The sequence below is a fragment of the Leuciscus leuciscus genome (assembly GCF_965113295.1).
Source record: "Leuciscus leuciscus genome assembly, chromosome: 22".
Taxonomy (NCBI): Eukaryota; Metazoa; Chordata; class Actinopteri; order Cypriniformes; family Leuciscidae; genus Leuciscus; species Leuciscus leuciscus.
The window spans coordinates 36614505-36686593 of NC_138746.1; the positions used below are offsets into that span (position 1 = coordinate 36614505).

At 43.0% G+C, this 72089-nt stretch overlaps 5 protein-coding genes across 5 annotated transcripts; 1 reads left to right on the forward strand and 4 right to left on the reverse strand.

Moving 5' to 3' along the window:
* Positions 1-3418: 3418 nt before the first annotated feature.
* LOC309486884 (uncharacterized protein) lies at positions 3419-6183 on the forward strand (the record flags this gene model as incomplete). Its single annotated transcript, XM_082154351.1, has 3 exons — positions 3419-3900; positions 4088-5396; positions 6057-6183. Exons 1-3 carry the CDS (start codon positions 3864-3866, stop codon positions 6181-6183), a joined length of 1473 nt encoding a protein of 490 aa, XP_082010477.1. The 5' UTR covers positions 3419-3863.
* Positions 6184-10984: 4801 nt separating this feature from the next.
* On the reverse strand, positions 10985-14395 carry LOC309486885 (trace amine-associated receptor 13c-like; the record flags this gene model as incomplete). The annotated part of the gene is made up of 2 exons (XM_082154352.1): positions 10985-12023; positions 14277-14395. 2 exons carry the CDS (start codon positions 14393-14395, stop codon positions 10985-10987), a joined length of 1158 nt encoding a protein of 385 aa, XP_082010478.1.
* A 3396-nt stretch (positions 14396-17791) lies between these two features.
* On the reverse strand, positions 17792-19103 carry LOC309486886 (trace amine-associated receptor 6-like; the record flags this gene model as incomplete). The annotated part of the gene is made up of 2 exons (XM_082154353.1): positions 17792-18830; positions 19048-19103. The coding sequence occupies 2 exons, from the start codon at positions 19101-19103 to the stop codon at positions 17792-17794; spliced, it is 1095 nt and encodes a 364-aa protein (XP_082010479.1).
* A 20667-nt stretch (positions 19104-39770) lies between these two features.
* On the reverse strand, positions 39771-42172 carry LOC309486887 (trace amine-associated receptor 13c-like; the record flags this gene model as incomplete). The annotated part of the gene is made up of 3 exons (XM_082154354.1): positions 39771-40830; positions 41554-41901; positions 42063-42172. 3 exons carry the CDS (start codon positions 42170-42172, stop codon positions 39792-39794), a joined length of 1497 nt encoding a protein of 498 aa, XP_082010480.1. The 3' UTR covers positions 39771-39791.
* Positions 42173-47291: 5119 nt separating this feature from the next.
* Positions 47292-48846, reverse strand: LOC309486888 (trace amine-associated receptor 13c-like; the record flags this gene model as incomplete). The annotated part of the gene is made up of 2 exons (XM_082154355.1): positions 47292-48330; positions 48779-48846. 2 exons carry the CDS (start codon positions 48844-48846, stop codon positions 47292-47294), a joined length of 1107 nt encoding a protein of 368 aa, XP_082010481.1.
* Positions 48847-72089: the final 23243 nt, after the last annotated feature.

The following is a 72089-nucleotide window of genomic DNA, read 5'->3' on the forward strand; positions in this document are numbered from 1 at the left end:
TTATGCCTGTCTAGCTCTGGTTAAGAAGATCCAGAGAATTCCCTCTTCTTCTCTTTCTTCTTTGTCTTCTGTGGGAAGACCCAAGATTCCCGTTTGCTCCACTTCCATTGAGAGTCCAGAAGTCCTGTAGAGTACAGGGCGTTCCAGGATGTGTTCAGCAAGCAGTTGGCGACCAAGCTACCACCTCACCGGCCATGGGACTGTGCCATCGACCTGCTACCTGGAGCCACTCTACCTAAAGGCGGCGTTTATCCTCTGTCCATCCCGGAGCAGAAGGCCATGGAGGAGTATGTGGAGGAAGCTCTTCAGCAGCAGTTCATTCGTCCATCTACGTCCCCTGCTGCTTCCAGCTTCTTTTTCGTGGCTAAGAAGGACGGAGGCTTGAGGCCGTGCATAGACTATCGACATCTCAATTCTCAAACTGTGAAGTTTAGTTATCCCCTTCCTCTGGTCCCAGCAGCTCTGGAGCAGTCTTTCCCAAGTTGGATCTACACAGTGCGTATAACTTGATTCGTATTCGTCGGGTTGATGAATGGAAGACGGCATTCGTCACGCCCTCAGGTCACTATGAGTATAGGGTCATGCCCTTCGGATTATCCAATGCTCCAGCAGTCTTCCTGGGTTACATGAATGAAGTCTTCTGTGAATATCTCAACAGATTCGTGGTTGTCTATATAGGCAACATTCTCATCTACTCCTCTTCTCTCTCAGAGCATAAGTGCCACGTCCCTCTAGTTCTGGAGAAACTGAGAGCTCATAAGTTGTACCTGAAACTGGAGAAATGTGAGTTTCACACCACCACTGTGCAATTCCTGGGCTTCATCATAGATCAACATGGAGTCCAGATGTACCAGAGGAAGGTGGAAACTATATGGAACTGGCCCCTGCCCTCAACTGTGAAGGATCTTCAGCGATTCCTCGGGTTCACCAACTTTTATAGAATATTCATTAATAACTACAGTCTCATCAGTGCTCCTCTGACCTCATCTCTAAAGGGCCGGCCCAAGTCTCTGTCCTTATCTCCTGAAGCCATCTTAGCCTTTCAACGTCTCAAAGAAGCCTTCCTGACCACTCCAATCTTGGTCCATCCTAACCCTGATCTGCCTTTTGTTGTCGAGGTTGATGCGTCCTCAACAGGGGTTGGAGCGGTCCTCTCCCAGCGGCAGGGTGATCCTCCCAAACTCCATCCATTCGCCTTCTTCTCTAAGAAGCTATCCCCGGCGGAGAGGAACTATGATATCGGGAATCGGGAACTGCTCGCCATCAAGCTCGCATTAGAGGAATGGAGGCATTGGCTAGAGGGAGCCAATCACCAGTTTGAGGTCATAACCGATCATCGCAACCTGGAATACCTCAGAGAGAAGAAAAGGCTAAATCCTCGTCAGGCACGATGGGCCCTCTTCTTTACCCGCTTTGATTTCATCGTATCATACCGACCTGGTAGCAAGAATTGTAAAGCGGATGCTCTCTCCCGTCTTCATCATTCATCGTCCGAGGATCCTCTACCAGAACCCATTCTCCCTCCAGCCATGATCATCAGCCCGATCATCTGGGACATCGATGAGCAGATTTCCCAGGAGAACCTTCGTCATCCCGCTCCGCCGGGAGGTCCAGAGGGGCTCATCTTCGTACCCCGTCATCTTCGTGCCGCCCTTCTGGACTCCGCTCATACCGCTCCGGGCTCTGGACATCCAGGTAGCAGGCGTACCCTCTCACTCCTCAGTCATCGGTACTGGTGGCCGTCCATCTCGCAAGATGTTGCCCGGTATGTCAGGGGTAGGGTTGGGTATTGGTTGGGTTTTATCCGATACGAGTACCGACTCTGTATTTTTCAAACGGTTCCGGTATTTAAACGGTTCTTAAACCGGTACTTAAGAAAATGAAACCGCACACACTTTATCAAAAAAAAAAATACCTGTGTGTGTTTTCTGAAAAAGAATTTCTGATTTCTGATAAAATTAAAAATTGTGCTGATGTAGCCGAAAATGTTGTCTTCTCATATTATATATATATATATATATATATATATATATATATATATATATATTATATTACATATTATATATTATAGACTTTTACAAAACAGAGAAATATCTGACACTGAGCAGAATTTAATATTTAACGTAATATTTAACACACATAGTATAGCCTCATATAAATATACTTGATATACTTCATACTTGATATGCAAGATTTGCAGTTGGCATTAAAATACTAGACTTACCCGAAGAGGAACACTGCAGCTGAATTTGAACTTTAGTCAAGAGTGTCAGAGGTTTTGGGTTCTAATCCGCATTCGTAGGGTTTTTTTAATTTATTTTGTATTTAATTTTTTTCAAACCGATTATGCTCATCAGTGGTCGTATATCAAGCAGGGACACTTTGTGTGCATTTTATGTTGTGATTTCACCAGAACGAATAGATATGAGGCGCCGTCTAGGGCCTAAATCGAACTTCATTCACGGACACATAAAACGCTTGCATACACATATACTAAGTAGTCACACATACATGTATACTGCTGAATGCTCCAACTATATGAAATGCACAACGTCACATCTAAAGTCGCTCACGCATATACACACACACACGCAAACTCTACGCACACGAGACGCGCGGAACTCTCCGCGCACATACTCATCTGAGACGCGAGCACACACACACACACACACACACACACACACACACACACACAAACTCGCGCACATACTCATCTGAGACGTGAGCACGCACACACAAACTCTCCGCGCACATACTCATATAGACGGCGCCTCATAAATAGATCAATCTCTGCAACGTATTGAAGCGCGCGTCCGAGTGAAGAAAGTGCTGTGTGCGCGAGCCACAAGAGAAAATACTATATCCGCGCCACTGATCGCAGCGGCAACGAGCACTTTGATCACTTGATTTAAAAAACACAGTTCAGTGCTAAACCTTCCTCCACAGCACAGGATCTCACTTTCTTTCCATGTTTCCCTGTTAAAGCCCTTCACTGAAGTTGTCGTTTCTCCTCCCACAGACCCAGTTACTGGTGACGTGCCTCCTCCTCCCGTTCCTGTCGAAGAAGAGCCCATCTACCGAGTCCGCACCATCATGGACTCATGGCGACGAGGTCCACTTCTTGAATACCTGGTTGACTGGGAGGATTATGGCCCAGAGGAACGTTCGTGGGTACCTCGCGAAGACATCCTGGACCCAGCTCTCCTCACTCAGTTCCATGCCGACCATCCTGATCGCCCTGCCCCCAGGGGTCGTGGTAGACCTTGTCGCCATCTTCTTCCCTCTTCAGAGTCGTCAAGAGCCGCCTCGGGGGGGGGGTACTGTCAGGGTTCCTCCAGATTCACTCAAAAGTAGCCTAGTATGAGTGTTTACTCTAATATGGACTATCATATTTACTCAGACTACAATTCCCATCCTGCATCTACCTGGACTGATTACTTCATACACCTGCACTGCACTGATTACACACACACCTGCACCTCATTCACACACACATAAAAGCCACTTCCACACTCCACTTCTCTGCGAAGTATTGCATTGCCCCGGCGTACAATCTCTGAGCGTTTTCCCTGTGTTTGCTGAACTGTTACTGACCTTGGATTGTTTATACTGACTTCTGATTCTTCTGCTGCCTGTCTCGACCCGGATTGTTCATTGGACTGTGATTCCTGCCGCCTGCCTCGACCCTTGCCTGTTATCTGTTTCTGCTTTGAGATTATCTTCATTGTTCTGACTGCCCCTGATTTACCCTGCCTGTTGATTATTCTAATAAAGCTGCAAATGGATCTTACCGCGTCCTCCACTTCGTAACAGAATACTTCGCCACTTCAGATCCAGCAGCTGAGAAAAGACAGAGACCCACCATGGACCCACTAATCAGTCTCTTCCGCCTCAGTCAAGGTAACCGATCTATAGAGGAATATGTTGAACAATTTTGTGAGCTCTGCCATGGGGTAGACTTGGACGAGGCAGTCTTAAAGGATAGTTTCCGATATGGGCTTGAGGACATGTTAAATTATCTCATGCCTGACAACACCCCTCAATGGACTCTATGTCAATATATTGAATTCGCTCTGAGGTTAAGCAGATCATCCTCTTCTGTGTTCCCATGATCTTACCAAACCCGTTGAACCAGAATTCTGCTATACCTCCCCGTACTCTCGTTACGTCTTAGCAGAATTTCCAGAGCCCTGTCACTTCTCAGCAGATCTTCCAGAGCCCTGTCACTTCTCAGCAGATCTTCCAGAGCCTTGTCACTTCTCAGCAGATCTTCCAGAGCCCCGTCACTTCTCAGCAGATTTTCCAGAGCCCCGTCACGTCTCAGCAGATCGTCCAGAGCCCCGTCACGTCTCAGCAGACCGTCCAGAGCCTCGTTACGTCTTAGCAGAATTCCCAGAGCCCTCTACTGTTGAGGGGGCGTTTCCAGAGACTGTTCCCGTCACGCCAGCCATCAAGCTAGTCACCGGATCGGTCTATTATCGTCCAGGACTGGTATCCAGTGTGGCCGATTCCCCGCTGAGGTCAGTACGTGTTGCCATAAGGGCCATCGTGCAGGAGTCTCGTCCCGCTGAGACTATCCTGCATAAATCATGTTTCACCGAGACCTTCCTGCCTGAGTATCTTCCTGCCGAGCCTGCACTTCACGCCAGTCCAGAGCTGTGTTCACCGCTGGTCCTGCCCAGCACAAAGCCTTCACCGCTGGTCCTGCCCAGCACAAAGCCTTCACCGCTGGTCTTGCCCAGCACAAAGCCTTCACCGCTGGTCCTGCCGCCCAGCACAGAGCCCTCTTTGTCGCTGGTCCTGCCCAGCTCAGAGCCCTCTTCGCCACTGGTCCTGCCCAGCTCAGAGCCCTCTTCGCCGCTGGTCCTGCCCAGCTCCGAGCCCTCTTCGCCGCTGGTCCTGCCCAGCTCAGAGCCCTCTTCGCCGCTGGTCCTGTCCAGTTCAAAGCCCTCTTCGCCGCTGGTCCTGTCCAGTTCAAAGCCCTCTTCATCGCTGGTCCTAACCAGTTCAGAGTCCTCTTCGCCGCTGGTCCAACCCAGTTCAAAGCCCTCGCTGCCGCTAGTCCCGTCAAGCTCAGAGCGCACTGATCCTGATCCAGAGCCAGAGCTTCACGTCAGTCCTGCCGAGCCAGAGCCAGAGCTTCACGTCAGTCCTGCTGAGCCAGAGCCAGAGCTTCACGTCAGTCCTGCCGAGCCAGAGCCAGAGCTTCACGTCAGTCCTGCCGAGCCAGAGCTTCACGTCAGTCCTGCCGAGCCAGAGCCAGAGCTTCACGTCACGTCCGCCCGTCCAGAGTCTCGTCCCGCCGAGACTGAATCTGTTCCTGAGCCTGAGCCTGATACTGATCCTGAGCCTGAGCCTGAGCCTGAGCCTGAATCTGTTCCTCTTCCTCTTTCCACGTGTCTTCGGACAAGATGGCCGACTCCAGGCCTGTGTCTTCGGACAAGATGGCCGACTCCAGGCCTGTGTCTTCGGACAAGATGGCCGACTCCACGCCTGTGTCTTTGGACAAGATGGCCGACTCCACGCCTGTGTCTTCGGACAAGATGGCCGACTCCACGCCTGTGTCTTCGGACAAGATGGCCGACTCCACGCCTGTGTCTTCGGACAAGATGGTCTCCACCGAGCCAGTGTCTCAGGACAAGATGGTCTCCACCGAGCCAGTGTCTCAGGACAAGATGGTCTCCACCGAGCCAGTGTCTCAGGACAAGATGGTCTCCAACGAGCCAGTGTCTTCGGACAAGATGGCCGCCGCTGAGCCGGTGTCTGTCCCTGAGCCGGTGTCTGTTCCTGTTCCTGAACCAATGTCTGTTCCTGTGCCATGGTCACCTCCCTGGCCTCCCGAAGGGTCGTCGCCTCCCAAGTGGTCGTCTCCACCCTGGCCGCCCGAGGGGTCTTCACCGCCGTGGCTGCCCGAAGGGTCTTCGCCCTGGTCGCCTGCACAGCCTGCTCCGCCCTGGTCGCCTGCACAGCCTGCTCCGCCCTGGTCGCCTGCACAGCCTGCTCCGCCCTGGTCGCCTGCACAGCCTGCTCCGCTCTGGCCTTCCGTATTACCGCAGTCTCAAGGTCCTCTTCCGCTCCACGGACCTGGCCCTCCATCCCGCCCCCGGATCCGCCTCCGGGCCACCTCCCACCTGGACAGTTTTTGAGCGTCTGGAAGCCGCTCTTTGGGGAGGGGCTATGTAACAGTCACCAGCTGGAGTGCCCTTGAGAGCCACCAGAGGGCACTCCATACCGGACTATCATATTTACTCAGACTACAATTCCCATCCTGCATCTACCTGGACTGATTACTTCATACACCTGCACTGCACTGATTACACACACACCTGCACCTCATTCACACACACATAAAAGCCACTTCCACACTCCACTTCTCTGCGAAGTATTGCATTGCCCCGGCGTACAATCTCTGAGCGTTTTCCCTGTGTTTGCTGAACTGTTACTGACCTTGGATTGTTTATACTGACTTCTGATTCTTCTGCTGCCTGTCTCGACCCGGATTGTTCATTGGACTGTGATTCCTGCCGCCTGAAGATTATCTTCATTGTTCTGACTGCCCCTGATTTACCCTGCCTGTTGATTATTCTAATAAAGCTGCAAATGGATCTTACCGCGTCCTCCACTTCGTAACAGTAATATGGTAACAATAATGTTTCATAATTTGGAGCGGCTCAATCGCTTCTGTAAATGTTCTCTGCACGCGCTGTGAGTTTGAGTCACTCGCGCTGCGTTTGAAAAGCAAAACGCGCCAAACATTAGGCTTATGTTTTTACTCCAATCTCATTTCAACGAATGGAAGCATTAGAAATAACATTTGATAATATATATTTTTCTCTAGTGTAGTTGTTACTTAAGGGTTTATTTTTAACTATTTATAGGCCGCATGCTATAGGCTATTGTTATTATTATTTTATGCTGCCCTACACGTATATGCATAAGGCACAACGAACCTGGTGATCATTATATATATACAGTGTTGGGTAAATTACTTCAAAAAAGTAATTAATTACTAATTACTAATTACATCATCAATATTGTATTTAAAATACTTTTCTAATTACTCTGTCTGAAAAGTAATTTAATAACTCACCAAGTAATTAAACAAATTACTTCTTAAAATCCCTATAAACCTTGACCGGATATATAGACAGTAGAAATTAAACTCTTTTAATAATTAAATATGAGTCAAACATGGAATAGTTTATCCTTTTAAAGCATTCTAGCTTTATTAAACATTTCAGTAACAAATGTAACCTTTAGTTAAACAGCACTCCTCTGCTACATATCTGAATAACAAAAAAGCTTAACTTAAGAGAAGTTAAATGACATGTATCAAGCTGTAAACATGAAACTTGCTTTCAAAACAACGAGTACCATATTGTATTTCATACATAATGTAGCCTATGTAGTCATGTGTTTCAACAAAATGAACTCATTTCTAATTCACTGTAACCTTTAGTTAACGGTCAGAATTCCTCTGAAATATATCTGAATAACAAAAAATATAATTACTATTATAATTAATCAAGCTGTAAATAGTTCATATTTCAAAGCAATGAGCAACATATTTCATGCATACTGTATGCGGTCAAATGTTTTTCAACAAAAACTAATTTCTACTGCTCAGTGCTCAGCTGACTGTGCTGCCTCCTTTTTGAAAAAGTTGTTGTATCTCATTAATGTAAGTCTCTCAAAACGTGTGCTTGACAGTCGGTTTCTCCTGGGGGTGAGCACAAGATTGCCCAGGCTGAAAAGCCTTTCCACTGGTGCGCTTGATGGTGTGGCTGTGTTGTACCTCAGTGAAATGGCCTTAATCCTGGGATACTGTCTAAGAACACCCAGGTCAGACCCTGCAGATTTCAAATATTCCATGACCTCTGTTTCAGCAGAGTAGGTACAATCCTCCTCCTCAAATGAAAAAAAGTCATCAGTGGAGTCAGCATGCTTGTTGTGATGTTGATCATTATGCTGTTGGTCTTCAAGAGGCAACCCACGGCACTCTGTAGTAAGCATTGCCCTAACAGTGTCTTTTTTCTCTTCTTCTCTGATCCAGCGTAACTTAAATTTGGGCAAAGTGACTGCAGCCAGGAGAGCTTTTTTATTGTCCATCATAGAGGAAAAGCGTATCTTGATAGCCTATGAGGAAAAAAAAAATACATCAGACACTTCACATTATACAAGAGTATGACAGATAATATAAAAATGGATTTAAGCCATGGGTAAACCAAAAATCTAGCAATTTGTATAAATATCAGATTTCCTGAACAATGACATCAGGGAGAGATGCTGTCATCCTTAGCTCATCCCGCAGTGCCAGCGTCCTGGACATTAGAATCTCGAGAGTTGGAAGAAGGGTTCTAAAATAGCAGTTATCTACTCCTTGCAATATGTCTAGCGGTACAGTGAGTGGCTTCAACACAATACAATATTCCTTTAGGAACGGATACTCCCGATCATTGAAGCATTTTATTCCAAACTGAGCGCAAACAGCATTTAACTCAGCAACTGGAATGTCAGTGATCCTGGACAGGGCATCGTGAAATGAATTCCATCATGTTGAAGTAGGCACTATGAGTTTTTTCTTGAAAAAATGATCTACTAACTCTGAAGCCACAGAAGAACGGTTCGCTTTTGTCCACAGTGCAGAACACTTTGAAATAGCACTTCTGTAGATGACTTTGGACTCATTTGCTGTTAGTCATTTCTCAACATCATGAAAAATTAAGTTCAGTGTGTGTGATGCACACCTTAAGTGTGGAGGGAGAGAAAACTGTCCATCAGAGTCTGTGGAGAGAGTCTGCGCAACATCAGTAAATGTCACCTCTTCATCTTCCTCTGACTCCTCATCAGAATCTGATTGCTCGAACATTCTAAATGCTTTGACAAAATTGGACCCGTTGTCCGTCACAGTTGCTGTCACTTTAGAGTTAAGTCCATAAGCTGAATGGACTTGTTCGATTTCATTGGATCGAATGAAAATGAGAATCGTGCACACGATTCAACAGCCACTCTCTCTCTTTGCTTCACACTTCCAGGTAGCTTTTATCCGGTTCCCCACGGCAATTACTGCAACGAGATCCAGGTGTACGTCATTACGCACTTGACCTACTGACGTGCCACCCGTCTCCCGACTCTCTCTCCTGTCACAGACGTCGCTGAACCACGCCCCCCTCGCCACACTATAGTTTCTCTTTTTTTTACAGGAACCATATGAGTCTCTGTACATGACCATGGTAAAATGAAAAATCAAACACCTTGGAAATGACAGGTATGTACTTTGTTTCATGAATAGCACAAAGTAATGTGACTGTTCAAGTCTCTGTCTTTAGATCTGTGTGTTCAATAATGTGCTTTTTTTGTCCTTTGTTGTGTATCTTTGGATTATGTTGTATTGTAAATAAATCCAAACAATCAAAAAGCCATTCTTTTTTAAATCTCTCCTCATTCTTTGTGCAAGGTTTCTCATAATGATAGGGCCTGATAGCACCTGATAGGGCTATTATGGGAGGGTCTTTGTCTTTCTCAGGTATGAAACACATCAATATTCATGATGATTCACGCCTCCTCGCATAAAGCTTTCTTACACAAAACATCTTACAAATTTTAAATCAATATATTGTTTTATCTGAATGAGTAGGCAATTTTATGTGGGCAAGACTTGAGACTAAAGAAACGCAATAGGTTTTGTTCTGGGTTTTGAGAATTGTTTAAATCTCACAATTCTGACTTTATTTCTCACAATTGCATGTTTACATCTCACATTTATAAAAAAACTAAAATAAAAAAAAGTCAGAATCGTGAGATAAAAAGTCACAATTGTCTTTTGTGTTTTTTATTCCGTGGCAGAAACAAGCTTTTTTGGGACAGGATGAGAAACAGAGCAAGAAAATTAGAGGAAAAAGAATGAGACAATACGATAGAAATGACAGTCGAAGAGAAGGTACAGCTAATATAGTATTACTGTATAAATATATTTTTGTAAATGCAACAGTTAGTATCAGTCATTACTTGTCGGATAAGATTAGAGATAGTATGTTATGTTCAGGGAGCTACTAGAAAGTTATTCCATAATTCTTTAATCCTTTATTTCTCCAGTGAGCAAACCTGAGGAAGAAAAAGAAACAATAAAGATAAAGAATAAAGACAAATATTGATTTGATGATGATGATGATGTTTATGTTCAGACTATCAGGTCACTGTTGAATATGCACTTCAATTCACTTCACAGATAAATATCTAGTGGAGGTTGAGAAGAGAGACCCCTGATCCTTTGAGTGTACAGTAGTGTCTAGAAGAGCTAGATAAATGCTTCATTCAGTTTATTCATTCATTCATTAAATAACCTGATTTTTTTAAAGGTGGTTTAAACCCGTTTATTTTTTATTTATTTTTTTAAGATTAGTAGTTTAAATAAAAGTAAAAAAAAAAAAAAAAAATCTATTTCTTCAATAAGTCAAATGTCAACGGTGCTGTATTACCATTGTGCATGAAATGTACTATATATATACCTACCATTATGAAATATGACCACATACAACATGGATAAATGCAGAATTTCAGACACAGGGCAAAGATGGCAACACTGTATATGTTTTTACTCAAACATATCACACAAACACATATCTGAACATATTTATTTCAGCCCATTACAACAACAAAAATTGCGGCCACAATTCAATTGAAATATTTTTCATTGTCTTGTTTTCTTTTAAAAAAAAGAGATTACTTTGTATTGAAAGATAATGTTGACTTAGTCATTTTAAGCCCTTCAAGAGAGCAAAAATGTTACTCACTGTTACTCACACATGTACATGTTCTCAATGTATACATAATAGGAAGAATATTTAAACTATTCATAAACATGGGTGTTGCACAGATTCTGGTGTCATTTAATGTTTGATAAGGAAGTGCTTAACACAAGAACCCTAACTATTACATTCATAGACGGAATTTACATTTGTGCTTCATGCAAGAGTGTAAGTGATCATTTCTCTTCTGGGAACAGATTTAAGTATTCTGATGAAGGTTCACATATTTTCAGTGTCAAAATGTATTTTGCTGACACTCTAAACCATTGATAAAACATTGCATATATAAGTGGATTCACACACGAATTCATGCATAACATCCATAACATTACATTAATTATAAGAGTGTCATTTTCGTCATGCCCAAAAGAAAGAGTAACTATATAGTACGGTGTCCAAAAAAGAAGATAAAACAGTACTACAATCCCTAAGGTTCTTGCAGCCTTTTTTTCTGATTTGGCCTTTTTTTCTGTGACTGAATTTAAATGCTTAGCTTGCCGTTTTGCTACAAAGCAGATTTTCACATATAAAGGAATAATTATACAACAAGGAGCCGCTAAACAAACAAAAACATCTATTAGAAGATTTTCCAATGTAACAACAAGTATGCATTCTCCAATACATGTGTGGTTCGTCTCTGGATACAGTAAAAACTCATACAACAGATAAAACGAATAAAAGAAGGCGAATAACCAGTTTACAACAATAGAAACAACAGCTTTGTTATTATTGACTCTTATTGGATATCGCAAAGGGTCATTCACAGCAATGTATCGATCCACAGAAATAATAATCATATTACCAAGAGATGCATCGACAACAACATAAAGAATAAGAAGGAATATTGAGCAAAATCTTTCTCCAAAGTACCAGCATGGCTCAATCAGTTTCATTCCCTGCACTGGCATGAGAATCAGTCCTGCGATCAGATCAGCCACTGCCAGAGAGAAGATCAGCACATTGGTGGGAGTGTGGAGCTGCTTGAAGTGCGAGATGGAGATGATCACCAACAGGTTCAGAAACACGGTGAACACCGATGTTACAGCGATGAAAATGTACACAATAATGTGCTCTGCTTCAGGTTGGATACTTCTGGTACAAGACAAATTGTTGTTTGGAAAGCAGTATTGGATTGTTTGATTGTCCATGTTTGTCACTCCCCAGTTCAGATTCTGTGTGAGGATGCTTGTCAGTTTTGCCCCCTGGTCCTTGTCACTGACATGACTCAGTTTTATACGTTCAGAAAGCACAGCGACCACCCCTTTCAACAATACAACCTCTCAAATCCACCCACTAGTTAAATATGCATAGACCTGATCAATCTGATCTATACAATATAGTGGATTAGCAAATCTAATAAAGCTAGTTTACTCTTACATTCTGCCTATGTAAGAGAGCATCTGTTCTAACAAACAGCAGGCAAGTGCACTACTTTAAGAGCAAGAAGTCCAATCCATCGCCTTCCATTCCACTCAAAATTATATCCATGTTAACATACAATAAAAATGAAAGATTGAATCTGGATATTTTCACATTTCCAGTATAGGGCTACCACCAATTTATGTCCCTGGAAATAATCTCAAGGAGCTTTGAAATATTATTAGACTGTTATGCAAAGGAAAAATAGAATAACTAAAATATGACCACAATTTGTCCTCTTAAACTATGATCTGTCCTTTGACAGCTTTGGTTATACTATGCTTAGATTAAGTCAGGGGTGTACAATGCTGCTCCTGGAGGGCCACTGTCCTACAAAGTTTAGCTCCAACTTGCCTCAACCCTCCTGCCTAGTAGTTTCTAATTTGCCTAGTAAGACCTTGATTAGCAGGTGTGTTTATGTGGGGTTGGAGCTAAACTTTGCAGGACTGGAGACCCCTGGATTAAGAGAAAATGGACTGACCAAGGCAGAGCCGGAGGGGTGAGGAGGCCAAGATAAAGCCAGGGGAACGACATCTTTTGGCGAAGATTGCGAACTGGAAGCCCCAGGCAGATCCGAGTTGCTAGGTGATGCCAATGAGGGAGGATCCGAAGGGCTTAAAGGAGCCAGCAAAGACAAGGCTCGAGAACTGGATGGCATAAGCAGAGGAGGTGGGAGTGGGAGGCTGGGTGGGAGCAAGTTTGGAAATAATCTCTTCATATTCCTTAATCCCACAAGAGTTCAAGTTCATCAAGTCCACAGCAGCGCCCGGAGTATGGACAGGGCTCCACTCCATGCCTTCATATTCTGTTAATATTCCCACTGGAACGGATACAGGAATCGGCTCACACACCAGCTCAGACTGAATTGGCTCAGGTGACAGACATGGCTGCAGGAATTGACTCTGTAGTGGGCATCGGCTCAGGCTCTTGGTCCGTGGCGGGCATCAGCTCCGGGTCTGTGGTGGGCTGCGGTTCCAGATCCGTTATGGGCATAGGCTTAATGCAGATGATATTATGATGGAGGGAGTGGAGTGGAAGGGCTGCAGCGGAGTTACTCCGTCGTCCTCCACCTCGCCGACAGTACAATTCCCTAATATTATGTCATGCTGGAGGTGATAACAAGGAGGTGCAGGTGAACATAATTAACACCCTGGGGTCAGCGGTCGCACCGGCAATACCAGCTCGCGTTTTTTCTTATCAGTGCAAAAGAGACTCAAAATACTCTGTTGATTTTGATCTTACATATAGGTGTTATATATTATTAAAAACTGTTAAATATCTTTTTTTATTTGTGTACACTCATAATAAAAACAAAATGTTGTGTTTTTCGTAAAATAAAGAAAATAAACATGATGCGTGTTCTGCCGTCTCTCTCAATGTGAAGTTCATTCTGAAATGCGACAGAAAATGAACTGTATCTCTTTGTCACACAGACTTGAGACGTATGTCTTTACAAGCTTGGAGTCTCTATTTTTTTAATTATGTAAATTATATAAAAAACAAATATTCTCTGTTTAAGTAATCGGTATGAAAGCAATGGCATGTACAGTTTCTTCAGTCTGTGCTCATTAACTCTAATGTGACCACACCCACGCGCACACGAGCGATTGACATGCAAATACCTGTAAACGCCCTCATCACCTTTAAACAAAGAATCAGAGACTTCAGTCCTCCTCTGCTTTTCATCGAGTTTGGAAGACACGTTGTGCTTGTGCTGTCCTGTCCTGTTTACCTTGGATTTACCTCAGAAAAATTTGAAGAACGCGATTTGAAGATGAAAAAGATTTTTAAGGTAAGACATGTCCTCTCATAATAGTAAGCATGTTATTGTTATATAAACTTTACATTGTAGCAACTAGTCAAACTGGTGCCAGACTAAAATGTACGTTATGAAATGAGATTGGAGTAAAAACATGAAGCCTATTGCCAAATTTATATACATGTACACAAGGATGTTTTTATGTTCGATAATAAAACACAGCATGATATTAAAGTTGTCAGGGTTCCACCAGATTCACTCAATCCTCCCACTCGTTCACTCACTCCTACCACTCGCTCATCATCTCCGGAGTACTAATCATCATCACCTGAACGCCAGCCTCTAATTCCGCAAACACCCGCTGCTTCGTCAACTGCCTCTGCGAGTCCCATGGCCCGACCAGCGACATTCTCCGGAGAGGCGGAGGACTGCAGCGGTTTTTTGCTTCAGGAATGACTATAATTTCAAATGCAGGCACATCAATTCTCCAATGATTCAGCCCGAGTGACTTTTGTTATCTCCCTGCTGTCCAGCCGAGCTCTCCAGTGGGCTCAATCCCTTTGGAACTCGAATGCTCAAGTGGTTAAATCTCTGTCAAGCTTCATTCAACATTTCAAGGAAGTTTTCGGCCAGACAGTTTCAGATCTCACCATTCACGATCAACTCTACATCCTTCGTCAAGGAAATTCTTCAGTGAGTACATACGCTCTTCAGTTTCGCACCCTGGCGGCATCTGGTGGCTGAAATGAGACCGCCCTGATTTTCTGCTTTTCGACATGGTCTCAGTCCTAATATCCATCAGCTGGTGGTCGTATATGACGATTCCATGGGAATCGAGAGCCTCATTCAGAAAACCATTTGAGTATCTCAGCGCTTGTCTGCCTGTGATATCCCTGCAACCGCTGTAAGTCCTCCGCCCTCGGCTCCATCTGTCGCTCCTCCAGCACCCGAGCCTATGCAGATCGACTGCACTCATCTTTCTCCTACAGAGCGTCAGTGCCGAATTCAACTCAACCTCTGTCTTTATTGTGGGGGTGATAAACATCTCATCAGCAACTGCCCAGTTCGACCTGAGTGCCTGGCGGTACGCTCCATTCAAATTCCTCCTGAGATTGAAACCTTGAATCGCACTACTGTTCATTTGTTAACCTCTCGTGTCTGTGTCTCAGCGCAAGCTCTCCTCAACTCCGGCTCAGCGGGGAACTTCATTTCAACTCAGCTCCTTCAAAAATTGAACGTCCGTAAGCGCCGGAGTCATCAAGATCTCAGAGTCCAAACCATCCAGGGAAAACCACTGGGCCGAGGTCGAATTCGCCATTTCACCCCCACACTGATGCTCCGCATAGGCTGCTTACACTCAGAGAACATCTCTTTCATGGTGCTGGAGGAGTCCACTGCTAAGCTCATCCTGGGACGCCCTTGGATGGTACAACATCAACCCACCATCGACTGGAAATCCGGGGAGGTCCTTCGCTGGGGGGAGAACTGTTCTCATGCCTGTCTAGCGTTCCTGTCCGGTTAAGAAGATCCAGAGAATTCCCTCTTCAAGATTCTCATTTGCTCCACTTCCATTGAGAGTCCAGAAGTCCAGCACCAGGTGGAGATTCCTGTAGAGTACAGGACGTTCCAGGATGTGTTCAGCAAGCAGTTGGCGACCAAGCTACCACCTCACCGGCCATGGGACTGCCCCATCGACCTGCTACCTGGAGCCACTCTACCTAAAGGTCCATCTACGTCCCCTGCCGCTTCCAGCTTCTTTTTCGTGGCTAAGAAGGACGTAGGCTTGAGGCCATGCATAGACTATCGACATCTCAACTCTCAAACTGTGAAGTTTAGTTATCCCCTTCCTCTGGTCCCAGCAGCCCTGGAGCAGCTGCGTGGGGCCCGTATCTTTTCCAAGTTGGATCTACGCAGTGCGTATAACTTGATTCGTATTCGTCGGGATGATGAATGGAAGACGGCATTCGTCACGCCCTCAGGTCACTATGAGTATAGGGTCATGCCCTTCGGATTCTCCAATACTCCAGCAGTCTTCCAGGGTTACATGAATGAAATCTTCTGGGAATATCTCAACAGATTCGTGGTTGTCTATGTAGACAACATTCTCATCTACTCCTCTTCTCTCTCAGAGCATAAGTGCCACGTCCCTCTAGTTTTGGAGAAACTGAGAGCTCATAAGTTGTACCTGAAACTGGAGAAATGTGAGTTTCACACCACCACTGTGCAATTCCTGGGCTACATCATAGACAAACATGGAGTCCAGAGGGACCAGAGGAAGGTGGAAACTATCCGGAACTGGCCCCTGCCCTCAACTGTGAAGGCTCTTCAGCGATTCCTCGGGTTCGCCAACTTTGATAGAATATTCATTAATAACTACAGTCTCATCAGTGCTCCTCTGACCTAATTTCAAAAGGGCCGGCCCAAGTCTCTGTCCTCATCTCCTGAAGCCATCTTAGCCTTTCAACGTCTCAAAGAAGCCTTCCTGACCGTTCCAATCTTGGTCCATCCTAACCCTGATCTGCCTTTTGTTGTCGAGGTTTTGATGCGTCCTCAACAGGGGTTGGAGCGGTCCTCTCCCAGCAGCAGGGTGATCCTCCCAAACTCCATCCATGCGCCTTTTTCTCTAAGAAGCTATCCCCGGCGGAGCGGAACTATGATATCGGGAATCGGGAACTGCTCGCCATCAAGCTCGCATTAGAGGAATGGAGGCATTGGCTGGAGGGAGCCATGAGAGGAAAAAGAATGAGACAATATGATAGAAATGACAGTCGAAGAGAAGGTACAGCTAATATAGTATTATTGTATAAATATATTTTTGTAAATGCAAATGTTAGTATCAGTCATTACTTGTCGGATAAGATTAGAGATAGTACGTTTATCAGGGAGCCACTAGAAAGTTATTCCATAATTCTTTAATCCTTTATTTCTCCAGTGAGCAAACCAGAGGAAGAAAAAGAAACAATAAAGATAAAGAATAAAGACAAATATTGATTTGATGATGATGTTTATGTTCAGACTATCAGGTCACTGTTGAATATGCACTTCAATTCACTTCACAGATAAATATCTAGTGGAGGTTGAGAAGAGAGACCCCTGATCCTTTGAGTGTACAGTAGTGTCTAGAAGAGCTAGATAAATGCTTCATTCAGTTTATTCATTCATTCATTAAACAACCTGATTTTTTTAGAGGTGGATTAAACCCGTTTTTTTTTTAGATTAGTAGTTTAAATAAAAGTTTTTTTTTTTTTTAATCTATATCTTTAATAAGTCAAATGTAAATGGTGCTGTATTACCATTGTGCATGACATTTACTATATATATACATAAACCTACCATTATGAAATATGACCACATACAACATGGACAAATGCAGAAATTCAGACACAGGGCAAAGATGGCAACACTGTATATGTTTTTACTCAAACATATCACACAAACACATATCTGAACATATTTATTTCAGCCCATTACAACAACAAAAATTGCGGCCACAATTCAATTGAAATATTTTTCATTGTCTTGTTTTCTTTAAAAAAAAAAAGATTACTTTGTATTTAAAGATAATGTTGACTTAGTCATTTTAAGCCCTTCAAGAGAGCAAAAATGTTACTCACTGTTACACATGTACACGTTCTCAATGTATACATAATAGGCAGAATATTTAAACTATTTACAAACATAGGTGTTGCACAGATTCTGGTGTCATTTAATGTTTGACATGGAAGTGCTTAACACAAGAACCCTAACTATTACATTCATAGACAGATGGAATTTACATTTGTGCTTCATGCAAGAGTGTAAGTGATCATTTCTCTTCTGGGAACAGATTTAAGTATTCTGATGAAGGTTCACATATTTTCAGTGTCAAAATGTATTTTGCTGACACTCTAAACCATTGATAAAACATTGCATATATAAGTGGATTCACACACGAATTCATGCATAACATCCATAACATTACATTAATTATAAGAGTGTCATTTTCGTCATGCCCAAAAGAGAGAGTAACTATATAGTACGGTGTCCAAAAAAGAAGATAAACCAGTACTACAATCCCTAAGGTTCTTGCAGCCTTTTTTTCTGATTTTGACTTTTTTTCTGTGACTGAATTTAAATGCTTAGCTTGCCGTTTTGCTACAAAGCAGATTTTGACATATAAAGGAATAATTATACAACAAGGAGCCACTAAACAAACAAAAACATCTATTAGAAGATTTTCCAATGTAACAACATGTATGCATTCTCCAATACATGTGTGGTTCCTCTCTGGATACAGTAAAAACTCATACAACAGATAAAACGAATAAAAGAAGGAGAATAACCAGTTTACAACAATAGAAACAACAGCTCTGTTATTATTGACTCTTATTGGATATCGCAAAGGGTCATTCACAGCAATGTATCGATCCACAGAAATAATAATCATATTACCAAGAGATGCTGTGACAACCACATACAGAATAAGAAGGAATATTGTGCAAAATCTTTCTCCAAAGTACCAGCATGGCTCAATCAGTTTCATTCCCTGCACTGGCATGAGAATCAGTCCTGCGATCAGATCAGCCACTGCCAGAGAGAAGATCAGCACATTGGTGGGAGTGTGGAGCTGCTTGAAGTGCGAAATGGAGATGATCACCAACAGGTTCAGAAACACGGTGAACACTGATGTTACAGCGATGAAAATGTACAAAATAATGTACTCTGCTTCAGGTCGGATACTTCTGGTACAAGACAAATTGTTGTTTGGAAAGCAGTATTGGATTGTTTGATTGTCCATGTTTGTCACTCCCCAGTTCAGATTCTGTGTGAGGATGCTTGTCAGTTTAGCCCCCTGGTCCTTGTCACTGACATGACTCAGTTTTATACATTCAGAAAGCACAGCGACCACCCCTTTCAACAATACAACCTCTCAAATCCACCCACTAGTTAAATATGCATAGACCTGATCAATCTGATCTATACAATATAGTGGATTAGCGAATCTAATAAAGCTAGTTTACTCTTACATTCTGCCTATGTAAGACAGCATCTGTTCTAACAAACAGCAGGCAAGTGCACTACTGTAAGAGCAAGAAGTCCAATCCATCGCCTTCCATTCCACTCAAAATTATATCCATGTTAATATACAATAAAAATGAAAGATTGAATCTGGATATTTTCACATTTCCAGTATAGGGCTACCACCAATTTATGTCCCTGGAAATAATCTCAGGAGCTTTGAAATATTATTAGACTGTTATGCAAAGGCAAAATAGAATAACTCATTTAGTCAAAATTGAATTATGACCACAATTTGTCCTCATAAACTATGATCTGTCCTTTGACAGCTTTGGTTAAACTATGCTTAGATTAAGTCAGGGGTGTACAATGTAGGGGTGACCCCGAATAGTCGAAGATTCGATGCTTCGATAGGAGGAGCCTGATTCGACTACCGATCTCACAGTGGAATCTTCGCAGAGGTGTTATGAAACGAGGATCATGCCACTTTGGCTATATGAGGGCGCTCAATGTCTGATTTCACATAGAACTAGCTTTTATGTCAATACGTTAATATTCAGCCTATTATGATAATGCTGTAGGCCTATATAAAAATGTGCAAAGAAAGAAGCTTTTAATAAATATTTTTTAACGTGCGTGAATAAATCCAAACACCCCGTGACAGATTTAAGTTTCACTTTCAATCCGTGAGCGACAGAGGAGCGTCTTCACGGCAAGGATTTAAATCTTTAACAATGTCTGGGATAAGAAAATCTAAAGTGTGGATGTACACCATCAGAAAGGATATTGTCACAGTTCTGTTCTGTCTGAGTGTTTTTGTCACTGGTCACATGTTTTCCTTTGTTCTGTTTCCCCGCCACTCCTTGGTTTCCATGGTTACCCTCATTAGTTAATTTGTATCACCTGGTTTCTCGTTAGTCTTGTCAGCTGTGTCTTGTTTCCCTGATCTGTTCTCCCTTGTATTTAAGCCCTGAGTGTTTCAGTCTTCACTTGTCGGTCAATGTTTTATGTTAGGCTTTCTTTGCCTGAGCACACGCTCCCTGTTCCTTGTTTTTGTGAGATTGTGAATTAAAACCTTGGATTACTTCATCTGCGAGTTTGCCTCCTACTTCATCTACCCTGCAGCCTGACAGATTGACCGACCAAGGAAATGGATGAACGCCTCAAATTCATCCTCGTGGCTCAGGAGAACCACGATTTATCAAGTTTCTCCAGGAAGTTTGTGGAACTCGCCCTCAAAAGCACTTTGGAGGACAAAACCCTCAGCGTGCTGTTCCGGGTCGGGGTCACTCTCCATCAACATCTCAACCTCCCAGACACCACCGGACTGAGTTGGAGAGAGACTGTGTTCCGGTGTCTGGTGAGTGTTGCGTCCCGGTCCGGAACGCCACCGTCTCCAGCCATCTCTGCCACGCTATCCATCCTCATCCATAGTCCAGCCGAGCCTGCACTTCACGCCAGTCCAGCCGAGCCTGCACTTAACGCCAGTCCAGCCGAGCCCGCACTTCACGCTAGATCTGCCGAGACCAAGGCAGTATGCGCCATGCCCGCCGAGCCTGAGACTGAGAGCGTCATGCCCGCCGAGCCTGAGACTGAGAACGTCATGCCCGCTGAGACTGAATGCATTAAGTCCTCTTCACCGCTGGTCCCGTCCAGCCCAGAGCCTTCTTCGCCGCTGGTCCCGTCCAGCCCAGAGCCTTCTTCGCCGCTGGTCCCGTCCAGCTCAGAGCCCTCGTCGCCGCTGGTCCCGTCCAGCTCAGAGCCCTCTTCGCCGCTGGTCCCGTCCAGCTCAGAGCCCTCTTCGCCGCTGGTTCCGCCCAGCTCAGAGCCCTCTTCGCCGCTGGTCCCGTCCAGCTCAGAGCCCTCTTCGCCGCTGGTCCCGTCCAGCTCAGAGCCCTCTTCGCCGCTGGTTCCGTCCAGCTCAGAGCCCTCTTCGCCGCTGGTCCTGCCCAGCACCAAGCCCTCACCGCTGGTCCTGCCCAGCACCAAGCCCTCACCGCTGGTTCTGCCCAGCACAAAGCCCTCACCGCTGGATCTGCCCAGCACCGAGCCCTCATCGCTGCCCAGCACCGAGCCCTCATCGCTGCCCAGCACCGAGCCCTCATCGCTGCCCAGCACCGAGCCCTCTTCACGGTCCCCATCAGCCCGGTCAGAGACTGTTTTTAATCATCCCTCTCTGGTACCCGGGACTTTCCCCAAATATTTTTTTTGGGGGGGGCAAAGGGCTCCGTCCTGGCCACTCGAGGGGCCACGGTCACCCGAAGGGTCCTCTCCGCCGTGGCCACCCGAAGGGTCCTCACCGCCGTGGCCACCCGAAGGGTCCTCTCCGCCGTGGCCACCCGAAGGGTCTTCTCCGCCGTGGCCACCCGAAGGGTCTTCTCCGCCGTGGCCACCCGAAGGGTCTTCTCCGCCTTGGCCACCCGAAGGGTCCGCACCGCCATTGGCCGCCCGAGGGGTCCGCACCGCCATGGCCGCCCGAGGGGTCCGCGCCGCCATGGCCGCCCGAGGGGTCCGCACCGCCATGGCCGCCCGAGGGGTCCGCACCGCCATGGCCGCCCGAGGGGTTCGCACCGCCATGGCCGCCCGAGGGGTCCGCACCGCCATGGCCGCCCGAGGGGTCCGCACCGCCATGGCCGCCCGAGGGGTCCGCACCGCCATGGCCGCCAGAGGGGTCCGCACCGCCATGGCCGCCAGAGGGGTCTCCGCCGTGTCCACGCCCTCAGTCTGCTCCGCCCTGGAGGCTTCCTGCCATGTCTCCCCCGTCAGCCTCCAGGGCGCACACCCTCCCACCCCTTTGGTCTTTCTACGGCGCGAGGACGCGCCTACCGGGAGGGGGGAGTTATGTCACAGTTCTGTTCTGTCTGAGTGTTTTTGTCACTGGTCACATGTTTTCCTTTGTTCTGTTTCCCCGCCACTCCTTGGTTTCCATGGTTACCCTCATTAGTTAATTTGTATCACCTGGTTTCTCGTTAGTCTTGTCAGCTGTGTCTTGTTTCCCTGATCTGTTCTCCCTTGTATTTAAGCCCTGAGTGTTTCAGTCTTCACTTGTCGGTCAATGTTTTATGTTAGGCTTTCTTTGCCTGAGCACACGCTCCCTGTTTCTTGTTTTTGTGAGATTGTGAATTAAAACCTTGGATTACTTCATCTGCGAGTTTGCCTCCTACTTCATCTACCCTGCAGCCTGACAGATATTCTCCAAGGCTGGATTTAGCATCAGGAAAACCATGATCGCACTTCTGCCGGCCAACGTTAACATGTTTCACGCATAGACTGGGTTTCACGTTAGAATGTATTTTATCCGCGCGCACAATTTGAAAAGACTCCAACGGACAGACAGAGTGAAAGACTTTCAGGATTTGTTCTCTCGATCAGGTACAAGTGATTTCAAAACTTTTCAGCCGGTTCTAATTTTATTTTTGGATGCTGTGAACATTTTTAGCTAAAAAGACTGCCTCTCCAGTTTAGCATTTATTGTTGTTTCTGCAGTTAAAAAGACAAAGTTGAAAATTCTGGCTACTATCGTTATTTTAATCATTTCTTTATTTTTATTTTATTTATTAATCTGTCAGGGTTATCTAATCTTTTGTGGCTTGTGTTTTGAATATATGTTCCCCTGCACTTTAGGCATTTTGCACACATTTGCTCCTCATCCTGTGACTTGATTCTGATTTATTTCGTTTTGTATTTTTATTTATTAGAAAGGTATATTCTGTTCTAATTTAATTTAGTAAATGAATTGTTTATTTTTTCGGTGCATCGATGTTGTGCTGTAGGCTGGCCTGCTCGCACAGGTAATTTAGCCGATTTAATTTGATTTGCATGTGAAATGCAAATCTGCAGTGTGGCCTTTCTGGAGTTATTTATGTTATTTCTTAGTTTTATTGATCAAAAATGTTTTTATACATTTTCTTCTATATCTTTGTGTGATTTTCTGTACATCGCGGCTTTGAAACGTTAAAGCCCCGCCCCCAGCCCCACCCCCATACACATGATTCGACTATTAGTCGACTATAGGCAAGACATGACGATTCTGATTCGACTATGAAAATCCATAGTCGGGGACAGCCCTACTACAATGCTGCTCCTGGAGGGCCACTGTCCTACAAAGTTTAGCTCCAACTTGCCTCAACCCACCTGCCTAGTAGTTTCTAATTTGCCTAGTAAGACCTTGATTAGCAGGTGTGTTTATGTGGGGTTGGAGCTAAACTTTGCAGGACTGGAGACCCCTGGATTAAGAGAAAATGGACTGACCAAGGCAGAGCCGGAGGGGTGAGGAGGCCAAGTTGGAGTCGACTGGTCGATGGGCCAAGGAGGAGTGACGGGCTCAGAGGATTGAGATAAAGCCAGGGGAACGACATCTTTTGGCGAAGCTTGCGAACTGGAAGCCCCAGGCAGATCCGAGTTGCTAGGTGATGCCAATGAGGGAGGATCCGAAGGGCTTAAAGGAGCCAGCAAAGACAAGGCTTGAGAACTGGATGGCATAAGCAGAGGAGGTGGGAGTGGGAGTGGGAGGCTGGGTGGGTGGGAGCAAGTTTGGAAATAATCTCTTCATATTCCTTAATCCCACAAGAGTTCAAGTTCATTATATCCACAGCAGCGCCCGGAGTATGGACAGGGCTCCACTCCATGCCTTCATATTCTGTTAATATTCCCACTGGAACGGATACAGGAATTGGCTGACACACCTGCTCAGACTGCTCAGACTGAATTGGCTCAGGTGACAGACATGGCTACAGGAATTGACTCTGTAGTGGGCATCGGCTCAGGCTCTTGGTCCGTGGCGGGCATCAGCTCCTGGTCTGTGGTGGGCTGCGGTTCCAGATCCGTTGTGGGCATAGGCTTACTGCAGATGATATTATGATGGAGGGAGTGGAGTGGAATGGCTGCAGCGGAGTTACTCCGTCGTCCTCCACCTCGCCGACAGTACAATGCCCTAATATTATGTCATGCTGGAGGTGATAACAAGGAGGTGCAGGTGAACATAATTAACACCCTGGGGTCAGCGGTCGCGCCGGCAATACCGGCTCGCTTTTTTTCTTATCAGTGCAAAAGAGACTCAAAATACTCTGTTGATTTTAATCTTACCAATAGGTGTTATATATTATTCAAAACTGTTAAAATGTCTTCTTTTATTTGTGTACACTCATAATAAAAACAAAATGTTGTGTTTTTCGTAAAAAATAAAGAAAATAAACATGATGCGTGTTCTGCCGTCTTTCTCAATGTGAAGTTCATTCTGAAATGCGACAGAAAATGAACTGTAACTCAGTGAATGTTTGTCACACAGACTTGAGACATATGTCTTTACAAAGCTTGGAGTCTCTATTTTTTTATTATGTAAATTATATCAAAAACAAATATTCTCTGTTTAAGGAATCGGTATGAAAGCAATGACATTTTCAGTTTCTTCAGTCTGTGCTCATTAACTCTAATGTGACCACACCCACGCGCACACAAGCGAATGAAATGCAAATAGTCCACGTGAAGGAACGCAGACCTGTAAACGCCCTCATCACCTCTAAACAAAGAATCAGAGACTTCAGTCCTCCTCTGCTTTTCATCGAGTTTGGAAGACACGTTGTGTTTGTGCTGTCCTGTCCTGTTTACCTTGGATTTACCTTAGAAAAATTAGAAGAACGCGATTTGAAGATGAGAAAGATTTTTAAGGTAAGACATGTCCTCTCATAATAGTAAGCATGTTATTGTTATATAAACTTTGTAGCAACTAGTCAAACTGGTGCCAGACTAAAATGTACGTTATGAAATGAGATTGGAGTAAAAACATGAAGCCTATTGCTAAATTTATATACATGTACACAAGGATGTTTTTATGTTCGATAATAAAACACAGCATGATATTAAAGTTGTCAAGGTTCCACCAGATTCACTCACTCCTCCCACTCGTTCACTCACTCCTTCCACTCGCTCATCATCTCCGGAGTACTAATCACCATCACCTGTCTCTCATCATTACACCACACTTTATATTCAGCTCCTCTTCTCACACTCATTGTCTGGTCTCGTCTCTACAAGACACACAGACTCTCTTACGCTACTTACCCGTTACTCACCTGAGATTCATCCGCCTTCCGTCTACATCCGAAGCTCCGTCTGCCTTCTTCAGTCTTCAGTCCTTCTCCTGAGATCTTCCAGCCGCCATCTGAAACAGAGACTCTGATTATTCTTCAGTTAAGTTCCTGTCTGATTATCATCTGCCTGCATACTCACCATATCTCCATCTTTTTCAGTGTTTCTGTTAATAAAGCTACGTTTCACTTACCACCTGTCTGACTCCTGTTCCATCCGTGACAGAAGACCAGACCAAGGATGCAGAATCCAGCGGAGCCCGTGGAGAATTCACCACGCGATCCTTTCGCAGAGCTTGTTCAGGCTGTTCGTCAGTCTATACTTCCATCTCCACCGGCTAACCCATCCACTGTAACCGAAGACGTCCTTCACTTCGCACGCCAGCCTCTACTTCCGCAAACACCTGCTGCTTCGTCAACTGCCTCTGTGAGTCCCATGGCCCGACCAGCGACATTCTCCGGAGAGGCGGAGGACTGCAGCGTTTTTTTGCTTCAGGTATGACTATAATTTCAAATGCAGGCACATCAATTCTCCAATGATTCAGCCCGAGTGGCTTTTGTTATCTCCCTGCTGTCCGGCCGAGCTCTCCAGTGGGCTCAATCCCTTTGGAACTCGAATGCTCAAGTGGTTAAATCTCTGTCAAGCTTCATTCAACATTTCAAGGAAGTTTTCGGCCAGACAGTTTCAGATCTCACCATTCACGATCAACTCTACAACCTTCGTCAAGGAAATTCTTCAGTGAGTACATACACTCTTCAGTTTCGCACCCTGGCGGCATCTAGTGGCTGGAATGAGACCGCCCTGATTTTCTGCTTTTCGACATGGTCTCAATCCTAATATCCGTCAGCTGGTGGTTGTATATGACGATTCCATGGGAATCGAGAGCTTCATTCAGAAAACCATTCGAGTATCTCAGCGCTTATCTGCCTGTGATATCCCTGCAACCGCTGTCTCTCCGCCCTCGGCTCCATCTGTCGCTCCTCCAGCACCCGAGCCTATGCAGATCGACTCCACTCATCTTTCTCCTACAGAGCGTCAGCGCCGAATTCAACTCAACCTCTGTCTTTATTGTGGGGGTGATAAACATCTCATCAGCAACTGCCCAGTTCGACCACAGTGCCTGGCGGTAAGCTCCATTCAAATTCCTCCTGAGATTGAAACCTTGAATCGCACTACTGTTCATTTGTTACCCTCTCGTGTCTCAGCGCAAGCTCTCCTCGACTCCGGCTCAGCGGGGAACTTCATTTCAACTCAGCTCCTTCAAAAATGTAACGTCCGTAAGCGTCTGAGTCATCAAGATCTCAGAGTCCAAACCATCCAGGGAAAACCACTGGGCCGAGGATGAATTCGCCATTTCACCCCCACACTGATGCTCCGCATAGGCTGCTTACACTCAGAGAACATCTCTTTCATGGTGCTGGAGGAGTCCACTGCTGAGCTCATCCTGGGACGCCCTTGGATGGTACAACATCAACCCATCATCGACTGGAAATCCGGGGAGGTCCTTCGCTGGGGAGAAAACTGTTCTCATGCCTGTCTAGCGTTCCTGTCCGGTTAAGAAGATCCAGAGAATTCCCTCTTCTTCTCCTTCGTCTTCGTCTTCAGTGGGAAGACCCAAGATTCCCGTTTGCTCCACTTCCATTGAGAGTCCAGAAGTCCAGCACCAGGTGGAGATTCCTGTAGAGAACAGGGCGTTCCAGGATGTGTTCAGCAAGCAGTTGGCGACCAAGTTACCACCTGACCGGCCATGGGACTGCGCCATCGACCTGCTACCTGGAGCCACTCTAACTAAAGGTAGAGTGGCTCTATCATTCGTCCATCTACGTCCCCTGCCGCTTCCAGCTTCTTTTTCGTGGCTAAGAAGGACGGAGGCTTGAGGCCGTGCATAGACTATCGACATCTCAACTCTCAAACTGTGAAGTTTAGTTATCCCCTTCCTCTGGTCCCAGCAGCCCTGGAGCAGCTGCTTGGGGCCCGTATCTTTTCCAAGTTGGATCTACGCAGTGCGTATACCGTATTTTCCGGACTATAAGTCGCACTTTTTTTCATAGTTTGGCTGGTCCTGCGACTTATATTCAGGTGCGACTTATATATCAAAATTAATTCAGACTGAGATGAACCAAGAGAAAACATTACCGTCTACAGCCGCGAGAGGGCGCTCTAGTTGGCGGAGTTATTCAGAAGCGACACCATATGAAGAAAATTCAATGGATTCAGTGATGTGGAATGAGATCGCGGGAGCTTGGTGAACTTGTTTACTCCCTGGCTTATGTTAATTTAGCCTATTCAGCTTCCCAGGTATATGTTCTTTATGCTATTGTGTAGCTGAATAACTGTTAATGTGCTGCGTTAACATACCGGACACCTACTCAGCCTGTTGTTCTGTGTGCTACTGTGTAGTTAAATAACTTGCCTTTCCAGATTAAATGTCTGTTCTTGGTCTTGGATTTTGTGAAATAAATTTCTAAATAAATGCGACTTATACTCCAGTGCGACTTATATATGTTTTTTTCCTCTTCATGACGCATTTTTTGACTGATGCGACTTATACTCCGGAGCGACTTATAGTCCGGAAAATACGGTAACTTGATTCGTATTCGTCGGGAAGATGAATGGAAGACGGCATTCGTCACGCCCTCAGGTAACTATGAGTATAGGGTCATGCCCTTCGGATTATCCAATGCTCCAGCAGTCTTCCAGGGTTACATGAATGAAGTCTTCTGGGAATATCTCAACAGATTCGTGGTTGTCTATGTAGACGACATTCTCATCTACTCCTCTTCTCTCTCAGAGCATAAGCGCCACGTCACTCTAGTTCTGGAGAAACTGAGAGCTCATAAGTTGTACCTGAAACTGGAGAAATTTGAGTTTCACACCACCACTGTGCAATTCCTGGGCTACATCATAGACCAACATGGAGTCCAGATAGACCAGAGGAAGGTGGAAACTATCCGGAACTGGCCCCTGCCCTCAACTGTGAAGGCTCTTCAGCGATTCCTCGGGTTCGCCAACTTTTATAGAATATTCATTAATAACTACAGTCCCATCAGTGCTCCTCTGACTTCATCTCTAAAGGGCCGGCCCAAGTCTCTGTCCTTATCTCCTGAAGCCATCTTAGCCTTTCAACGTCTCAAAGAAGCCTTCCTGACCGCTCCAATCTTGGTCCATCCTAACCCTGATCTGCCTTTTGATGTCGAGGTTTTGATGCGTCCTCAACAGGGGTTGGAGCGGTCCTCTCCCAGCGGCAGGGTGATCCTCCCAAACTCCATCCATTCGCCTTCTTCTCTAAGAAGCTTTCCTCGGCGGAGCGGAACTATGATATCAGGAATCGGGAACTGCTCGCCATCAAGCTCGCATTAGAGGAATGGAGGCATTGGCTGGAGGGAGCCAATCACCAGTTTGAGGTCATAACCGATCATCGCAACCTGGAATACCTCAGAGAGGTGAAAAGGCTAAATCCTTGTCAGGCACGATGGGCCCTCTTCTTTGCCCGCTTTGAATTCATCGTATCATACCGACCTGGTAGCAAGAATTGTAAAGCGGATGCTCTCTCCCGTCTTCATCATTCATCGTCCGAGGATCCTCAACCAGAATCCATTCTCCCTCCAGCCACAATCATCAGCCCGATCATCTGGGACATCGACAAGCAGATTTCCCAGAAGAACCTTCGTCATCCCGCTCCGCCGGGTGGTTCAGAGGGGCTCATCTTCGTACCTCGTCATCTTCGTGCCGCCCTTCTGGACTCCACTCATACCGCTTTGGGCTCTGGACATCCAAGTAGCAGGCGTACCCTCTCGCTCCTAAGTCATCGGTACTGGTGGCCGTCCATCTCGCAAGATGTTTCCCGGTACGTCAGGGGATGCTCAGTCTGCGCCATAACCAACACACCCAGAAGACTCCCGGAGGGCAAGCTCGTGCCGCTTCCCATCCCACAACGACCGTGGTCCCACATTGGAATTGATTTCATGACTGACCTTCCCAGATCCAATAACCACACCTGTATCCTCGTCGTTGTGGATCGGTTTTCTAAGGCTTGCAAGCTGATCCCTCTGCCTGGACTTCCAACTGCTTTCGAGGCCGCAGAGGCCCTCTTCAACCATGTGTTCCGAAACTTCGGCATCCCCGAAAACATAGTGTCGGATAGAGGACCACAGTTCATTTCAAGGGTTTGGCAAGCATTCTACAGACTCCTCTGGGTTACTGTTAGCCTATCTTCTGGATACCACCCTCAGACAAACGGCCAGACTGAGCGGAAGATCCAGGAGATCGGACTTTATCTGAGGCCCTAATGCCACCAGTACCAGGACAGCTGGAGCCGCTTCCTCCCCTGGGCAGAATACGCCCAGAACTCCCTTCGGCAATCCACCACAGGGCTCACCCCCTTTCAGTGCATCCTGGGTTATCAACCTCCACTCTTCCCCTGGTCGGGTGAGCCCTCTGAGGTTCTAGCGATCGACTACTGGTTCCATCAGAGCGAGAAGGTATGGGACTCGGCTCACGTGCAACTCCAACACGCAGTGTGGAGGCACAAGAACCAGGCCGATCGTCGTCGATCCGATCCTCCACAGTACCAGCCTGGTCAAAAGATGTGGCTTTCGACCCGGGACATTCGCCTCCAACTGCCCTGCCGTAAGCTGAGTCCTCGATATATTGGACCTTTCACCGTGTAGAGGCAGCTGAACGAAGTCACCTACAGGCTAAACCTTCCTCCGCAGTACAAGATCTCACCTTATTTCCATGTTTCCTTGTTAAAGCCCTTCACTGAACCTGTCACTTCTCCTCCCACAGACCCAGTTACCGGTGACGTGCCTCCTCCTCCCGTTCCTGTCGAAGAAGAGCCCATCTACCGAGTCCGCACCATCATGGACTCACGGCGACGAGGTCCACATCTTGAATACCTGGTCGACTGGGAGGATTATGGCCCAGAGGAACGTTCGTGGGTACCTCGCGAAGACCTCCTGGACCCAGCTCTCCTCACTCAGTTCCATGCTGACCATCCTGATCGCCCTGCCCCCAGGGGTCGTGGTAGACCTCGTCGCCATCTTCGTCCCTCTTCACAGTCGTCAAGAGCCGCCTCGGGAGGGGGGGGGGGGGGGGGGGTACTGTCAGGGTTCCTCCAGATTCACTCAAAAGTAGCCTAGTATGAGTGTTTACTCTAATATGGTTAATATTATAATGTTTAGACCCGTGTTTACTTTACTGTATTTGTGGATATCTGCTCAAATGTAGATATGTGTTATATGGTAACAATAATGTTTCATAGTTTGGAGCGGCTCAATCGCTTCTGTAAATGTTCTCTGCACGCGCTGTGAGTTTGAGTCACTCGCGCTGTGCGTTTGAAAAGCAAAACTCACCAAACATTAGGCTTCATGTTTTTACTCCAATCTCATTTTAACGAATGGAAGCATTAGAAATAACATTTGATAATCCATATATTTTTCTCTAGTGTAGTTGTTACTTAAGGGTTTATTTTTAACGTTTATTTTTATAGGCCGCATGCTATAGGCTATTGTTATTATTATTTTATGCAGCCCTACACGTATATGCATAAGGCACAACGAACCTGGTGATCATTATATATATATATATATATATATATATATATATATATATATATATATATATATATATATATATATATATATACAGTGAGGAAAATAAGTATTTGAACACCCTGCTATTTTGCAAGTTCTCCCACTTGGAAATCATTGAGGGGTCTGAAATTGTCATCATAGGTGCATGTTCGCTGTGAGAGACATAATCTAAAAAAAAAAATTCCCGAAATCACAATATATGATTTTTTAACTATTTATTTGTATGATACAGCTGCAAATAAGTATTTGAACACCTATCTATCAGCTAGAATTCTGACCCTCAAAGACCTGTTAGTCCGCCTTTAAAATGTCCACCTCCACTCCATTTATTATCCTAAATTAGGTGCACCTGTTTGAGGTCGTTAGCTGCATAAAGACACCTGTCCACCCCATACAATCAGTACGAATCCAACTACTAACATGGCCAAGACCAAAGAGCTGTCCAAAGACACTAGAGACAAAATTGTAGACCTCCACAAGGCTGGAAAGGGCTACGGGGAAATTGCCAAGCAGCTTGGTGAAAAAAGGTCCACTGTTGGAGCAATCATTAGAAAATGGAAGAAGCTAAACATGACTGTCAATCTCCCTCGGACTGGGGCTCCATGCAAGATCTCACCTCGTGGGGTCTCAATGATCCTAAGAAAGGTGAGAAATCAGCCCAGAAATGAAAGCTGTAGCGTTAAGTTCTGCCAGGAAGACTCAATCAGCGCGTCATGTATTACCTCACTTATAACCAATCATGTGCTAACACTTGCAGTATAAAAGATTGGTACTTATATTTGTCTGAGTTCGCAGATGCTGACGCTGCCAATTACGCTTCCATTCAGTTTGCAGAAACCGACGCCGGCGTTCACTCACTCGCGTTCGATTCCAACCATAACAACACAAGTATCGTTGATTAGATCTCAGCAACTTTCGCGGTGCGCGAGTGCGACACACTTGTGTAGGAAACAAGCGTGCGGCAGCTCGAAATCTCATGAGAGACGATCTCCACACAGGGTTTTTCAAGTTCAAGTTCCACTTTCAAGGTTTTACGTTGGTAGGCGCTTCCAGCGGCCACTGTTTACATGTTCCCATTACTATGATTAAACTTCTTTCAGGTAAGTACATTAACTTGCTACTCTACTGTTCCCTTCATCAGCGGTAAAGTTCAAATGACGACTGCCGATACTGCAGTCTGCAACGCAACACTGTAACGCTTTAAAAAGTAGGGCCGGATAGCTCGCTGGTTGTAGCAAGTGTAGCCTATATGCAAAGACTTACGTAACTGATATCCCACAGCGCAGTGGTAATCTATTTTCAGCGTCGTTTATCCCATACATTCATGGGAAGTTGCAAAATACTAACAACTGGGTTGCTGAATAAAATTAAAACAAGCTTAAGAGCAACTAAGATATTAAATCGGCTTTATATATATTACAGCTCGCACTCCTCATCTGCTCACTCACCATTGTGAGAGTGCCTTCCATCTTAAAGGAGCAGTAGGCCTACCTATTCAACTTGTTTTACGCTCTTTTCTGAATTCGGTATTGTTTCGGCATTTATGGAGATGTTTTTGTCAATCACTTCCCGACCGCCGGAAATATCTCGACTTATAACTGGATGATTGCAGACTTCAACCAATCAATAGGGGGAATATTATTTTACGTATATCTCAGCTCGTTTTCCGTAATATAACTATCTATTTTTCAAACATAAAACAACAGCAATAATGCCGTTAAATTATAACTAAAATAAATAAATAAATAAATAAAATGATACATGTAAATATATGACCAAATCATAAAGAAAGAAGCTGACCTTAAAGGAAGCAAGTTGGTCATTGGACGTTATGCATATGCCGTAGTAGACATGGTTATGAAGGGTATATGTTGGGCTTATATGGGTATGTTGCAGGAGTATATAATACAAAGGAAGTAAACGATACATTTACAGTGCTGATAATTCTCTAAAACTGTTCCACACTATATATATATTTTTTTTTTCCTTTCTTCATATCATCAAGATCTTTTAATACTTGCATTTAAGTTCTTCAGTAACGGAAATATGGTACAATCGCTGTAACACAAATGTTCTCAGCGACTACTTTAATCCACCAATATGCGTCATAGAAATATTTACGTAATAGGTATTTGATATTAAATGTACAAAGAAGGCAGACTAAGGATGCTCAGGTCAAAGGTCACAGACTTTGCCAAAATGTGATTAATAAAGTAGACCTAATAGTTATGTTTAAATTATATCATTCAAACCAATCACAAAAAAAAAAAAAAAAAAATCAGTCAAGAAGACTTGAGTGACGTTATATTTACTCATCTGTATGATTTAAATGTTCACGGATTTTTCTATTCAAGGGACTCACTTGGTTGCCATGGCCAGCGATCTCTCGGCCGTGAATAAAACTTCACTCATACAAGAGCAACTCGAGAGTAATGTCAGGTGTACGCTGTGCAGCTGAAAAATAGATTCTACGCTCAAAAGTCAACAACAGAATATCAAGTGTGATTGAGGTTGTATCTTATCAGTATGCCGTCACCTTACTTCAGGTAAGTATTGTACTAAGATTAATAAGATTAAGAATTAGTGGTTATTAAAAAAAATAAATAAATAAATATATATATCGAGCCTGCTCAGGCTTCGTTCATTCACGCTTTACAGAAATTATCCTATAGTGGCTGCTAACATCCTTTTGGGTTCGAAGTGGTGGCAAAACTTATGTTGTATGTGCTAACGAAGATCGGTTACATCGAGGCAGATCTTCTTGTTAGACGATCATGCTATTCCTGAGATGTTTATCTGGCAATCAGTAGTTTATCTGGCAATCAGTAGTCTCCAATTTCATGATTAAGGTCACGTGAGCACATTCCTGACCACTGCAATGCTATAGCTACGCACTTTAGTCTTCAGGTGGCTCTGCCCTTCAGCAACCCTTGTCCATCACCCTGCCTCCTCTAACAGTGATCATGTAAATTAGTCGCTCTGCTCTGCTCAATCCAGCTAGACAATATATCACTGAAGGTGTGGCTCCCTACACCTTAAAAGCTTATATTTCTGCAGTATTTGTTTATAATGTTTCGGTTTTCTTTTCAGATTCCTTTATTTCCCATCCTGATCACGGCCGGTTGTTCCTTCCTCGTCTACAATTACGAAATCAATGTGTGGTGGGTCTCCAGTGTCCCCAGGGTGTGTGTGAGGGGTTTGACTTGGAATGCTCCAAAGATATTTTCATCTACTATGCTGGAATTGTCATTGAGGGTGAGTAAAGTGCATTGTTTTTGTCAGTCCCTTGGATGCAGTCACGCTGCTGCTCCCCGGCACAGGGGGTGTAGTTTCAACAGCTCGTTTTGCAGCTTCGATTACTCTCACAGACATTTTCAAACTTTTAGCTTTATGTTCAAACCTGACTCTGACAAATATGGAGAGACTCAGAAGCGTCAAGATGTAGACACCATCATGTTAGTGGATGAATTATGTAGCTTATGCGTAGTAATCTTCTAGTCATTCATTAACTCATTCTGTCTCGATATGCTATAAATCATATTCTGGGAGCTGGATTTATGTAACTTTAGGGTTTGCGATGCCACTTATCCGGAAGGAATGCCGCACAGTCCCTCTCAGCTTTGTTGTAGTCCTTACAAAGCAATCTCTTTAAATTAAGTCTTCCATGTTTGACTGTGCATTGTAACTTTGCAGTTGTAGAAATGCTTTAACAGCAACATTACAGAAAGTGGAATTCATTTAACCCCCTTTTTAATTACCTTCCATTCGAAATGGTCTTCTCTTTCTATTTTCATATTCAGATTGTAGCCATGTTTTAACAGCATTCATGGCTCATGCACCCAGGGGAATTTACTTCAGATCTAAACACTCCGATCTTGCCATGGTCTTTCTTTTTCTGATTCACGTTCTCCCCTAATTTCTTTACTCTTTCTTAAGCACTCCAAATGACTCAAGTTCTGGTATCACATTAACAATTTTTAAAATTAGCAATACATTTTGTCCCTTTTATCTATGATTAAAGGGATAGTTCACCCAAAAATGAAAATTCTATCATTGTTTACTCACCCTCAAGTTGTTCCAAACCTGTATGAGTTTCTTTGTTCTGCTGAACACAAAGGAAGATATTTGGAAGAATGTTTGTAACCAAACAGATCTCGGTCCCCATATACGTGCTTTTGTAAAATAAAGAAAATATACAGGGTGTGCGTTCTGCCTGTGCGAAAACCTTTTTTTTTCTTGAGACGTCTATAAACTGAAACAAAACTCAGCGAATACTTCTCACACATTTATGAGCCATATACCTTTATAAACATTTAAGTGTGTACTTTTAAATGATCGGATTCAAACTGAAAACAAATATTCTCTATTTATGTAATTTGTATAAAACCAACAGGATGTCCAGTATCTCAAACGCTTGCTAATTATTTTTAATTCGACCACGCCCACTCGCGCAAAAGAGATTCACATGCAAATCTCCACATGGAACGCGAACGCCCTCGTTACCTCAAACACAAAACACCAAAACACTTCACAAGTCTCTGCTTTTCGTCGAGTTTGGAAGACGCGCTGTGAGCTTACATTGGATTTACCTCAGAAGAAGAACGCGATTTGAAGACAAGAAAGATGTAAGGTAAGAAATTCTTACTTATTAGTTTATGGTATTGTTGCATAAACTTCACATTGCAGTTGAACTGTTGCTAGATATATGGTGAATATTATAATATTTAGACCCGTGTTTACTGTTAAATACTGTTTGTGGATATCTGCTCAAATGTAGATATGTAAAATATGGTAACCATAATGTTTCATATTTTGGAGCGCGATCGTGTTTGAATGTATCATATTTTGGAGCGTGATCGCGTTTGAATGTATCATATTTTGGAGCGCGATCGCGTTTGAATGTATCATATTTTGGAGCATGATCGCGTTTGAAAAGCAAAATGCACCAAACAATAGGCTTTATATTTTTACTATTATCTCATTGCATATCATCATAACGAATGGAAACATTTGAAGTAACATATGATGATCAATATATTTTTCTCTAGCATAGTTGTTACTGAAATTTTTAGATTTATGAAAGATTTATAGGCCGCTATAGGTTATTGTTATTATTATTTTATGCAGCACTGCGCATAGCCTATGCCTACAAGGCACAACAAACCTGGTGTTCATTATATTATATATTGTTGGAAACATTTGTGTGTGTGTGTGTGTGTGTATTCTGTGAATTTTAAAAAGCAATTTTAACCAGAAAAATCTAAAATTTATTTCCAAAATCGTGCAGGCCTAGTTTCTCTTGATACCAGTATGTTCACTTTTTTTATTTTCTTTCAGGGACCAGATGCCACTGAGTCCTGCTGACTTCAACATTCACATGAGTCTCTGTACATGAACATGGTAAAGTGAAAATCAAACATCTTGGAAATGAAAGGTATGTACAATGTTTTTAGGAATGGCACAAAGGTCTCTGTCTTTGGATCATTGTTTTCAATGTGCTCTTTTGTCATTTGTTGTGTATCTTTGGATTATGTTGTGTTGTAAATAAATCCAAACAATCTAAAAGCCATTCTTTTTTAAATCTCCTCATTCTTTGTGCAAGGTTGCTCTGAATGACAGGGCCTGATCGCTCCTAATAGGGCAGTTAGGGGAGTGTCTTTGTCTTTCTCAGGTGTTAAAGGCTTACATATTAATGAGATGATCACGCCTCTTCGCATATGGCTTTCTCACACAAAACACGTCTTAGAAATTTTAAATCAATATATTGTCTTATCTGAATAAGCAGTCAGGGTGATTTTCACATAGTTTTGGAGCAAATATTCTAGGCTACGTGATACAATTTTCAAAAGTCTTGTGAAGAAATAATCAGTATGGGTTTCATGGCCTTATTTCAGTGACAATTTTTTGGGGTATTTTCACAAACCACGCATAAATGTCATTATCTCAAAACTTAAACTTTTACACATGCTGCTGATATATTATTGTAGCAGAGTTTGTGCTAAATACAGTGTAATAAGACTTTAGCCATGACAATGTCACAAGTAACAGAAATAAGCACAAATGTCAGAGCATGTCAGAACACCTCCAGGGCCAGAAAACAGCTCAGACCTCAGAGGGTTAAGGAGAGGATGACCGGGGCCATGTATTGCAAGATTTTGGGGAACAACCTCCTTCCCTCAGTTAGAGCATTGAAGATGGGTCGAGGCTGGGTCTTCCAACATGACAATGACCCGAAGCACACAGCCAGGATAACCAAGGAGTGGCTCTGTAAGAAGCATATCAAGGTTCTGGCGTGGCCTAGCCAGTCTCCAGACCTAAACCCAATAGAGAATCTTTGGAGGGAGCTCAAACTCCGTGTTTCTCAGCGACAGCCCAGAAACCTGACTGATCTAGAGAAGATCTGTGTGGAGGAGTGGGCCAAAATCCCTCCTGCAGTGTGTGCAAACCTGGTGAAAAACTACAGGAAACGTTTGACCTCTGTAATTGCAAACAAAGGCTTCTGTACCAAATATTAACATTGATTTTCTCAGGTGTTCAAATACTTATTTACAGCTGTATCATACAAATAAATAGTTAAAAAAATCATACAGATTTTTTAGATTATGTCTCTCACAGTGGACATGCACCTACGATGACAATTTCAGACCCCTCCATGATTTCTAAGTGGGAGAACTTGCAAAATAGCAGGGTGTTCAAATACTTATTTTCCTCACTGTATATGTGTGTGTGTATTTTGTAAATTTTAAATCCCAAATGTAACCAGAAAAATCTCAAATGTATTCCCAAAATCGTGCAGCCTATATGTAGCAAGGTTCAATGTTGTGGGAAGAAGGAAGGAGACAGGGTCGGCTTGCTGTGGAACGTGTGTCCCTTTTTATGCAATATTTCTCAAAACAAAAGTCGCGCTCTCAGCGCTCTCCAAACACAATCTCTTTCAAATAGCTTATTGATAACAATTTCTTTGACTCTCTGTAGCCAGCAGTGTGCACACGATTCAACAGCCACTCTCTCTCTCTTTGCTTCACACTTCCAGGTAGCTTTTATCCGGTTCCCCACGGCAATTACTGCAACGAGATCCAGGTGTACGTCATTACGCACTTGACCTACTGACGTGCGACTCGTCTCCCGACTCTCTCTCCTGTCACAGACGTCGCTGAACCACGCCCCCCTCGCCACACTATAGTTTCTCTTTTTTTACAGGAACCATATGAGTCTCTGTACATGACCACACATCAATATTCATGATGATTCACGCCTCCTCGCATAAAGCTTTCTTACACAAAACATCTTACAAATTTTAAATCAATATATTGTTTTATCTGAATGAGTAGGCAGGATGGTTTTCACATAGTTTTGAAGCACATATTCTAGGCTATGTGATACAATTTTCAAAAGTCTTGTGAAGCAATAATCAGTATGGGTTTCATGACCTTATTTCAGTGACAATTTTCTTTTTCTTTTTTCAAAAACAGAGCATTTTTTTTTTTTTAAGTAACTAGTCGGTGTTCATTTAAAATTCCAAACACACTGAAATGGGCATAATCTCTCGAATCATCTGATAAAGCCATTAAAGTTGTGCGTATCGTGCACACGCCTGATTTTTATGTGGGCAAGACTTGAGACTAAAGAAATGCAATAGGTTTTGAGAATTGTTTATATCTCACAATTCTGACTTTATTTCTCACAATTGCATGTTTACATCTCACATTTATGAAAAAAAAATGAATCTGAATCGTGAGATAAAAAGTCACCATTGCCTTTTGTGTTTTTTATTCCGTGGCAGAAACAAGCTTTTTTGGGACAGGATGAGAAACAGAGCAAGAAAATGAGAGGAAAACGAATGAGAGAATATGATAGAAATGACAGTCGAAGAGAAGGTACAGCTAATATAGTATTATTGTATAAATATATTTTAGTAAATGCAACAGTTAGTATCAGTCATTACTTGTCGGATAAGATTAGAGATAGTATGTTTAACAGGGAGCCACTAGAAAGTTATCCCATAATTCTTTAATCCTTTATTCCTCCAGTGAGCAAACCAGATGAAGAAAAAGAAACAAAAAGCTCATGCCGGTGTTGGATAAAGGATAAAAACAAATATTGATTTGATGATGATGATGATGATGATGATGTTTATGTTCAGACTATCAGGTCACTGTTGAATATGCACTTCAATTCACTTCACAGAAAATCACTATTGGAGGTTGAGAAGAGAGACCCCTGATGCTAGTGTCTAGAAGAGCTAGATAAATGCTTCGTTCAGTTTATTCATTCATTAAATAACCAGATTTTTTAAAGGTGGTTTAAACCCGTTTTTTTTTTTTTGTAAGATTAGTAGTTTAAATACAAGTTTTTATTTATTTTATTTTTATCTATATCTTTAATAAGTCAAATGTAAACGGTGCTGTATTACCATTGTGCATGAAATGTACTATATATATATATATATATATATATATATATATACATATACATATATATATATATATATACATGTATATATATACATGTATATATATACATGTATATATATACATGTATATATACATGTATATATACACATGTATATATACATGTATATATATATATATATATATATATATATATATATATATATATATATATATATATATATACATAAACCTACCATTATGAAATATGACCACATACAACATGGACAAATGCAGAAATTCAGACACAGGGCAAAGATGGCAACACTGTATATGTTTTTACTCAAACATATCACACAAACACATATCTGAACATATTTATTTCAGCCCATTACAACAACAAAAATTGCGGCCACAATTCAATTGAAATATTTTTCATTGTCTTGCTTTCTTTAAAAAAAAAAAAAAAAAAACTTTGTATTTAAAGATAATGTTGACTTAGTCATTTTAAGCCCTTCAAGAGAGCAAAAATGTTACTCACTGTTACTCACACATGTACATGTTCTCAATGTATACATAATAGGCAGAATATTTAAACTATTCACAAACATGGGTGTTGCACAGATTCTGGTGTCATCTAATGTTTGATAAGGAAGTGCTTAACACAAGAACCCTAACTATTACATTCATAGACAGACGGAATTTACATTTGTGCTTCATGCAAGAGTGTAAGTGATCATTTCTCTTCTGGGAACAGATTTAAATATTGTGACCTAGGTTCACATATTTTCAGTGTCAAAATGTATTTTGTTGACACTCTAAACCATTGATAAAACATTGCATATATAAGTGGATTCATACAGGAATTCATGCATAACATCCAGTACATTACATCAATTATAAGAGAGTCATTTTCGTCATGCCCCAAATTAAGAGTAACTATGTAATACGGTGTCCAAAAAAGAAGATAAACCAGTACTACAATCCCTAAGGTTCTTGCAGCCTTTTTTTCTGATTTGGCCTTTTTTTCTGTGACTGAATTTAAATGCTTAGCTTGCCGTTTTGCTACAAAGCAGATTTTCACATATAAAGGAATAATTATACAACAAGGAGCCACTAAACAAACAAAAGCATCTATTAGAAGATTTAACAATTTAACAACATGTATGCATTCTCCAATACATGTGTGGTTCCTCTCTGGATACAGTAAAAACTCATACAACAGATAATATGCATAAAAGATGTTGAATAACCAGTTTACAACAATTGAAACAATAGCTCTGTTATTATTGACTCTTATTGGATATCGCAAAGGGTCATTCACAGCAATGTATCGATCCACAGAAATAATAATCATATTACCAAGAGATGAATCGACAACAATATAAAGAATAAGAAGGAATATTGTGCAAAATCTTTCTCCAAAGTACCAGCATGGCTCAATCAGTTTCATTCCCTGCACTGGCATGAGAATCAGTCCTGTGATCAGATCAGCCACTGCCAGAGAGAAGATCAGCACATTGGTGGGAGTGTGGAGCTGCTTGAAGTGCAAGATGGAGATGATCACCAACAGGTTCAGAAACACGGTGAACACCGATGTTACAGCGATGAAAATGTACACAATAATGTGCTCTGCTTCAGGTCGGATACTTCTGGTACAAGACAAATTGTTGTTTGGAAAGCAGTATTGGATTGTTTGATTGTCCATGTTTGTCACTCCCCAGTTCAGATTCTGTGTGAGGATGTTTGTCAGTTTAGCCCCCTGGTCCTTGTCACTGACATGACTCAGTTTTATACATTCAGAAAGCACAGCGACCACCCCTTTCAACAATACAACCTCTCAAATCCACCCACTAGTTAAATATGCATAGACCTGATCAATCTGATCTATACAATATAGTGGATTAGCGAATCTAATAAAGCTAGTTTACTCTTACATTCTGCCTATGTAAGACAGCATCTGTTCTAACAAACAGCAGGCAAGTGCACTACTGTAAGAGCAAGAAGTCCAATCCATCGCCTTCCATTCCACTCAAAATTATATCCATGTTAATATACAATAAAAATGAAAGATTGAATCTGGATATTTTCACATTTCCAGTATAGGGCTACCACCAATTTATGTCCCTGGAAAAATCTCAAGAATAGAGCTTTAAAATATTATTAGACTGTTATGCAAAGGCAAAATAGAATAACTCATTTAGTCAAAACTTAATTATGACCACAATTTGTCCTCATAAACTATGATCTGTCCTTTGACAGCTTTGGTTAAACTATGCTTAGATTAAGTCGGGGTGTACAATGCTGCTCCTGGAGGGCCACTGTCCTACAAAGTTTAGCTCCAACTTGCCTCAACCCTCCTGCCTAATAGTTTCTAATTTGCCTAGTAAGACCTTGGTGTGTTTATGGTGTTTATGGTGTTGCAGGTGTGTTTATGTGGGGTTGGAGCTAAACTTTGCAGGACTGAAGATCCCTGGATTAAGAGAAAATGGACTGACCAAGGCAGAGCCGGAGGGGTGAGGTGGCCCGGTGAAGCCATAAGGTTGACGATCCCAGGTGGAGCCGAGGGGGAGAGGGGCCAAGGTGGAGTCAACTTGTCGATGGGCCAAGGTGGAGTGACGGGCTCAGAGGATTGAGATAAAGCCAGGGGAACGACATCTTTTGGCGAAGCTTGCAAACTGGAAGCCCCAGGCAGATCCGAGTTGCTAGGGGATGCCAATGAGGGAGGATCCGAAGGGCTTAAAGGAGCCAGCAAAGACAAGGCTTGAGAACTGGTTGGTTTAAGCAGAGGAGTTGGGAGTGGGAGGCTGGGTGGGAGCAGGTTTGGAAATAATCTCTTCCTATTCCTTAATCCCACAAGGGTTCAAGTTCATCATATCCACAGCAGCGCCAGGAGTATGGACAGGGCTCCACTCCATGCCTTCGTATTCTGTTAATATTCCCACTGGAACGGATACAGGAATCGGCTCACACACCTGCTCAGACTGAATTGGCTCAGGTGACAGACATGGCTGCAGGAATTGACTCTGTAGTGGGCATCGGCTCAGGCTCTTGGTCCGTGGCGGGCATCAGCTCCGAGTCTGTGGTGGGCTGCGGTTCCAGATCCGTTGTGGGCATAGGCTTAATGCAGATGATATTATGATGGAGGGAGTGGAGTGGAAGGGCTGCGGCGGAGTTACTCCGTCGTCCTCCACCTCGCCGACAGTACAATGCCCTAATATTATGTCATGCTGGAGGTGATAACAAGGAGGTGCAGGTGAACATAATTAACACCCTGGGGTCGGCGGTCGCGATGGCGATACCTGCTCGCTTTTTTTCTTATCAGTGCAAAAGAGACACAAAATACTCTGTTGATTTTGATCTTACATATAGGTGTTATACATTATTCAAAACTGTTAAATGTCTTCTTTTATTTGTGTACACTCATAATAAAAACAAAATGTTGTGTTTTTCGTAAAAAATAAAGAAAATAAACATGATGCACATTCTGCCGTCTCTCTCAATGTGAAGTTCATTATGAAACACGACAGAAAATGAACTGTAACTCAGTCAATGTTTGTCACACAGACTTGAGACGTATGTCTTTACAAAGCTTGGAGTCTCTATTTTAAAATTATGTAAATTATATCAAAAACAAATATTCTCTGTTTAAGGAATCGGTATGAAAGCAACGACATGTACAGTTTCTTCAGTCTGTGCTCATTAACTCTAATGTGACCACGCCCACGCGCACACGAGCGATTGACATGCAAATAGTCCACGTGAAGGAACGCAGACCTGTAAACGCCCTCATCACCTCTAAACAAAGAATCAGAGACTTCAGTCCTCCTCTGCTTTTCATCGAGTTTGGAAGACACATTGTGTTTGTGCTGTCCTGTCCTGTTTACCTTGGATTTACCTCAGAAGAATTAGAAGAACACGATTTGAAGATGAGAAAGATTTTTAAGGTAAGACATGTCCTCTCATAATAGTAAGCATGTTATTGTTATATAAACTTTATATTGTAGCAACTAGTCAAACTGGTGCCAGACTAAAATGTACGTTATGAAATGAGATTGGAGTAAAAACATGAAGCCTATTGCTAAATTTATATACATGTACACAAGGATGTTTTTATGTTCGATAATAAAACACAGCATGATATTAAAGTAGGCTAGTATGAGTGTTTACTCTAATATGGTTAATATTCTAATGTTTAGACCTGTGTTTACTGTACTGTGTTTGTGGATATCTGCTCAAATGTAGATATGTGTTATATGGTAACAATAATGTTTCATAGTTTGGAGCGGCTCAATCGCTTCTGTAAATGTTCTCTGCACGTGCTGTGAGTTTGAGTCACTCGCGCTGTGCGTTTGAAAAGCAAAACGCGCCAAACATTAGGCTTCATGTTTTTACTCCAATCTCATTTCAACGAATGGAAACATTAGAAGTAACATATGATAATCCATATATTTTTCTCTAGTGTAGTTGTTACTTAAGTGTTTATTTTTAACGATTTATAGGCTGCATGCTATAGGCTATTGTTATTATTATTTTATGCAGCCCTACACGTATATGCATAAGGCACAACGAACCTGGTGATCATTATATATATATGTGTGTGTGTGTGTACAGCCCGTTCTCATCCCAAGGCGTCATATACTGACGCTTTTGACATTTCGTCTACATCGAACGCACATGGCACCCTTTAGCGTCAATATGAGACGCAGATAGATATGGGCCAGAAGGCGCCTCCTAGCGGTCTAACCCTAACCCTACCCCAGACCTAAACCTACCCATAACCGAACAAAGCTCTGTGCGTCTCACATTGACGCTAAAGGGTGCCATGTGCGTTCGATGTAGACGAAATGTCAAAAGCGTCAGTATATGACGCCCTAGGATGAGAATGCGTTGGTATTTTGTAAATTTTAAATCCCAAATTTAACCAGAAAAATCTCAAATGTATTCCCAAAATCGTGCAGCCTATATGTAGCAAGGTTCAATGTTGTGGGAAGAAGGAAGGAGACAGGGTCGGCTTGCTGTGGAACATGTGTCCCTTTTTATGCAATATTTCTCAAAACAAAAGTCGCGCTCTCAGCGCTCTCCAAACACAATCTCTTTCAAATAGCTTCTTGATAACAATTTCTTTGACTTTCTGTAGCCAGCAGCGTGCACACGATTCAACAGCCACTCTCTCTCTCTTTGCTTCACACTTCCAGGTAGCTTTTATCCGGTTCCCCACGGCAATTACTGCAACGAGATCCAGGTGTACGTCATTACGCACTTGACCTACTGACGTGCGACTCGTCTCCCGACTCTCTCTCCTGTCACAGACGTCGCTGAACCACGCCCCCCTCGCCACACTATAGTTTCTCTTTTTTTACAGGAACCATATGAGTCTCTGTACATGACCATGGTAAAATGAAAAATCAAACACCTTGGAAATGACAGGTATGTACTATGTTTCATGAATGGCACAAAGTAATGTGACTGTTCAAGTCTCTGTCTTTAGATCTGTGTGTTCAATAATGTGCTTTTTTGTCCTTTGTTGTGTATCTTTGGATTATGTTGTATTGTAAATAAATCCAAACAATCAAAAAGCCATTCTTTTTTAAATATCTCCTCATTCTTTGTGCAAGGTTCCTCATAATGATAGGGCCTGATAGCACCTGATAGGGCCATTATGGGAGGGTCTTTCTCAGGTATGAAACACATCAATATTCATGATGATTCACGCCTCCTCGCATAAAGCTTTCTTACACAAAACATCTTACAAATTTTAAATCAATATATTGTTTTATATGAATGAGTAGGCAGGATGGTTTTCACATAGTTTTGAAGCACATATTCTAGGCTACGTAATACAATTTTCAAAAGTCTTGTGAAGCAATAATCAGTATGGGTTTCATGACCTTATTTCAGTGACAATTTTCTTTTTGTTTTTTCAAAAACAGAGGATTTTTTTTTTCAAGTAACTAGTCGGTGTTCATTTAAAATTCCAAACACACTGAAATGGGCATAATCTCTCGAATCATCTGATAAAGCCATTAAAGTTGTGCGTATCGTGCACACGCCTGATTTTTATGTGGGCAAGACTTGAGACTAAAGAAACGCAATAGGTTTTGAGAATTGTTTATATCTCACAATTCTGACTTTATTTCTCACAATTGCATGTTTACATCTCACATTTATGAAAAAAAAAAAAAAAGTCTGAATCGTGAGATAAAAAGTCACAATTGCCTTTTGTGTTTTTTATTCCATGGCAGAAACAAGCTTTTTTGGGACAGGATGAGAAACAGAGCAAGAAAATGAGAGGAAAAAGAATGAGACAATATGATAGAAATGACAGTCGAAGAGAAGGTACAGCTAATATAGTATTATTGTATAAATATATTTTTGTAAATGCAACAGTTAGTATCAGTCATTACTTGTCGGATAAGATTAGAGATAGTGGGCCCTATCTTGCACCCAGCGCAAGTGACTTTGTGCACCGACGCATGTATCATTCCTATTTTGCACCCACACAAAGCGGACTTTTCCCTCCACAGAAGCACGTCGGTAAGTTAGGAAATACACTTGCGCTCCCGGGGGCGGTTCAGCGCAAAGAGGAGGCATGTTCCGGCGCAAACGTTCCTTCATGCTATTTTGCAGGTTTAGAAAACAATTGCGCCACTAACCAGGAAAAAATAGTTTAAAGTCAGTGGCGCGTTGCGCATGTTATTCAAATGCTATTTTAAGGGCGCATGCTTGGCTATAATCAATGTAGCGTGTGCACAACGCGCATACACTTTGATTCTCTCATCTACACAGAAGCAGCAGTTTTCATTTTTGCAAATCATACATTATTACAATAGATAGATAGATAGATAGATAGACAATTTATTATAAAAGCATACATCTAGCTTACACATTTACCCAAATTATCATACGCCTGTTTAACCGAAGTTAATTTGGGTGGATTTCTCCATTTCAATGTAACTTCTCTCTTTTACGGCCGTGACGAGAGCGTTGCTCTCCTTGGCTGTGAACCGCTCCTGGCGCGCGCCTGGCAAATCCGCCGTTACAATAGCAATCCGCTATGGAAAAAGCGCATCTGCTCTTAAAGGGAATGTGAGATGACGCTCTGATTGGTTTATTTCACGTTACGCTCAAACCACACCTATGAATAATGAAGCTACTTCAGACCAACCCATTTTAGATTTGCGCCTGGCGCAAGAGTCATTTATCCCGCCGGTATAATAGCAACAGCGCCGAAACCCGCCCACAGAGTTACTTGCTCTTTGCGCTTGACACTTGCGTTTCAGATCGTTAAAATAGGGCCCACAATGTTTATCAGGAAGCCACTAGAAAGTTGTCCCATAATTCTTTAATCCTTTATTCCTCCAGTGAGCAAACCAGATGAAGAAAAAGAAACAAAAAGCTCATGCCGGTGTTGGATAAAGGATAAAGACAAATATTGATTTGATGATGATGATGATGATGATGATGTTTATGTTCAGACTATCAGGTCACTGTTGAATATGCACTTCAATTCACTTCACAGATAAATATCTTGTGGAGGTTGAGAAGAGAGACCCCTGATGCTAGTGTCTAGAAGAGCTAGATAAATGCTTCGTTCAGTTTATTCATTCATTAAATAACCAGACTTTTTAAAGGTGGTTTAAACCCATTTTTTTTATTATTTTTTTAAAGATTAGTAGTTTTATCTATATCTTTAATAAGTCAAATGTAAATGGTGCTGTATTACCATTGTGCATGAAATTTACTATATATATAAACCTACCATTATGAAATATGACCACATACAACATGGACAAATGCAGAAATTCAGACACAGGGCAAAGATGGCAACACTGTATATGTTTTTACTCAAACATATCACACAAATACATATCTGAACATATTTATTTCAGCCCATTACAACAGAAAAAATTGCGGCCACAATTCAATTAAAATATTTTTCATTTTCTTGTTTTCTTAAAAAAAAAAGATTACTTTGTATTTAAAGATAATGTTGACTTAGTCATTTTAAGCCCTTCAAGAGAGCACAAATGTTACTCACTGTTACTCACACATGTACATGTTCTCAATGTATACATAATAGGCAGAATATTTAAACTATTCACCAACATGGGTGTTGCACAGATTCTGGTGTCATCTAATGTTTGATAAGGAAGTGCTTAACACAAGAACCCTAACTATTACATTCATAGACAGACGGAATTTACATTTGTGCTTCATGCAAGAGTGTAAGTGATCATTTCTCTTCTGGGAACAGATTTAAGTATTCTGATGAAGGTTCACATATTTTCAGTGTCAAAATGTATTTTGCTGACACTCTAAACCATTGATAAAACATTGCATATATAAGTGGATTCATACAGGAATTCATGCATAACATCCAATACATTACATTAATTATAAGAGTGTCATTTTCGTCATGCCCAAAAGAAAGAGTAACTATATAGTACGGTGTCCAAAAAAGAAGATAAACCAGTACTACAATCCCTAAGGTTCTTGCAGCCTTTTTTTCTGATTTGGCCTTTTTTTCTGTGACTGAATTTAAATGCTTAGCTTGCCGTTTTGCTACAAAGCAGATTTTCACATATAAAGGGATAATTATACAACAAGGAGCCGCTAAACAAACAAAAGCATCTATTAGAAGATTTTCCAATGTAACAACAAGTATGCATTCTCCAATACATGTGTGGTTCCTCTCTGGATACAGTAAAAACTCATACAACAGATAAAATGAATAAAAGAAGGAGAATAACCAGTTTACAACAATTGAAACAACAGCTCTGTTATTATTGACTCTTATTGGATATCGCAAAGGGTCATTCACAGCAATGTATCGATCCACAGATATAATAATCATATTACCAAGAGATGCCACGACAACAACGTAAAGAATAAGAGGAAATATTGAGCAAAATATTTCTCCAAAGTACCAGCATGGCTCAATCAGTTTCATTCCCTGCACTGGCATGAGAATCAGTCCTGCGATCAGATCAGCCACTGCCAGAGAGAAGATCAGCACATTGGTGGGAGTGTGGAGCTGCTTGAAGTGCGAGATGGAGATGATCACCAACAGGTTCAGAAACACGGTGAACACCGATGTTACAGCGATGAAAATGTACACAATAATGTACTCTGCTTCAGGTCGGATACTTCTGGTACAAGACAAATTGTTGTTTGGAAAGCAGTATTGGATTGTTTGATTGTCCATGTTTGTCACTCCCCAGTTCAGATTCTGTGTGAGGATGCTTGTCAGTTTAGCCCCCTGGTCCTTGTCACTGACACAACTCAGTTTTATAGGCACAGAAAGCACAGCGACCACCCCATTCAACAATACAACCTCTCAAATCCACCCACTAGTTAAATATGCATAGACCTGATCAATCTGATCTATACAATATAGTGGATTAGCGAATCTAATAAAGCTAGTTTACTCTTACATTCTGCCTATGTAAGACAGCATCTGTTCTAACAAACAGCAGGCAAGTGCACTTCTGTAAGAGCAATAAGTCCAATCCATCGCCTTCCATTCCACTCAAAATGATATCCATGTTAACATACAATAAAAATTAAAGATTGAATCTGGATATTTTCACATTTACAGTATAGGGCTACCACCAATTTATGTCCCTGGATATAATCTCAAGAAAGGAGCCTTGAAAAATTATTAGACTGTTATGCAAAGGCAAAATAGAATAACTCATTTAGTCAAAATTGAATTATGACCACAATTTATCCTCATAAACTATGATCTGTCCTTTGACAGGAGGGGTGAGGAGGCCCGGTGAAGCCATAAGGATGACGATCCCAGGTGGAGCCGAGGTGGAGAGGGGCCAAGGTGGAGTGATGGGCTCAGAGGATTTAGATAAAGCCAGGGGAATGACATCTTTTGGCGGTGCTAACGAACTGGAAGCCCCAGGCAGATCCGAGTTGCTAGGTGATGCCAATGAGGGAGGATCCAAAGGGCTGAAAGGAGCCAACAAAGACAAGGCTCGAGAACTGGTTGGCCTAAGCAGAGGAGGTGGGAGTGGGAGGCTGGGTGGGAGCAGGTTTGGAAATAATCTCTTTATATTCCTTAATCCCACAAGGGTTCAAGTTCATCATATCCACAGCTGTGCCCGGAGTATGGACAGGGCTCCACTCCATGCCTTCATATTCTGTTAATATTCCCACTGAAACGGATACAGGAATCAGCTCACACACCTGCTCAGACTGAATTGGCTCAGGTGACAGACATGGCTGCAGGAATTTACTTTGTAGTGGGCATCTGCTCAGGCTCTTGGTCCGTAGCGGGCATCAGCTCCGAGTCTGTGGTGGGCTGCGGTTCCGGATCCGTTGTGGGCATAGGCTTAATGCAGATGATATTATGATGGAGGGAGTGGAGTGGAAGGGCTGCAGCGGAGTTACTCCGTTGTCCTCCACCTCACCGACAGTACAATGCCCTAATATTATGTCATGCTGGAGGTGATAACAAGGAGGTGCAGGTGAACATAATTAACCAATGAGTAGCCATGGCAACAGACTAGCAACAAGAACCAAGGTAACAGGAACAGAACAGAATAGAACATGAGAAGGAAAAACAGGAACAAAAGGAAACCACATGTGAGTCCACAAACAGAACATAACCATTACACATATGAGCTAAAACATTATGACCAGTCACAGGTGAAGGGAATATTATTGATAATTTCCTAACAAGGCCACATATTAAGGTCTGGGTAGATTAGACGGTAAGCAAACAATTAGTTCTCGTAATCAACGTGTTGGGTGCAGGAGAAAAGGGCAGGAATAAAGATCTGAGCAACTTTGACAAAGGCCAATTTGTTACGGCAAAGCGACTGGGTCAGAGTATCTCTGAAACGGCAAGGATTGTGGGTTGCTCCCAGTCAGCAGTGGTGAGAATTTACCAACAGTGGTCTGAGGAGGGACAAACCAGTGACAGGGTATTGGGTGCCCAAGGCTCACCGGTGCACAAGGTCAAAGAAGGCTATACTCTCTGGTCCGATGCAACAGAAGGACTACTGTGGCACAAGTCACACAACATTTTAATAATGGTTATGGAAGGAATGTCACAACACACAATGCATTGCACTTGCTGCGAATGGGGCTGTGTAGCAGCAGAGTGCCGATGATGACCCTTGTTCACCATCGAAAGAGTCTACAATGGGCACTTGAAGCATCAGAATTGGACCTTGGAGTAGTAGAAGAAGGTTGTCATGTTTTATTTTACATCACATGGATGGCTGTGTACATTTGCGCCTTTTACCTTGGGAAGTGATGGCACCAGAATGCACAGTGGGATGACAACAAGCCGGTGAAGGGAGTGTGATCCTCTGTGAAATGTTCTGCTGGAAAACCCTTGTTCCAGCCATTCATGTGGACGTAAATATGACACATGCCACCTATCTAAACATTGTTGCGGACCGGGTACACCCTTTCATAACAGTGGTGTTCCCTGGTGGAAGTGGACTCCTCAGCAGTATAATGCACTCTGCCACACTGCACACATTGTTCAGGAATAGTTTGAGGAACATGATGAAGAGTTCAAGGTGTCGCCCTGACCTCCAAAATCCCCATATCTCAATCCAGTTGAGCATGTGTGGGATGTGCTGGATCAACAAATTTGGCTCAACCTTGCAACCTTCAGGACTTTAAGGATCTGCTACTAATGTCTTGGTGCCAGATACAACAGGACACATTCAGGGTCTTGTAGAGTCTATCCCTCAGCGAGTCAGTGCTGTTTCGGCACTATCCGGAGGATCAACAACATTTTAGGCAGGTGGTTATAATGTTTGACAGGTAAAACATGAGCTTATTGATTCCATTAAATCAATCTGCTGTATCATTTTAACCATTACTCATGGTAAGAGGATATTATAAATATTTAGCTTATGTTTTCAATGTGATTGAGTAATGAGTTATATTTCAATAAAGTTTAATGATGCAACACAAACACATTTAGTAGTGTGCAAGTTGTTATTTAGTGCTCTTTAACATTGCAACTATGGTAAGTTGTAACTTACAGCTTGTGCAACTGGCCCCAGGTTCCAGGCATATCAATTACATCAGTGGTTCTCAACTCTGATCCTGGAGAGCCACAGTACTGAAGAGTTTGTATGTCTCCCTTATCTGACAAACCATGTTCAGTTCAAGCTGCTCTAACAAACTGATGATTTGAATCAGTTGTATAAATGTGATTTCTCATGGAAAATATATAAACATATGATTCTGTTTGTTCATTGGTAGTTCTAGGTTGTCGGTTCTCTTTAATGTCAAGATATAATGTTATAATGTTAATGCAGTTGTGGTCTAATGGTTAGAGAGTCCGACTTATAACCCCAAGGTTGCAGGTTTGAGTCTTAGTACCGGCAGGAAATGTAGGTGGGGAGAGTGAATGGACAACGCTCGCTTCCACTCTCATTACCCACAACTGAGATGCCCTTGAGCAAGACACCCAACCCCCAATCGCTCCCTGGGAGCACAGCAAAAATGGCTGCCCACTGCTCTGGGTGTGTGTTTAATACTCACTGGTGTGTGTGTGTGCTCTTGGATGGGTAAAATGCAGAGTACAAATTCCAAGTATGGGACACCAATTGGCTACATGTCACGTCTAACTCTTGATAAATCTCCAACATATTCCTGTGATTAATTAAAGCCTATTTAAATATATCTCCTTTGTTGTGCTATTTGACCAGCGTAAACTTGACAGAAGAATCGACCATAACAGATATGGATTTACCGGCCATCCAGCTGCTCTGCATAGAACAAGAGCAGCAATCTCAAGAGGTCCACACCAGGAAATTTCTACAACTGGCGTGCCTAACGAACTTTCCAGACCACTCGCTGTGCATATTCCTCACACAAGTTTGAACGAACGCACAAAGGCTCCAGTTCCAGAGCCCAGCCAGCCGCCTCACAAGGAGCGAATGCCAGAGTCCACTGTAGACGGAGAGCCTGCCTCAATGAAGTTGTCAAGAGTTGAGGACTGAGCAAGCCATCGCTCCAGAAGCCGAGCCGTGGGAGTGCTCGTGGAGTACTAGGGCAAGGAGGAAAGCCCCACCCACACTCCATGAGTGAGCTGCAGCTGGCCTCTGCAAAAATATATGAAAATTTGGAAGATGATATTCCCCTTATTCTCCTGTCCCCACTGGTTCTGCCAAGCTCCAAGTCTCCTGTGTCTCCCGTGTCTCTAGAAATCCCTCCCAGCCACCCTCTCCTGCCTCCTCATCCAAAGTGAGCAAGCCTGTTGGCCCCGTCTCCACTGGTTCCCATCAGTTCCTCCTTTGTTTACTCTAATATGCTGTATGGATGCACCTTGGATTTTCCAGTCTCCAGCTCCGCCCAGTAAAGAGAATCCCCCGGCTCTGCCTCCAGTCGCTGATCCCGTCACTCCATCTCAGCCTGTCAACCTGTCGGCTCTACCTTGGCTCCTCCCTCCCTTTGCTGCGTTTTTGCTGAGTACACTGCCATGGGCAATGAGATTAGGTACCAGGATGCTGTAGGCACTGTGTAAACAGCTTATCTGCCAACGAAGGCTGCGCTGTTAGATAGTATGCCTCAGCAGGCCCCGTTGACTGGGCGGCCAACTTACCTCAGGTGGTTGGCCTTATTAGTTCGGCCAGTAGACTCACTGATGGGTAGTAGGCCTTAAACAGGCCTCCTCAGAACGTTGAACCTCAGAGTCCTAACGTTGTGGGACATACATTATAGCTGCGACCAGGTAGCTAGCCTTATTGAGCCTCCTGTGGGTGGCCTTAATATTTGTGTTGCTGTAGTATGGTTCCCAACAGTATATGTTTGTAGCAGAATAGACTGGCTATCAGCTAGTAGGCCCAACTAGGCCTCCCTGATGGCGAGTCCCCGTCAGTATGAATTTGGCTGACAGCACTGACTTGCTTCAGGCCTAGTAGGCCTCTCAAATCTTCTAAGTGAGTCTTGAGTAACGGAGTATACAAACAGTGGTGTTGATGTTCAGGCGCTGACCTTAGCAAGGCCTCCCTGACTCTGAGCCCCATCATGGGGTGCTCGACTGTTTATTTGCTGGCCAATCAGACAATTTGCTTCAGTGGGCCTCTCTGGAGGCGAGCCCCGATTATGATCAGCTGAATAAGATTGACCACTGTCAGGCGGTTGGCCTTATCAGGCCACCATGTAGCTTGGTCCCCAACCTTACTGGCCATGGCAGTCAGTTTCTTATCTAAAGAAAACTTTCAGGCGACCGGCTTTAACAGGCCGCTCCAAGACTGAAGGCAGGTAGTAGGCCTCTCCAGGCCTCTCTGAAGGCGAGTTCCCACGGATGCTAGCTATCAGGTAGTAGGCATCTCCAGGCCTCCCTGAAGTCAGGTAGTAAAATCCCAAGGATGGGCAACTGCACAGCTAGCTGTACTGACGGCCAGGTAATAGGCCTCACTAGGCCTCCCTCAAGGCGAGTTCCCAAATAAGGGCACTAGGTAGCCAGCCCTCTGGTTATCAGGTAGTAGGCCCAGGCCTCCTTGTAAGTGGTTTCCCAGCAACGCTGGGTTCTGGCAGCTAGTGGCCGCTTGCTATCAGTTCAGCTGGCCTTAGCAGGCAGCTTCTGAAGGCGAGCTTGCGCCCTAGTATGACTAATGGTCATTTTCTGCTACTGGTTCCCTCCCAGAACCTCTCTTCTTTATCTAGCCTACAGCCTGGTTTGCCTACCAGGTAGACCATATGCTCCCCTCACTGAGGGTCTCTATGAGTACTCATAGATTGTAGGCCTCTCGTGAGGCATCCCAGTTAGATCAGCCCTTAGGCCTTTTCAGGCCTCCTCAGTGTTTTGAAACACAAATGCTGGGTAGATCCGTGGATCGAGCAGAGAAACTCCCCTCGCTAGCAAGGGTTTTAAGCACTATGCTGAGTCATGTTCTCCGGGATACCCCATCTCTGAGATCTGGGCCGAGTGGTTCACTGTCAGCTTTGCAGTCCCTCGGGTTGGATGCCTTACCTAAAGTCAAGTGTCCAGAGCCTCTGCCTTCGGACAGACAGGAAGTTGGCCAGACTGAAGTGTCCAATGTAAGTGATGCCAAGTCAGGCCTTCCTGGTGGCATTTCGGGTGAGTATGTTCCCCTGAGTAGTGATTGGCTTGGGCTCCTTCGGGTTCCCTAGCCACATTCCCTAGAAGGGACCTCTTCTAAATTTGAAGCTGTGGTCCTAGGCCCTTGAGCAGGCCCAGGTAGGCATTTCATTAAACAAGGTTTATGGAGGTTTTCCTGTGGAACGTATGGCTTGGACTATGACCGTAGGGAATGCTGTCACTGACAGCCCAGTGTGACCTGAGGGTGAGTGGTTCTGGCATTTCATTTGAATTTGCTGGTTTTGACAGTTGTCACTGCCAATGGGTATGCACTCCCCTTAGCATGGTGGCGTTGGTATATCGTTCCCCTTAACGTCAATCGACGCAGTGCGAGTTCCCTTTCGAAAGGGAACGTCTAGGTTACAACTGTAACCTCTGTTCTCTGAGAACAGGGAACGAGACAATGCGTCTTTTCACCATGTCTCGGGGCCTGCCTACCAAACACTCCCTTCAGACGAAAAGGTGATTATCATGTTTGCAAGGTGCCCTTATATACTTCCAGGTCGCAGGTTAATGATTCATGGGCTGTCGCTGGTCATAAGATTACCGTGATTTGATTGCGATTTCAGACATCTAAGGCGTTCCCCTTAGCGTCAATCAACGCAGTGTCTCCTTCCCTGTTCTCAGGGAGCAGAGGTTACAGTCGTAACCTAGACGTTCTATGTATTTATATCCCTGTGTTTCAGTTCTATGTTGTCGAATCTCGTTATTGTTAAGTCTGAATAAATCTCCTATGTATTCCTATGTTATGAGTGATTTTGGATTATTAATTAAAGCTTATTTGAATATATCTCCTTCGTTGAACTATTTGACCAGTGGAAAAGTGACTGATTCTGGTATTTCATCTCTTTGCTGTGTATTTTGAATGTGACAATAATTCAGACCCTGCACATTTTACCTGTTAGCTTTCTCAGCACTTGTCCGAATAAACTATTTTGGTGTTCATTTGCGATAAAAGGCATGTTATAATTTAACAAAAATTACAGGGTTGATTTCCCTTTGAATGCCAGGTACTAAACCAATTATACTTTTAGGTGTGTTAAAACATCCTATAACTTTGACTGGTTTTCATGAAACAGAAAGATATAATGGAAATATGTCTCTCTGCAATGCACTAAGAATAAAAAAAAACTTACAAGACTACAAACATAAAAAATGACTACAAGTAACTTGTTTTATACAACAGTATAACCTATAATTGTTCACATTTTATAATTTATTAACTACCATCTTCATGTGTATTTTTTAAGATATGTTTAAGATATGTTTGGCCTTTATTGGACAGAACAGTATAGAGGAGACAGGAAGCAATTGGAGAAGAGGGGAACAGGATTGCGAAAGAATCCGAAATTTAACAGACGTAACTGGTGCTTTATTCCATGCCAGTATCGAGGCATTCCACTGAATGGTTCTTGTAAATTAAAACAAATATTATAACTGCAATCAACACGTTTACAGAAAAACTTGCATTCACTTAGCATTCACATTCATGCATTGTTCATTTTCAATTGTTAAAACTGCCACTCTTTTCACTGCACACAACAAAAGCATTAAGTTTTTGTCTGTTTTCTACAGATGCCGTAAAGTATTTTGGGCTAATGATAAGTAACCTTCATCCAAGGGGAATGGATGTTGCATCAGCATATGTCCATGCATCTAACACCTTTAATTGCTAGGCTTCAACATCATGTTTAATGGGACATCATTACTGATGACAAATGTTTTCACGTGCTAATAGACTCCCTGTGGAGAGTTTAAGATTTTGCCATGTAAACAGCTTGGTTCAGTTAAAAGTGTTGATTGGTCTCAAAAGGATTGAACACAGAATCATTACATCATAAGAAAGCCAAGAGGACATTGCCGTTCAGGGGCTGAACTCACTTCGAATTCTCTAAATAGTTCCTAGCAAGGAAGTTAAACCTATTCACAAAACTGCTAAGATCAAGTTTTAGAAACTGCTTTGTTTCAGTGTTTCAGCCATAGAAATACATCAATAAAACAATATGTCAGGATACATTTTCCTCAGGAAAGTCATTCACTGTCCGTAGCTTGTCCGTTACAGTGCAAATTCCCTAATCAAACACACCTTCTTCAGGTAACCTGACTCAGAGGACCTGATTTAGGCCATCAGCTCATTAGTAGAGACTCCAAGACCTGAAATATTGAAGTACTAAGAGAACATAAAAAAGTAGATATATTGTTAAATAAATGCACTAAATGATCAATACATTATTTTTAAGCATGGCAACTCATCCATGTCAATATTAATGTGACAACTCCATGGGGTTAGAGTGAAGTTCAGCATACAAACAACAAACATATCAACAATTATACATATAGAGCTAAAAAACATTAAAAGTTCTTATACCTTATAGAGTACTTATTGTAATATTTATTTAAAGTGCATACATTTCCGTTTGCATAATGTTCCATTTTGTGCAGCCTTTAATAGAGAGGACATTTTGTGCAAAACGAAGATTTTTTAAATGGTACTTCACAATCCCCCCGAGTAAATGATCTAGTCCTAGTCTCGCTATTTTTCTTTTTGATAAAATCCCCCAGGGGTGGTGGGGCGATTCCATTCATTGATTTTAAATAAGACAGCTACTTTTTTTTATTTTTTTATCTTATTTTCAAAATTTAGGAGTTGATACTTTTCAAAAATTGGACAACGATGAAACGACTGTGGTTTCCTGTCAAATACCTTAACTGCTTTTTTATACAGTTGATCAATGGGTTTTAATGCAGTAACTCCAGCAAAAGACCAAACTGTGAAGCAGTATTCAATGTGGGAAAAAAATCATACAATGGAGATAGGATTTAGAAGCCTCTGTTGTAATGTAGGACCTGATTTGTTTGTAATTTTGTAGATTAAATTTTATAGCATTGATTACCTTTTTTATGTGTTTTTTGAAAGTGAGATTTGAATCTAGCACAACCCCAAGGTACTTGAACTGAGCTACCAACTCCAATTCCTCACCTCCCAAAAACACAGAAGATCTACTTCTTGTTGGTGGTTGTTCAGTGAGTGTCTTACATTCAATTTTTAAAGTATTTGGCTTCACAGATTTTTTCTTTTTTGTAAACATCATCACAACGGCCTTTTTGGTATTAAGAGACAAATTTGATTTAGCCAGTTTTGAACTTTAGTTAGTGCATTTGTAAGGTTTGTAGCTATTATCTTTGCATCTTTACCATGTATGAAGATCACAGCGTCATCCACATACATCTGCACATTAAAGTCCAGACAAGCAGCTGGAAGATCATTAATGTACATTGAAAACAATAGAGGCCCAAGAATTGAGCCCTGCGGAACTCCAACATGATTGCTAATGGAATGGGATTTAACACCTTCTATATTAACACATTGTGTTCTGTTTGATAAATATGATTGAAACCATGCTATAGCATCTGTAGAAAAGTTCAAATGTGTGAGTTTGGTTAGCAGTACTTGATGGTTGACTGTATCAAAAGCCTTTTTAAGGTCTAAAATTACAGCTCCTACACAAGGACTCTTATCCAATAAATACTTGATCTGTTCAATCAGAAAGCAATTCGCTGTCTCAGTGGAGTGATTGGGCCGGAAACCGAACTGCATATGATGCAATGGGGTAAAACTTTTATCCAGATGTTCAACGAGTTGTTTTGCTATCCACTTTTCAGCAACTTTAGAAACTATTGGCAGGATGCTGATTGGACGGTAGTTGACGACCTGTGTTTTTTATCCTGATTTAAAGATGGGTGTAATAATGGCCTCTTTCCAAGTTGACGGAACTGCCCTTTGACTGATTGATTGATTAACCATAAGAGTAATAGGTTGTACCAAGGCATCGTTATGGGTTTTTAAAAAGTTAGTGTCAACACCATGGACATCCATAGCTTTGGAGTTTTTGAGAGCAGCAGTGATCTTTATTACCTCTGCCTCTGTTATGTTTTGTATCTGAAAGATGGGCTGGTCTTCATTTAATAGTCGAGGTAAAATATTAGAAGGAACGAAGGACCTTGTTATTTCAGATATACTGTCTATAAAATAATTATTAAAAGTGTTTGCCACGATCGTAGGATCTCTAATCAGGGCATTATCCACAGCTAACTCAATGGCTTTAGTTTCCTTTTTATTGTGTTTACCTAATAATTTATTAAAAATTTGCCATGTTTTTTTCCCGTCACCTCTTGTACTTTCTATAATGGAAACAAATGCTTTAGCTTTTCTTAAAGTTTGTATAACTTTATTAAGTGCATGTGTGAATTTTTCCCTGTCAGTGGACAAACCAGATTTCAAATATCGTTTAAGCAGCACATCTCTTATTTTTAATAGATTTTTACAGGTTTGATTTAACCATGGTAGATTATTTCTCTTCTTGGCCCCACCACTCCCCCTACGGGTGAAGGAGGACATTACATCTTTAAGCTTGTTGATAAAAGAGTTACAACTGCTTTCTATATTATTTGAGAGTAATATGTATATATATATATATTGACTTCCAGTGAGAGTACGCTGTGCGCGAAATGGCTGCCGCTTCTCATCGTTAATCATTGTTTTGTTTTGTTATTCGTTTGTTTGTTACGTTTCATCTTCTACTGTTAATGTCATTGTGTTGTTTGCTTCTGGGCGACACTTCTGTCGCTGGAACATCTGATTCTGGATGTTTTCTCGGGACATTAAAACTGGATAAATAATCTGGATAACCTGTCATTGGGAAAGAGCTTCTGGATCTGCCTTCTCGGGACATAAAATCTGGACTTAATGGAATAGTGTTGGATGTTTGAGTGAAGCTTCCTGAACTGCTATGTGATATTGGACTTATTCTTCGGACAATCTCTGCAAACTTCTGTTCAGCGTCTCACTTTGTGAAATCCCTGCGAGCCCTCTGCCCACTGTCTTGGCTTTACCACTCTGCACTCTCGGTAGGTAAGTTTCCTCTTGTTCATTGAGCAGGGTTTCCTTGTGGTTCTGCCCTTTCGGGTCTGGCTAACGTGGTGGCCTCACCTTACTTTTTCCCGCGAGCCCTCTACCGCTGCATATCCGTGAGTCCTATAACATCTGATGCAGCCGGTAAGCAAGTTTCCACTTGTTTAGCGAGCTGTTTAGTTTAGTTTTGTGGATTTCACTTAACATCAGCTGGGTTTGGCTAACGTGGTGTTGTAACGTGGGTGGCCATTCGGCTTTCTGTGAGTGCTGTCTTAAACTGCAAAGAGATGTATTTTGCTATTAAGCTCACCCACCAGCCCAGGATATATAGAATAAGCAGTCATGGTCACTCTGTGTTAACTAGATGATCACTGAGACTTACTTTTGTTTCTTCTTTTACAGCACACAACTGTGACGGGACACGCAAGGATCCCAGCGGTGCCTCCAATTTATGTAGCGCTTTTAACCCTTTCCTATATGGTTAGATAATGAAGCGCTCTGAGTTCGTTTGATTAAACTTTACTAACTGTGTTTGTTACTTAGCTCCTTGGGTCCCTTAAACTTTACAATAAAAATCACATAAACAATTATGAATTAGAATTTTAGAATTTACCTTCTGTTAATAAAGTAATTGTTTTACTAAAAATAAATAAATCTCAATGTATATTTATATCCCTTTTTTTTTTTTACCTCAAATAATAATAAATTGAAAACACTCAAGTATACTGTAAGTTAAATAACAATTTACTGGGAAAAAAATTTAAAAGGATCAAGTTTTAGGATTTGTTCAAAATGTACAAATAAAACAACAATTATGTAAATAAGCAATAGGAAGTTCACCAATTCACACAGATGAATCAAAAAAATAAATCAAATACACATTTCACATATTCACTTTCTTGTAAAGATTTATTTGTTACCTTCCTTTTAGGTATACTTTAAATTTGAGTCTCCAAACTCTAACTCAAATTCAGCATACTCTTTAATCAAATACTAAACCAGCAATATGAGCTCACACTTAACCTTATTCAATCTGTAAGTCTTTCATTGTCACGTTGCAGGCCTGTTTGATGCTGGGGTACGTTGTGGTCAACAAACAAACAAAAGACCGCTTCACTCAACACTGAGCAACAAACAAAAAATAAATAAAAATACCTTAATATCCCCAATCAGAAGAGCGTGTTTCACCTCACGATGTTAGATGTCCGTCAACCCCACGATCGCGGCGATTTCCTTATAAGGCCACAAGAATTCGTTAACTCAAGTCATCTGGACTCATCCTCATCTGAAACTGCCACGAATCCTCATGCTGACGACTCGCCAACCGTCTCTGTAGTATAAGTTTCTGTTCTCGTTTTGACAACACACTAACTACATGAACTATTGAAACACATTATAGCATTAGTTATACTATATATTTTTGTGAAACAATATCACACCAGATGAGCGCATGCTCTTCTCCCTCGTGCTCTCCCGATTCTTCCTCATTCAACTTTGCCCTCAATTCTTCCCGCCCCCTTCACCTTAATCTAGAGCATTGATTGGACCCCCAACATGGACAAGTGAATTCGATTGGATAAACAACAGAAATATCAAAATACAAAAATAATAAAAATAATAAATATCAACTTAATTAACATAGAACTTATTCATAACCCTATACATTTATAAAATGCACATGAAATATACACTGGGTTACACCAATGAGCAGCAATAGCCTTTAAGCCAGATGTGTAGCTGGCGTACACGGCTAAAAACAATATCTGTGTAGCGGGGTGATGGGAAAGGCCCAGATATAGCGCACTGCTTCCCAATGTCCAGAAGTGTATTTATCAATGATTTAAAATCGTCTCTCAGTTTCTCAGACTGTTGGAGTTTGATGTCGTTTGACCCAATGTGAACAATGACGGTAGATGCAGTGGAATGCTTATTAATAATTAGCAGTAGCTTGGAATTTAGGTCAACTACCCTAGCTCCCGGATAACAAAAGCTTTCAGCGTTCCGAATAGAAACATGACGGACCATGGATGAGCCCACCACAAGAGTGGAAAAACTACGAATGGGTTTGTTGACTGAATGCAACGGCCTCTCCCGGGTGATCTGCCGGCTAGCAATGGAGACCGCCGGCTCTGCGGGCGGCGGAGGCCGCTTTGGATTGCATCTGGGAACTTTTACTTGAGAATGTGACGGCCGGAGTGGAGATGTGGATTGGGGAACGTGCACAGTGTGGATAGATGCTTCGTCCAGGTTTTCCAGGACCTTATATCTCTTCTCCAGTTGCAGGACTACTGATGTATTTGTTGGACTAGGTTTTCTTGGCCGCTTAGCACCGCGAACAGTAATCCATTCATCCTGCGGTGGAACCGAAGGAGTGGAGGAAATAAGGGCCTTCAGTTTAGCATCAAACCTAGGCCATGGATCGTTAGTGGAGACCGAATTACGTTTCTGCAAGACGGGCTCACCAGAAATGGGGGAACGGAGCCATGGGCAGGTGGTGTTGCTTTCCATCACGTTGGATTTAGTTTGTGCAAACCAGGTGTCTAAGAGTTCTTCACCCTCCCTGATGCCATGAAGAACCGTAACTCTCCCCTCCAATTCTGCGACCCTCTGGCTCAGCAACTGGCAGGTGTTACATCCCGGGGTGAGCGAGGCCATAACAGACCGGTGGTTTTGGGCTCAAGTGCTAACAACAGTATGTTTTACCCAAAAGCCTGCTTCCGGTGAGTTTATAATTTAAAATATAAATAAAATGTAATTAACTAGAATGCAATAAGGCAAACATAAAACAATAAAACGTTATAGGAATATATCAGAATCAGAATCAGAATCAGAAAGAGCTTTATTGCCAAGTATGCTTGCGCATACGAGGAATTTGTCTTGGTGACAGTAGCTTCCAGTACACATACAATATAAAGTGACAAGACAAGTGACAAGTAACATAGGTATAAATAAAAAATAGAAAAAATAAAAATAAAATAAAAATAAAAGATTATAAATTATAAATATATATAAAGTTATAAGGTGCTATAATGAAATGTCTGAGGGAAGTATTGCACATGTTTGTTCCACAGTAGGGGAACATTTAAGTGTTCATGAGGTAGATGGCCTGGGGAAAGAAACTTTTCCTGTGTCTGGTTGTTTTTGTGCTCGGTGCTCTGTAGCGTCGACCAGACGGTAACAGTTCAAACAGAAAGTGTGCTGGGTGTGACGGGTCCAGAGTGATTTTGCGAGCCCTTTTACTCACTCTGGATGAGTGCAGTACTTTGAGTGTGGGAAGGGTAGTGCCAGTGATTCGCTCAGCAGTCCGAACTATCCGCTGTAGTCTACGGAGGTCGGTTTTGGTAGCAGAGCCGAACCAGACGGTGATGGAAGTGCAGAGGATGGACTGGATGACAGCTGAGTAGAACTGTACGAGCAGCTCCTGTGGCAGGTTGAATTTCCTCAGCTGACGCAGGAAGTACAGTCTCTGTTGGGCTTTCTTCACAATAGAGTCTATGTGAGTGTCCCACTTCAGATCCTGAGAGATGGTGGTGCCCAGGAACCTGAATGACTCTACTGCAGTCACAGTGCTGTCCATGATGGTGAGTGAAGGGAGTGCAGGGGGGTTTCTCCTGAAGTCCACGATCATCTCCAATGTTTTGAGCGTGTTCAGCTCCAGGTTGTTATAACTGCACCAAAGAGCCAGCTGCTCCACCTCCTGTCTGTACGCAGACTCGTCACCGTTCCGGATGAGTCCGATAACAGTAGTGTCGTCCGCAAACTTCAGGAGCTTGACAGAGGTGTCTTTAGAGGTGCAGTCATTTGTGTACAGGGAGAAGAGCAGTGGTGAGAGAACACATCCCTGTGGAGCACCGGTGCTGATGGTGCGGCTGTCGGACGTGATTTTGCCCATTCTGACTAGCTGTTGTCTGTCTGTCAGAAAGCTGGTGATCCATTGACAGATGGAGCTAGGGACAGAGAGCTGGGTCAGTTTGGTCTGGAGCAGTGATGGGACGATGGTGTTGAAGGCAGAACTAAAGTCCACGAACAGAATCCTTGCATAGGTCCCTGGTTTGTCCAGATGTTGTAGGGTGTAATGCAGTCCCATATTGACCACATCATCCACAGACCGGTTTGCTCTGTAGGCAAACTGCAGGGGGTCCAGCAAGGGTCCAGTGATGTCCTTCAGATATGCTAACACCAGTCTTTCGAATGACTTCATGGCCACAGATGTTAAGGCAACAGGTCTGTAGTCATTGAGTCCTGTGATCTTTGGTTTCTTCGGGATTGGGATGATGGTGGAGCGTTTAAAGCAGAAAGGGACTTTGCACTGCTCCAGTGATCTGTTGAAGATCAGTGAGAAGATAGAGGCCAGCTGGTCAGCGCAGGTTTTCAGACAGGCTGGTGAAACACCGTCTGGGCCTGGTGCTTTCCTTCTCTTCTGTTTCCTGAAGATCTGACGCACATTATCCTCACTGATCTGAAGTGCAGGGGGGGAGGGGAGGGGGATGGCTGGAGGTGTTGATGGCTGTGTAGAGAGATGGTCAGGGCGGGTATGGGGTGTCTGATCGGGGGTCTCAAATCTACAGTAAAAGACATTCAGCTCGTTCGCAAGATGCTTGTTGCTGTCGATGCTGGGGGATGGTGTCTTGTAGTTGGTAATGTCTTTCAGACCTTTCCACACTGATGCAGGGTCGTTGGAGGAAAACTGGTTTTCCAGCTTTTTGGCATAGCTCTTCTTAGCCACTTCAATCTCCTTTGTCAATGTGTTCCTGGCCTGATTATACAAGATCCTATCCCCACTCCTGTAGGCATCTTCTTTGACCTGACGAAGCTGTCTGAGTTTTGGTGTGAACCATGGTTTATCATTGTTGAATGATAAGTAAGTCCTGGTAGGGATGCATAAATCCTCACAGAAACTGATGTATGATGTTACAGTCTCTGTGAGCTCGTCCAGATCGCTGGCAGCAGCTTCAAAAACACTCCAGTCAGTGCATTCAAAACAGGCTTGTAAGACCTGCTCTGTGTCGTTGGTCCATCTCTTTACAGTCCTTATTACTGGCTTAGCAGTTTTAAGTTTTTGCCTGTAAGTTGGTAGAAGATGAACCAGGCAGTGATCGGAAAGTCCTAGAGCTGCTCTGGCGACGGAGCGATATGCATCCTTTGTTGTGGTGTAGCAATGGTCCAAAATATTATTGTCTCTGGTGGGGCATGTAATGTGCTGTTTGAATTTAGGAAGTTCACGTGTGAGTTTTGCCTGATTAAAGTCTCCGAGAATGATAAGAACAGAGTCCGGGTGTCGTTGTTCTGTTTCTGTGATCAGATCAGCCAGCTGTTGCAGCGCCGTACTCACGTGTGCTTGCGGTGGAATGTAAACACTGATGAGAACGAGCGAGGAAAACTCCCGCGGCGAGTAGAACGGCTTACAGTTAATGAAAAGCACTTCCACATCAGGACAGCACATTTTCCTTAACACAGTTACATCAGTACACCACCTTCTGTTGATGTAAAAGCATGTCCCACCACCGCGCGTTTTCCCCGTTGACTCCATATCGCGATCCGCTCTGAACAGCTGAAAGTCCGGTAGATGTAACGCGCTGTCCGGAATGGCTTCGTTCAGCCAGGTTTCCGTGAAACACAGAGCAGCAGAGTTGGTAAAGTCCTTGTTTTTGCGTGAGAGCAGAAGTAGTTCGTCCATTTTGTTAGGGAGAGAGCGGACATTCGCCAGATGGATGCTAGGCAGCGCCGTTCTGAATCCGCGCTGCCTGAGCTTCACGAGTGTGCCGGCTCGCTTCCCACGCCTGCGCGTCTTATACTGTTTCCACAGTGCAGCGGCGCAACCGACGACAATGTTCCGCAAAACGCCAGAAGAATCAAAAACTGGTTGGTGATCAGTTGGTGTGCACTGCCGAATGTTCAGCAGTTCGTCCCTGGTATAACTGATAGCGAATGACAAACATAAAACAGGACAAACTAACAAAAACAGTGTAACAACTGGAGAGCTCAACACCGAGGCAGCCATCCGCGGCGCCATCTTGGATTGTCATATATTATGAAACCTGCGTGTTTGTGTGTTACGACATCCACTACTAGCTCCGAAAACAGGTTCTTTATTATCCACTGTACCAATTACTGGATCCTCAAGTTGTTTGTCCAGTCTGTTTTTTGATTCGGCTAGCTTCTCCTGACGCGTGCGATACACGGAGCACTGGACCGCGGGGGGGTTTGCTTGCTTGCACTGACTCGACAGACACCAATGACAATGAACTGCTCATCCTCATATTGCATTCGAAGCTATGCGACTGGTTTTATGACATCTGCAACACAATGACAGGTTAATTTACCTTAATTTGACGTGTACTGTGGATATACAAGGAGGCGCATGAAAGATGGACTAATATGGACTGGACAGCGTCCGATGAGCGATACCGGAGAGATGCAGTTATCTGCTTGGATGGGGTGGTATCATAGAGGCTCTCTCCGGCTCCTTAGTTGGGGAGGGGGCAGGATAGGAGAGTGAATACGAGCCCAGACAGGCTCTTAGGGAGGTGTTCGACCCAGACAGGTCCTGCAAAAACGTGTTTTTTCAATAACAGGTTACAAAACAACAAAAAAGGAGCGTGGTATGATCATGAGGAGGAACTTGGGAAGGTTTCCCCGGAGTTTACCTCTTAATCTGAGCCCCTTTATAGCAAATTCACTGCTCTTTTTTGGAAAAAGCGAAATTTCCCAAAATTCTCGAAATTGAGAAGTTCGGTTTTTTGAAGGAGCTGAAAAAGGCTCTAGAAAGAGAGAAGGGGAGTGGTTTCTCGGTTCTGTTTCAAGAGAATGTCGCTAAAATCAGTTTAAGCAGGATTTGGGAACAGGATGTCTAAAATGTTTACCACGGTTGTGATAACAGCACCAAAAAGGCATTATCAAGGGTTGCGCCGTCTTGTGGCATCTGCGGCTGTTGATTCGTTCTTTGGTAAGGATTAGATTTGTTCAGTTCCTTTTCTTTCTGCTCTTGAGGGCAGAGGTTGGTAGAAGCTTGGTGTACAGAAATGTGCATCCGCCAATCTCAACCTTCAAACTAGAGCGGTTACAAGGGGTCTTGTCTTTGGAATTAGAAGGACCTGGCAGCAAATTGTTGTTATTTGGGGACTTCCTGGACAAAACTCCTTGGGTTAAGTCAGTGGGACTGACAAAGGGCCCCCAGGAGGAGACCATTTCTCGCAGGCTTTTTTCAGGTAACCTGGATACCTTGCGGTGTTAACGAAGGGTTATTTGGGAAAGCGGTACATATCCAGCTCCTCTGTGTCCACTTGGACAGCACTGCAGGGATGGTGAACAGGTCTTAAATAGTGCCCAATTTTCTATGGGTGGTTAGCACCTTCCATGCAACAGCACATCTTGCAACAACATACTTACACACTGATTGTTCTATTGTCTTTGGTTATGGTAGAGGGACAGGTTCTCTTACTTGGAAGCTCCAATTCAGAAGTCAACACTGCCAGCGGTTGTCCTGTAATGGGATGGTGTCGGTTTGGTTTGTCTTGGCTTTGAGGGAGAAGAACTGGTAGAAGCTTGATGCTCCGCATCCGCCAGTTTCGATACCCGTCCCATTGTGAGTTCCCTTTTGACCAGGTGGAGAACTTTAGAGTTTTTTCGATATCTAACGTCTTTTAAGGTATGAGGGCAGGTTATAGTGTAGGGACTGAGAGAGGTTCAATTTCAGAAAGATTATCAATATCGATAAAATACTGAAACCAGAACCCAACAACAGTGTTTTTGAGGATCTGGTCTAGCTCGATTAGCAATTGGCCATAAGACACTCGTCCTGGACTGATCATCCAGGATAGGCCGCCTCAGAGGAGGGTGTCTAGTGTTCAAAAGGCTGAAACACCTGATGAGCCTGAGGTATACTACTGAAGAGAGTGTCTTGAATATTTCCCTCACACATTGTTTGGGGGAACAGGGAATGGATCGCTATGAAATTTTTGAGTTTCTGCATTCTACAATTGCGGGTCTGTTTAGATCTGATTCTGGTTCTAGTAATCCTATGGATTTTAAACCTAGTCAGGTTTTGGTTTTTGGATTAGGGAATTGCTTTATCAATACAGATCTAGGCCTGCACCAACCTACCCATAGTGACCCTGTGGTTTATACATCGAGTCGTCTCAATAGGATTTGGCATCGCTTTATCAATTTAGAACTAAGCCTGTACCAACTCCTGCTCTAAACCTGGTTTATACACCTAGTTTTGGAGATCCCTAGTCTCCTTTTAAATCTTAGCCCAAAGTTCTAGTAAAAACAGACTCCAAGTTAGGAGCAATGGTATAGTCTAATATGCGTCGGCCCGTGCATTCCTCAGACTCCCTGTTCTCCTGGACTAGTGCCAGGAAGGGGGGAGCTGTTGTAATTTTTCAAAAACCTAACCCCGCCAGAGCCATCGGACCTGACATACCAGGGTTAATCCGCATGAGTCGGATATTTAAGGCTAATCTTTTGGAAAATAATTACTTTTGATCAAATAAGATCCACTCTAGTTACGCAAAATATTGTGTAGGGATGCGATGCTAGGCCAGGATTATCTGACAGCAGATTTCGGGTTACTGGAGGGTTCGCTGGTCTAGAATTGGTTTGGAAAAAACCTCGCATCTTGGGTTAAGTAGGATCCGCCTAGAGATTGGTTCGCATAGGAAGGGTGGTTCATTTGATCGGCATGGTCTGTTGTTCTGGAATGGTTTTGTTGAAAGACTTTTTCACATCTGACTTAGTTATCTGCTTGGGTGGGGTGGTATCATAGAGGCTCCCTCCGGCTCCTTAGTTGGGGAGGGGGCAGGATAGAAGAGCGAATACGAGCCCAGACAGGCTCTTAGGGAGGTGTTCAACCCAGACAGGTCCCGCATCTCCTGGTTCGCCTTTGTTTAACATTTTATGGGGATTCTCTTTCACATAGGAAGGGTTGTTCATCGGATCGGCATGTGGTCGGTTGTTCTGGAATGGTTTTGTTAAAAGGTCTTTTCACATCTGACTTGGTTATCTGCTCGGGTGGGGTGGTATCATAGAGGCTCCCTCTGGCTCCTTCCTCAGCTTGAATAGTTGGGGCGGGGGCGGGGGCGGGATAGGAGAGCGAATACGAGCCCAGACAGGCTCTTAGGGAGGTGTTCAACCCAGACAGGTCCCGCATCTCCTGGTTCGCCTTTGTTTAACATTTTATGGGGATTCTCTTTCACATAGGAAGGGTTGCTCATCGGATCTTTTTCCTCCCAAACATTTCACTAAAGACGGAAAATTGTGTTTATGGAATCCAATGCAACAAGTGTGGTAAACAATATGTTGGTCAAACAAAGAACTCGATCCGGACCCGTTTATATCAGCATCGGTATGTAATTCGTAAAGGTTTATTGAATACTGCTTTCCCAAATAACCCTTCGTTAACACTGCGTTAACACTGCGGTGGGATGATGTCTGTTTTGTTTGTCTTGACTTTGAGGGGGAAGAACTGGTAGAAGCTTGATGCTCCACATCCGCCAGTCTCCATTGTGAGTCTCTGTAAGTGGAGAACCTGAGAACCAACGTTCGATACGAAAAAAAGTTTTTTTTTTTTTTTTTTTTGCCAGAGACCAGTAAAGAGTTCTATTGAGAAGGGATTACCAATATCGGTAAAGATTCTAACCAGAACCCAACAATGGTTGTCTTGAGGATCTAGCCTAATTTGATTAGTAATTGGCCATAAGACACTCGTCCTGGATTGATCATCCAGGATGGGCCGCCTCAGAGGAGGGTGTCTAGTGTTCAAAGTGCCGAAACACCCAATGAGTCTGGGGTACACTACTGACGAGAGTGTCTTGAATATTTCCATCACACACTTTTTGGGGGAATAGGGAATGGATCACTATAAAAGACCTTTTGAGTCTCTGCGTTCTACAATTGTTGGTCAGTTCAGATCTAAGCCTATACCAATTCAGGCTCTAGTAACCCTGTGGATTTTAAACCTAGTCGGTTTTAGTTTTTGGATTGGGCATTGCTTTATCAATACAGATCTAGGCCTGCACCAATTCCTGCTCTAAACCTACCCGTAGTAGCCCTATGGATAATGGACCTGGTCGCATGAATGTTTGGATTTGTTATTGCTTTATCAAAATAGATCTAAGCCTGTACCAATTCCTGCTCTAAACCTACCCATAGTAGCCCTGTGGTTTATACACCTAGTTTTGGAGATACTTAGTCTCCTTTTAATCCTAGCCCCAAAGTTCTAGTTAGAACAGACTCTCAGCTGAGAGTGATGGTATAGTCTAACATGCGTCGGTCAGTGCATTCCTCAGACTCCTTACTCTCCTGGACTAGTGCCGGGAGGGGGAGAGCTGTTGTAATTTCTCAAAAACCTAACCCTAACCCTAACCCTATATACATATTTGCTGTGTCTGTAATGTTGTATCATCCTTTGAAGCTGTATATTTGAAATATTCTGCTGTATGTGTGCAAGATGGAACTTGCTTGGAATTCTATTTGTGATAATTAAGGTTTATCTGAGATAATTGTATTCAGCTGATTGTCATTAATTGCTGACCCGCTTAAAAAGGGTGAATGTTGTTTGCTAAGTGAGCACTGAAGATAGCAATGTGCTGAAACGTTTGCTTGCTGGTGTCTATTTGTTTTTAACTCGCATGCGCTTTGCACTTTTTGCACGATGCAATTTATAAAATAAAAAAAAGTTTTTGTAGACTTTTCCAGTCTTGAGTGGATCAGTGTGCGGTCAGCCACCCTTTTTGTTCAAAGCACTTTTTAGAAATACAAACTTTCAAAGCAGCTTTACAGTGATAACAGGAAAAATGATTAATTTCACCTGTCGTTCATCTGAAGTCCGTTTAGTGTTGATTCAGTTCCGTTGTAAAGATCGTCAATTAATAAATCAGTTAATTTCATCTATAAAGTAGTTCTGCCAAAAATGATGTAATAGTCCACCTCAGTTCAGTGCTCATACAACAGCATCAGTACAGTCCCAGATAGCATGGTGACATTGATACAACGTTAAGTTTTGGTAGAGATTGAAATTTCAGTGCTTTAAGAATGATGGATCAGCATTGAAATTTTGGCCATGTCCAAACTAATATGTTTTCGTTTAAAAACTTCTATTTTTCTCTCCATTTTGGCCTTCCGTCCACACTGAGACGGCGTTTTTATTAATGAAAACAAAGCTTTTTTGAAAACGCACTCCAAAGTGGATACATTTTGAAATTGCCGTTTTCACGTTGTAGTGTAGACTGTGAAACCGGTGATTTTTAAAAACGATGATGTAAATTTAGTCATGTGACGCATACTGTACCAATAGATATTCATGTTTATACCAGTATTGTGCCTGGTATGGGCTATTCACTTTCACACTGTTGCTAAAAAATATTCTACATTGCACACTCTTCATATCACAGTCCTGCAAAGATGACAGAATTTACTCACATTTGCTGTCCTGCGGCAATACATGAGAGCAGTTTTAGCGTTTTAGACCAAAATTATCCTGTCAGAAGAATTGCGCGATAACTTCATTATTTATTTTTCCATCTGAATCATTTCAGTGATCTTTTGTGGGGTTTTACGCATGCGCAGTAAAGGTGGATTTAGCGTTTTCAGGGGTTTTTCAAAAGTTTCTCATCCACACTGAAACGTCCGAAAACGCCTGAAAACGCTAGTGTGGACGGAGAGCGTTTATAAACGAAAACGCCGTTTTCAAATGTATCCGGATTAATGTAGACGTAGCCTTCGATGAAAGTCAACAGCACACATGGGTGGAGACAGTGACATTGAACTAACAGTGATTTGTAGTTGATGAGCACAGATCATTCAGGCATGTATCTCTGCAGAACACATCAGTGGGGCGTTTCAAACACAAGGGGCATTTTCAACCGTTGGACCTGATTTGCTCTAATCCACTGGGGGCTTGGTTTAGGGGTGGGCCTTTATGATTTTAGCAAGTCTGTTAAAAATGGTTGAAAAACGTCAGTTGTAGCTTGAAATTAGCCGTGGTTTGTGAAAAATAAATAAAACATTGTCACTGAAATAAGGTCATGAAACCCATATTGATTATTTCTTCACAAGACTTTTGAAAATTGTATCACGTAGCCTAGAATATTTGCTTCAAAACTATGTGAAAATCATCCTGCATACTCATTCAGATAAAACGTCTCTGTTACATATGGTAATCCTCGTTCCTTGAGGGAGGGAACAGAGAGGTACGTCGTGGTGAATGACGAATAGGAATCTCGCTAGAGAGGCCAATCTACTTCGAGTGAAACTAAACGACCCAATGCATATTGCCGTGCAATCATTTGCATCAGCTGTGCAGCCTTGCAGCGCGGGTATTTAACGAGCAGCTGGTGCGATTGCACTTCAGTTTTTTGCTGAGGAGCCAGGCCGGTGAGCTGGCTGCCCCAGCGGGTCGCAGCAGATGTGGCGACGGGACGTACGTCTCCGTTCCCTCCCTCAGGGAACGAGGGTTACCATATGTAACCAAGACGTTCCCTATCGTCCGGTCACTACGACGTACGTAGTGGTGATCGACAAATAGGAATCCCTACCAAAGCGCCACAGCTGTTGGACCCCATCCAGCGCCCTGTGTAAGCCTCCACACCTTCTTGCCTGGAAGGACGATAGGAGAGGGCTTACACCGAGAGTATCCGTCACTGTTGTTCCGTGATAACCCATACAGTGAGATTATTGGATAACACTGGGAAAGCGTGCCCGATCTGAGGGAGGGGAACGCTGCGGGAGTCACATTCTTAAGGAGAGTTATGTGGGAATAGACATATGGACTAATCTGAGTGTTGTACTGCATATGCATAATGGGTGACTTAGCCCAAGGGAAAGACAAAGGCTTCCGTTTAGGAGCAGCCATGGAGAATATACACATATGGGATCCCCGTAGGGTCACACACATGGGACCCAGCCTAGACCCGGTTCTCAAGGATTCAGCAGATAAAGGCCTGGCACCGGACGCTCCGCCATGTCTGGGCCGAGGGTGTTTGGAGGACTCAACAGGTTTTGACTCTGGAGCAATAAGGGTGCACAGTAGG